This window comes from Arachis hypogaea, chromosome 13, assembly GCF_003086295.3.
Source record: "Arachis hypogaea cultivar Tifrunner chromosome 13, arahy.Tifrunner.gnm2.J5K5, whole genome shotgun sequence".
NCBI lineage: Eukaryota > Viridiplantae > Streptophyta > Magnoliopsida > Fabales > Fabaceae > Arachis > Arachis hypogaea.
In genome coordinates, this window is record NC_092048.1 from 118,435,335 (window position 1) to 118,507,423 (window position 72,089).

Genomic DNA, 72,089 nt, shown 5'->3' on the forward strand with positions numbered 1-72,089 from the left:
TTCAGCGCCAGATTGGTGCTTGTTCTGGGCGTTAAACGCCAAAACCATGCTTGTTCTGGGCGTTCAGCGCCAGCTCTTCTCCAGGGTGCAATTCTGGCGTTCAAACGCCCAGATACTACCCATTTTGGGCGTTCAGCGCCAGAACCATGCTCTGTTCTGGCGTTGAACGCCAGCCAGATGCTTCTTACTGGCGTTTAAACGCCAGTAAGGTCTTCCTCCAGGGTGTGATTTTTCTTCTGCTGTTTTTGATTCTGTTTTCAACTTTTATATTTATTTTGTGACTCCACATGATCATGAACCTAATAAAACATGAAAAACAATGAAAATAAAAATTAGATAAAAATTGGGTTGCCTCCCAACAAGCGCATCTTTAATGTCAATAGCTTGACAGTGGGCTCTCATGGAGCCTCACAGACGTTCAGAGCATTGTTGAGACTTCCCAACACCAAAATTAGAGTTTGGATATGGGAGTTCAACACCAAACTTAGAGTTTGACTGTGGGGGCTCTGGATGACTCTATTTTGAGAGAAGCTTTTTATGCTTCCTCTCCATGTTTACAGAAGGGTAACCTTGAGTTGTAAACACAAGGGAGTCCTCATTCAATTGAAGGACTAGTTCACCTCTGTCAACATCAATCACAGCTCTTACTGTGGCTAGGAAGGGTCTTCCAAGGATGATGGATTCATCCTCATCCCTCCCAGTATCTAGGACTATGAAATCAGCAGGGATGTAAAGGCCTTCAACCTTTACTAACACATCCTCTACTTGTCCATAAGCCTGTTTTCTTGAACTGTCTGCCATCTCTAATGAGATTTTAGTAGCTTGCACCCCAAAGATTCCCAGTTTCTCTATTACAGAGAAAGGCATGAGGTTTATCCCTGAACCAAGGTCACACAGAGCCTTATCAAAGATCATGTTGCCTATGGTACAAGGTATTATGAACTTTCCAGGATCCTGTTTCTTCTGAGGCAATGTCAGTTGATCCAGATCACTCAGTTCATTAGTGAACAAGGGAGGTTCATCTTCCCAAGTCTCAATACCAAATAATTTGGCATTCAGCTTCATGATTGCACCAAGGTACTTGGTAACTTGCTCTTCAGTAACATCCTCATTCTCTTCAGAAGAGGAATACTCATCTGAGCTCATGAATGGCATAAGGAGGTTTAATGGAATCTCTATGGTCTCTAGTTGAGCCTCAGATTCCTTTGGTTCCTCAGAGGGAAGCTCCTTATTGATCACTGGACGTCCCAGGAGTTCTTCCTCCTTGGGATTCACGTCCTCTCCTTCCCTTACAGGTTCGGCCATGGTGATTAATTCAATGGCCTTGCACTCTCCTTTTGGGTTTTCTTCTGTATTGCTTGGGAGAGTACTAGGAGGGATTTCAGTGATCCTTTTACTCAGCTGGCCCACTTGTGCCTCCAAATTTCTAATGGAGGACCTTGTTTCATTCATGAAACTTACAGTGGCCTTAGATAGATCAGAGACTAAATTTGCTAAATTAGAGGTATTTTGTTCAGAGTTCTCTGTCTGTTGCTGAGTAGATGATGGAAAAGGCTTGCTATTGCTAAACCTGTATCTTCCACCATTATTAAAGCCTTGTTGAGGCTTTTGTTGATCCTTCCATGAGAGATTTGGATGATTTCTCCATGATGAATTATAGGTGTTTCCATAAGGTTCACCTAAGTAATTTACCTCTGCTATTGCAGGGTTCTCAGGATCATAAGCTTCTTCTTCAGAAGATGCTTTTTGAGTACTGTTGGATACAGCTTGCATTCCATTCAGACTCTGAGAAATCATATTGACTTGCTGAGTCAATATTTTGTTCTGAGCCAATATAGCATTCAGAGTATCAATTTCAAGAACTCCCTTCTTCATAGGCGTCCCATTGCTCACAGGATTCCTCTCAGAAGTGTACATGAACTGGTTATTAGCAACCATGTCAATGAGTTCTTGAGCTTCTGTAGGCGTTTTCTTTAGGTGAATGGATCCACCTGCAGAAGTATCCAATGAAATTTTAGCTAATTCAGATAGACCATCATAGAATATACCCAGGATTGTCCATTCTGAAAGCATGTCAGAAGGACACTTTTTGGTCAGTCCTTTGTATCTCTCCCAAGCTTCATAGAGGGATTCACCTTCTTTCTGTCTGAAGGTTTGAACATCCACTCTAAGCTTGCTCAGCTTTTGAGGAGGAAAGAACTTGGCTAAGAAAGCCTTGACCAGCTTATCCCAAGAGTTCAGGCTATCCTTAGGTTGAGAGTCCAACCATACTCTAGCTCTGTCTCTTACAGCAAAAGGGAAAAGCATGAGCCTGTAGACTTCAGGATCTACTCCATTAGTCTTAACAGTATCACATATCTGCAAGAATTTAGTTAAGAACTGAAAAGGATCTTCAGATGGAAGTCCATGAAACTTGCAGTTCTGCTGCATCAGAGAAACTAATTGAGGTTTCAGCTCAAAATTGTTTGCTCCAATGGCAGGAATGGAGATGTTTCTTCCATGTAAATTGGAATTAGGTGCAATAAAGTCACCAAGCATCCTCCTTGCATTATTATTATTTTTGGCTGCCATCTCCTCTTCTTGTTCGAAAATTTATGAAAGGTGCTTGCTGGATTGTTGTAATTTAGCTTCTCTTAGTTTCCTCTTCAGAGTCCTTTCAGGTTCTGAATCTGCTTCAACAAGAATATTCTTGTCCTTGCTCCTGCTCATATGAAAAAGAGGGACAGACAAATAATAATAATAATAGGGATCCTTTTTGCCTAAGTATATAGGTCCCTGTGTGAGTAGAAGAAAAAAAGAAGAGAAAATTCGAACACAGATGGAGGAGGGGGTTCGAATTTTGGTGAGATGAAGTGTTAGTAGATGAATAACTAAATAGAAGGAGATGAAAGAGAAAGAGAATTTTCAAAAATTATTTTTGAAAAAGAGTTAGTGATTTTTGAAAATAGTTTTTGAAAAAGGTTAGTAATTTTCGAAAATTACGAGTAAAATTAAAATAATTAGTTAATTAAGAAGAAATTTTTGAAAAAAGAGGGAAGCTATTTTCGAAAATTAGAGAGAGAGAGAGAGTTAGTTAGGTAGTTTTGAAAAAGATAAGAAACAAACAAAAGTTAGTTAGTTAGTTGAAACAAATTTGAAAATCAATTTTGAAAGGATAAGAAGATAAGAAGTTAGAAAAGATATTTTGAAATCAAATCTTTTTGAAGAAGATATGATAAGAAGATATTTTTGAAAAGATATGATTGAAAATAGTTTTGAAAAAGATTTGATTTTTAAAATCACAATTAATGACTTGATTCACAAGAAATCACAAGATATGATTCTAGAACTCAAAGTTTGAATCTTTCTTAACAAGCAAGTAACAAACTTAAAATTTTTGAATCAAAACATTAATTGATGATGTTATTTTCGAATATTAGGAGATAAAGATAAGAAAAAGATTTTTGAAAAATATTTTTGAAATTTTCAAAAATAAATAAGAAAAATGAAAAAGATTTAATTTTTGAAAAAGATTTTGAAAAAGATAAGATTTTTAAATTGAAAATTTGATTTGACTCATAAGAAACAACTAAATTTTAAAAAGTTTTGAAAAAGTCAACTCAAATTTTTGAATTTATGAGAAGAAAAAGGAGAAGATATTTTTTGAAATATGAATTCCAGGAATCTTATGCTCTTTAGTCTAAAGCTCCAATCAAAGGGTCAGGCATGGCTTAATAGCCAGCCAAGCTTTAGTATGTAACTCAGACATGACACACCTGACATTCCCTATCCAGAAGAACTAGACATGGCTTTACAGCCAGCCAGGCTTCAACATGCTTCATGAAACACTAGAATTCATTCTTAAAAATTCTGAAGAAAAATATATTTTTGAAAACATTTTTATTTTAAAATTTTTTTCAAAAACAAAGGAGAAATTTTTGAAAGATTTTTAAAAAAAAATTTTGAAAATAAAACAAAAGAAAATTACCTAATCTGAGCAACAAGATGAACCGTCAGTTGTCCAAACTCAAACAATCCCCGGCAACGGCGCCAAAAACTTAGTGCACGAAATTGTGATCTCAGGCAACGGCGCCAGAAACTCTGTACGCACGTCTTAATAAATCGTTTTTCATTCACAACTTCGATACAACTAACCAGCAAGTGCACTGGGTCGTCCAAGTAATAAACCTTACGTGAGTAAGGGTCGATCCCACGAAGATTGTTGGTATGAAGCAAGCTATGGTCACCTTGTAGATCTCAGTCAGGTGGATATAAAATAGTTATGGAGTTTTCGAAAATATATAATAGAATAAGGATAGAAATACTTATGTAATTCATTGGTTAGAATTTCAGATAAGCATATAGAGATGCATTCGTTCCTCTGAACCTCTGCTTTCCTGCTGTCTTCATCCAATCAATCTTACTCCTTTCCATGGCTGCCTTTATGTAAGGACATCACCGTTGTCAATGGCTACTTTTTATCCTCTCTGGAAAATGGTCCGATGCGCTGTCACTGCATGGCTAATCGTCTAGAGGCATCACCCTTGTCAATGGCTGCATCCCATCCTCTTGTGAAAATGGTCCAAATGCTCTGTCACAGCACGGCTAATCATCTGAGATTCTCGATCATACAGAAGTAAGTAATTGATGCATAAATCCACTTCCGGGGCCCACTTGGTGTGTGCTTGGGCTGAACTTGAATGTTACACGTGCAGAGGCTCTTTCTGGAGTTGAACGCCAGGTTGTAACGTATTTCTGGCGTTCAACTCTGGTTTGTGACGTGTTTCTGGCGTTTAACTCCAGACAGCAGCATAGAACTGGCCTTCAACGCCCTTTTACGTCGTCTAAACTCGGCCAAAGTATAGACTATTATATATTGCTGGAAAGCCCTAGATGTCTACTTTCCAACACAATTAGAAGCGCGCCATTTTGAGTTCTATAGCTCCAGAAAATCCACTTTGAGTGAAGGGAGGTCAGAATCCAACAGCATCAGCAGTCCTTCTTCAACCTCTGAATCTGATTTTTGCTCAAGTCCCTCAATTTCAGCCAGAAAATACCTGAAATCATAGAAAAACACACAAACTCATAGTAAAGTCCAGAAATGTGAATTTAACATAAAAACTAATAAAAACATCCCTAAAAGTAACTAGATCCTACTAAAATCATACTAAAAACAATGCCAAAAAGCGTATAAATTATCCGCTCATCAATTACTCTAGGCGATCCTTCTTCGACTTCCGCTGGGATCATTGCCTCTATTCCGTAAGCTAAACGGAAGGGTGACTCTCTTGTTGTGGAGTGTGGAGTTGTTTGATATGCCATAAGACTTGTGGGAGCTCTTCGGCCTAGGCCCCTTTTGCATCCTGTAATCTCCGTTTTAGCCCGGCTAATATGACTTTGTTAGCAGCTTCTGCTTGTCCATTAGCCTGGAGATGTTCTACGGCAGTGAATTGGTATTTTATGTTCAGGTCGGCTACTAACTTTCTAAAGCCTGCGTCTGTGAATTGAATGCCATTAGTCTGTGGTAATGGAGTATGGAATCCCAAACCTTGTAACAATGTTTCTATATAGGAATTTCTGACTTCTTTGAGCAGTGACGTTAGCTAAGGGCTCTACCTCAATCCATTTTGTGAAATAGTCTACCCCTACAATGAGGAACTTGACTTGTCCCGATCCTTGAGGGAAAGGACCGAGAAGATCGAGTCTCCATTTTGCAAATGGCCAGGGTGAGGTTATGCTGATGAGCTCCTCTGGTGGGGCGATGTGAAAATTGGCATGTTTCTGACATGGTGGACATGTCTTTACGAATTCTGTTGCTTCTTTTTGTAAAGTCGGCCAATAGAATCCGGCCCGGAGTACTTTTTTGGTGAGAGCTTGCACCCCGAGATGGTTGCCACAGATGCCACTGTGTATTTCTTCTAAGACTTCCTTAGTGTTGGAAGTCGGCACACATTTTAACAGTGGTGTTGAGATCCCTCTTTTGTATAGAATGTTGTTTATGATGGTATAGTATTGTGCCTCTCGTTTTAACCTCTTTGCCTCCTTCTTATCTTTGGGGAGTGTTTCTGTTTTGAGGTAGTTAATTATGGGAGTCATCCATCCTTGATCCCGACCTGTTATGGCTAGGACTTTTTCTTCTTTAGAAATTGAGGGGTTCTGTAGTATTTCCTGGATGAGGCTTCTATTGTTTTCCCCTGGTTTGGTGCTGGCTAGTTTTGAGAGCGCATCAGCTCGAGCATTCTGTTCCCAGGGTATGTGGCGGACCTCATATTCCCCGAGTTGTCTGAGTTGTTCCTTGGTTTTATCCAGGTACTTTTTCATAGTCGGATCCTTGGCTTGATAGCTTCCTGCTATTTGTGAGGTGACTATTTGTGAGTCGCTGAAGATGATAAGTTTTTGAGCTTCGACCTCTTTAGCCAGCTTCAAACCGGCCAGTAATGCCTCATATTTGGCTTGGTTGTTTGAGGCAGGGAACCCAAATTTGAGGGACGGATTCCCTGGTTGCTTTCTATTATCACACCTGTGCCACTTCCGGTTTTGTTTGAGGAGCCGTCTACGTAGAGATTCCATTCTGTGGGGATTTCCGGAGTGTCGGTAAACTCTGCAATGAAGTCGGCTAGATACTGTGATTTAATGGCTGTCCGAGCTTCATATTGAAGGTCGAATTCGGATAACTCGACTGCCCACTGTAAGATTCTTCCCGCTAAATCAGTTTTCTGCAAAATGCCTTTTATAGGGTGGTTGGTCTGAACTTTGATAATGTGGGCTTGGAAATATGGGCGAAGTCGTCGAGACGTTAGTATGAGAACATAGGCGAATTTTTCTATTTTTTGGTAGTTCAGTTCGGACCCTTGTAGTACTTTGCTGATGAAGTATATAGGTTGTTGTCCACTTTCGTCCTCTCTCACCAGTGCTGAGGCTACTGTCCGATTTCCTACTACGAGGTACAACACAAGTGGTTCTCCTTCCCGTGGCCGAGTTAGAATAGGTGGTTGTCCCAAGAACCTTTTAAAATTCTGGAAGGCCTGTTCGCACTCTGTTGTCCATTCAAACTTCTTTCCCTTCCTTAGAGTGGCGTAGAAGGGGAGAGATCTTATTGCTGATCCGGCTAGAAATCTGGACAAGGCCACTAGTCTTCCATTGAGTTGTTGCACTTCTTTGACACAGGTCGGACTCTTCATGTCGAGTATAGCCCGGCATTTATCCGGATTTGTCTCGATTCCTCTTTGCGTGAGCATGAAACCTAAGAATTTGCTAGCTTCTACTATAAAGGTGCATTTTGCAGGGTTAAGTCACATACCATGCCTTATAGTGTCGAATATTTGGGCGAGGTCGGACAGTAATGAATCATCATTTTGTGTCTTTACTAACATGTCATCCACGTAGACTTCCATGACTTTTCCGATGTGGTCTGCGAAGACTTTATTCAATAATATTTGATAAGTGGCTCCTGCATTTTTGAGTTCAAATGGCATGACGACATAGCAGTAGTTTGCTTTTGGGGTTAAGAATGAGGTTTTTTCTTGATCAGGTGGGTACATTGGAATTTGATTATATCCCGAATAAGCGTCCATAAACGAGAGGTATTTGTATCTGGAGGAGGCATCTACCAGAGCGTCGATACTTGGGAGTGGATAAAGATCTTTTGGGCAAGCTTTGTTGAGATCGGTGTAGTCGGTGCACATCTGCCACTGCCCATTTGATTTTTTCACCAAGATGACGTTAGCTAGCCAGAGTGGGTACTTGACTTCCCTTATGAATCCTGCCTCTATTAGAGCTTGTACCTGCTCTTCCACAGCTTGGGATCGTTCTGGCCCGAGCTTTCTACGTCTCTGCTGTATTGGCCGAGATCCTGGGTATACTTCCAGCTTGTGGCACATTAACTTAGGGTCTATGCCCGGCATGTCTGTGGCCTTCCATGCAAAGAGGTCGACATTGCCTCTTAAGAACTGTATGAGGGACTCCTTTACGTCTCCTTTTAGGATTGTGCCAATATTAGTTATTTTTTCTAAAGTATCTCCGATTTGGACTTTTTCTGTCTTGCCTTCAGGTTGTGGGCGAAGTTCTTCCCGCCCCCGAACTCTCCCGAGTTCAATGGTGTGGATTTCTTCTCCTTTGCCCCTGAGGTTCAGGCTTTTGTTGTAACAGCGACGTGTTGTCTTCTGATCTGCTCTTATTGTAGCGATCCCTTCTGTGATTGGGAACTTCATGCACAGATGTGGAGTCGAGACTACTACGCCGAGCTGATTTAACGTTGTCCGACCTATCAGGGCATTGTAGGCTGAACTTACGTTGACCACGATATAGTCTATGTTGAGTATTTTTGACCGATTTTCTTTTCCAAATGTTGTGTGGAGTGAGATGTATCCAAGCGGCTGGATTGGAGTGTCTCCTAGCTCGAATAAGCTGTTCGGATATGCTTTGAGTTCCTTTTTCTCTAGGCCAAGTTTGTCGAAGGCGGTTTTGAATAAGATGTCAGCCGAGCTTCCTTGGTCTACCAGTGTGCGGTGGAGATTAGCTTTGGCCAATATGATAGTGATGACCATGGGATCGTCATGTCCCGAGATGATGACAACTGCGTCCTCTTTAGTAAAAGTGATAGTGGGGATGTCGGGTGCTTCTTCTCCTCCCTCAACATTATATACTTCTTTAAGATGTCTTTTGCGAGATGATTTGGAGATTCCTCCTCCCGCAAATCCTCCGTGTATCATGTGGACATGTCTCTCCGGGGTACGAGGTGGTCGTTCAGTTCGTCCGACGTCTTCGTCCCTTCTTCTTTTTCTTGGCTCATCTGTTTTGCTGGCTAAGTACCGATCTAGTTTTCCTTCTCTCACCAGTTTTTCTATGACATTCTTCAAGTCGAAACATTCGTTGGTGGAATGTCCATAAATTCGATGATATTCACAATATTCTGTCTGATTTCCTCCTCCTTTCTTGCTTTTGAGTGGGCGAGGTGGGGTATCTTTTCAGTATGGCATACTTCTCGGTAGACATCTACAAGAGACACCCGAAGAGGGGTGTAATTGTTGTATTTCTTGATCTTTTCTCCATGCTGATCTTCTTTTTTCTTGGACTCTTTATCCTTATCTCGGGAGGAGTAGGAAAATCCGGACTTTGAGGTCTCTCCTAATCGAGAGTTTTTCTCCATGTTGATGTATTTCTCTGCTCGTTGTTGCACTTTGTTTAGGGATGTGGGATGTTTTTTCGATATTGAGTGACTAAAAGGTCCATCTCGTAAGCCATTGATGAGACTCATAATGGCTGCTTCTGTTGGTAGACTTTGTATGTCCAGACATGCTTTGTTGAATCTTTCCATGTAGCTGCGGAGACTTTCCCAATCTCCTTGCTTGATCCCTAATAGACTTGGGGCGTGCTTAGTTTTGTCTTTCTGGATAGAGAATCTGGCTAGAAACTTCTTGGCTAAGTCGTTGATAAACCCATATTTTATGATATATATTGTGCTCAATTTAAGTGATTTATTCAACCTTTCACCCACTTATTCATGTAAATTACACGGTTTTACTTTCCCTTCCTTATTATGTGACATATGTGAAAAACACATTTCCTATGCTTTAAAATTAATTATTTTAATTACCCTTTTATTACCATTCGATGCCGTAATTTGTGTGTTGAGTAGTTTCAGATCTTCTAAGGCAGGAATGACTTAAAGGACGGAAAAGAAACATATAAAAATGGAAGGAAAGCATAAAATGGAGTTTTTGAAGAAACTGGCAGCGACGCGAACGCATGGACGACGCGATCGCATGCCCAGCGCAAAAAGGCAGCGACACGAACACGTGACTGACGCGGACGCGGGCCTTTAGCAGAACACAGATGATGCGAACGTATGACCGAAGCGAACGCGTGACAAGAAAAACTCCAGATGACGCGACTGCGTGACCCACGCGGACGTGTGACAGACGCCACGCACCAGAAATTACAGAAAATGCTCCCAGCGATTTCTGAAACCTTTTTTGGCCCAGATCCAAGTCCAGAAGGCACAGATTAGAGGTTATGAAGTGAGGGAACCCAGCCATTGAAGGGAGGTCCCCAATTATTCACTTTACAGAGTTTAGATGTAGTTTTTAGAGAGAGAGGTTCTCTCCTCTCTCTTAGGTTTTAGGATTAGGAATTCTTATTATTTCAATTTAGCATTCCAACTCCCTATCAGGTTTAACATTCCTTTACTTTATATTTCTCTTTTATTTTTAGATACTTTAATGCTTTCCTTTAATTACTTTTGTTGCCAAATTGGCTTATGAACCATTCATGTTTAGATTTGATTTTCTATTTAATATAATTTGAGATATTTCAGAATCATGATTGCTCTCCTTTATTTATATTAATAATTTATATTTTCTTCCTTTTGGCTTTGGTTGATTAATTGGTAACTCTTGAGTTGTCAACTCATCGTGACTGATAATTGTTATTTTTACCAATTGAATTAAACTCCAATAACTCTAGTCCTTTCTTAGGAATTGACTAGGACCTGAGGATCAACTAATTGGTCTACTTGACCTTCCTTTGCTTTAGTAAAGGCTAACTAAGTGGGATTAAAACTCAATTCTCATCACCATTGATAAGGATAACTAGGATATGACTTCCAAATTTTCATACCTTGCCAAGAGTTTATTTCACAGTTATTTATTTATTTTATTTGTCATTTAAATTATTTGTTCCTTACTTTCAAAACCCCAAATTACAAAACTTATAACCAATAATAAGAACATACCTCCCTGCAGTTCCTTGAGAAGACGACCCGAGGTTTAAATACTTCGGTTATCAATTTTAAAGGGGTTTGTTACTTGTGACAACCAAAACTTTTGTAAGAAAGGACTTTTGTTGGTTTAGAAGCTATACCTACAAGAAGGATTTATTCTGCGAATTTCTAGACCACGCAAAAGTTCTCTCTTCAAAATGGCGCCGTTGCCGGGGAACTGCAAACGTGTGCCTTATAATTGGTTATTGTAAATATTTTTCTTTTACCTGTTTATTTGTTTTTGTTTTTCCCTTTTTATTTTTTTTAGCTACTATGAATTCTCACCCCTCTCGCTTTGAGTTTGGTTCTAATATTGTTGAAAGAAACATAAGTTATAGCAGGAACATGCATCAAGGTCAGAGCAATCAAGGATGGATGGAGCCAAGAGGATCTGATCAACCCTTTAGGCAACAACACCCTCCAAGATATCATGGACGAGGACCACTATACAATGCATACCAAGCTAACAGACATGGTAGACCACCTTGCAATTACCAACAAGGCCCACCCTGTGCTTATAGACCATCCTCTCAACGTAGATTTGAACCACCACATTCACAAGTTCCTTTTCACCATTCACCACCATATGACCCTTATCCACCACAACCCCAATCCAATTACTCCCAAGAACTACCACATTCTTATTTTGAACCCCCTTCCCCAACCAATGAACCCTCATACCCACCCCCAACCTCCTATGGACAATAGACTTCGTGTTCTTCTTCAAGGGCAAGCAAAGATAGAAAAGGGCATACTGGAACTCACTACTGCCGTAACTGAGGTAGTAAATTTAATAGCTTCCCGACAACTGAGAACTCAAAGTACTCCCATGGCTACATGTGGGGAATCAAAAGAAGAGCATAACATGAAGGAAATACTAGAAACTCCGGTGGACAATGAGGAGCATGGCTTTGTACTGGAACAAGTAGAGGAAGCCATGATAGTTGTAGAGGAAGAAGTGGCTGAAGATATAGGAGATGCTGAACCTCCATGGGAATCATGAACTGTACAGGATTTCACTGAGAAATCCAAATTGGATGCCAAGGAGGATAGTGCACGACCTCCACAGCATATGCCTTGTGAAGAATTGGACGGAACAGACCAAGAAGTTGATTCCAGGGGCAGTAATGATCACGAATCAAGCTCTCCTAGTCACAAACTCACATTCGCAACTGAATTCCTCGAACCTGAAGAACCTTATCCAAGTGAATACGAAGATGACGTCAAGGTAGATTTCTCTCAACCTCCAATGTATGACTTAAGTGATGAGAAAGACATAGAAGACTTTGATCAGGACACAGTTGCAGCTGAAGAATTTTGCAAAGAAGTGGAGGAATTCACAACATATTACAAGGGAGTAGAACTTGCAGAACCACTGAAAACACCTATCCCAAGGCCATTACCACCTAATACAAGCTTCAAGTGGGTACGATCCTTAACCTTTATCTTTACTTTTCCACTTGAACATGGTTTGCTTGAAACAGATGGCCAGCTTAGAGCTCTCTATGGATTTAAGAGTAAGAGGGAAATGGCTCATACTCAGAGCTGGTGTACAAGATTCAATAAGGTTCCACGCTTCAATTCGAAGTGCAAGGATTGGTATCAAGTTCAATTGAATGGGTCACGAAAGACGTTTGGTTATCTTGGTGAGAATACAGTTTCTAAATCGCCCAGATGGAAAAATATAGATCAAGATGAAGGCGGATTTAAAAGCAAAGTTTGGGATCCTGAAAATTATTCTAATATTCGTCACCTCAAGAGCCTGAGAATCTGTTTGAAGCTGCTCAGAAGCTTTACATGCCTAGTTTGGGACCCCGGAGGCTGTTGGCATTCCAAACATTGGTGGAGATTTCTGGATGAATTTAAGCATAAACCACCATAACAAGAAGCTCATCCAATGTCCAACTTAAGGACTTTAACTAAAAATGCTAGGTGGGAGACAACCCACCATGGTATGATCGTTCCTGTTTCCATTTTATTTTGTTTTGTTTAATTTTATATTGTTTTACTTTTATTGAACCTGGATATTATTTGTAAGCATTTGCATTAGCATTACATACTGCATAACTGCATAATTGCATATCAAAAAAAAAAAGAGGCGTGCGACGCGACCGCATCGCTAAAGCGTTCGCGTCAGTTGCAAAAACCACCTCCCACGCGTCCGCGTCAATCATGCGAACGCGTGATCTGGAAATCGGCGTAAAAGTCCAACGCCCAGAAATCTGGGCTGGAATCGTGCGGCTGGTGTGCATTTAGCACAAAGAAAGGGAAAAGGAAAGGCAACAACTGGCAAACGAAAAAGAGGTGAATCCTCTATGTCCATCCTGGACATCATGCATGATGACTCCTGGCGGGAAAAGTACTTCACCCCGCAGGAGAAGGCTAACCAGCTCCTCCCTGCCAACAATCCCATTAAGTTTGCAAACCAATACTGTGAGCTGAAGTATCTCGTGTTTGCCACCTCCAGGAACCTGTACCTGGAGAGGACTCTGAAAATTCCAGAAGAACTACAGTAGTACACCTCTGATCAGATCAAACAGAGAGGCTGGTTCTTCTTGGAGAGAAACCTGACTGAGGTCAATGCTTCCTGGGTAAGAGAGTTTTACTACAATTATTTCAAGACTTCCCTGGATGCAGTGAACCTCAAAGGGAAACAGATACTGGTCACTGAGGAGGCCATTGAGGATATTCTGTGCCTTCAGCCTAAGTCAGATCAGCCTGACAGTTACCAAAAGGCTGAAGAAGATATGAGGTTTCTGAGATTTGACTGGGATGTTGTCAAGGAGAGGATAGCCCTTGATCCTACTGTCCCATGGGTCATGGGTAAGAACACCACAATGCCTAAAGGAATCAAGCTTATGTATCTGAATGATGAGACCCGGCTCTGGCACCAGATCCTGAGCAACTTTGTTATGCCGAGCACTCATGAGACGGAGCTGCCCGCCACTATGATTACCCTCTTTTGGTGTGTACTGGAGGGTAAGGACCTGTATCTGCCACGATTCATCCGGCACTATATGGCCAGGGTTAATGTCAGAGGCACCCTTCCTTTTCCTTACCTGGTCACCCAGCTAGGCCGTCGAGCTGACGTGCCTTGGGAGGATGCTGATGCAAAGCCGACTGCTGCAGACTGCAAGAAGATCATTCCTCACAGCAGAAAGTTTTTGGCTTTAGGCTATACACCTCCATTCCTCACCGCTCCTGATGAGACAGCCACCCCTTCAGCTGCCCCTTCTTCATCCACTACTGCACCAGCCCACCCACTGCACCTCCAGCTACTCCTGAGCCTATTTACCGTTTGGTGCATCGACTCTTCACCTGCTTGGATCATATGGAGTGTCGCAACAAGCGACGCTATGAGCACGTCAAGTTGATGATCCAATGCGGCGGCGACATCCCCTCCGAGCCTGACACCCCTTCTGATACATCTGAGGTGGAGGAGGATGATCACGAGGAGGAGACACCTACCCAGGCAGCATAGGCTGGACCCGAGCAGGCTGCACCACAGCAGGAGGTGCCACAGCAGATTTAGGCCACGGATGCAGAGATTCCTATCCAGTCAGAGCCTCCACTGCAACAGACAGATCCTCCTACCCTCATCCAGTCTGTAGATCCTCAGGCCACCACCGAGACTCCAGTAGCCCATCCTTCCAGTGACGACACTCCTTCACACCCAGCTTGAGTAAGCATCGAGGACGATGCTTTATTTTAAGTGTGGGGAGGTCGCCATCTCTGACATATCTTTTTGGTGAACCACTACAGACTCTTTTATTTTATTTTGGTTATTTTTCTGTATTTTTATCTTTATTTTTATTTTTATCTTTAAGTACTTATACATTGTTCTTTTCATGTGTTTTTACTCTATTTCTGCATTTTGCACTTTAGTTCATATTTTAGCCATTTAGTTTAGTTTGTAATTCTAAACTTATTAGTTATAGAATATGTGGATTAATTAGTATAGTTTACCCTTTTAGCATATGATGGTTTGGTTTAAATTAAAAATAAAAAGGAAGTAAACTGGAGACTTTAACATAATAAAAACAATCCACACCCCTTGTATATATAGCATTACATGTTAGTTAGTTAACAACATTTCATCAAGGAACAACACTAAGATTTTAAGGGCCACCCTAAGGTTTACATTGAGAATAATGGGAACTCTTAATTTTTACTTGCATGACATGTATAACTGATATATGATTTATGAGCTAGAGAACACACAGCCTGTGAGTTTTGAGCTTAATTGTATGGTTACATTCAAACCATAAATTTCATTCCTGTGTGTTTCGCCCTTCTTTTTATTCTGATGTTCTTTACTTTATTTTAATCTATATGTCCAATTATAGGGTATAGATACATACTAAGAGATGATTGAGGCCATTACTTGTTTAGCTCACTTATCCCAAATAAGCCTACCCTTTAAATCACCCTTGTTAGCCCCCTTGAGATTTTTAAACCCCTCTTGTTCTATAAACTACATTACTAGCCTTAAGCAGAAAAACAAAATAAAAAACCCCAAGTTGAATCATTGGTTAGCTTAAGATAGAAATTGTGTATTGTTTAAGTGTGAGGAACTTTGTGGGAATATGGATGATAGAAACAAAGTAGGAACTTAAAAGGAATAAGATGTTTCAAAATAAAAATTTGGGAAGCATGCTCATATGAAAACAAAACAATTGAATTACCATGTGCACTTAAAAAAATGTTTTATCTTCGGTATTTAATTTAGGGGATACAAAAAGTACCCAATTGCAAAAATAAAAAGAATCAATGCACATGGGATAAAATTAAAGTTGATGCATGAGCTTGTAATACAAAGTGAGAAAATTTGGGCAAATAGGTTAAGAAGCTTTGAATTACAAAATATGTATGTTAGGTTAGATCTTAGACTAATCAAGGATTCACTTATTAGCTCACTTAGCCTTATACATATACCCTTACCTTTACCTTGACCCCATTACAGCCTTAGAAAAGACCTCATGATTTTTGTATGTCTGTATTCTATAATTGTTGATTGGTTAGATGAAGAACAAAGTTATAGAAAGTAAGGATAAAAAGAAAAATAGAATGATTAACCCAATAAACACTGAGTGACTAGAGAGTAAACACAAAATCCAGTGAGGGTTCAATAGCTCATCACCATATATCTCTGCTTGAATTGTTAATTGTCTTGCAAGTTTGAAAAATATTTTTACCCATCTCAATTGTAAAATTGCTTTAACATCATCTAGGGTTTGGCTATGCATATATGATTCCTTGAGAATGTGAATTAATTTAACTACATGTAAGTTTTATATACAAGTGAATAACAATTAGAATTGCATGATTTATTTAGGTAGTTGCATTTAGAATAGATTGCATTGCATAAGATTCCACCACTTTAACCTTACCTTACTCTTTATCTTGGACTTAGCATGAGGACATGCTATTGTTTAAGTGTGGGGAGGTTGATAAACCCATATTTTATGATATATATTGTGCTCAATTTAAGTGATTTATTCAACCCTTCACCCACTTATTCATGTAAATTGCATGGTTTTACTTTCCCTTCCTTATTATGTGACATATGTGAAAAACACGTTTCCTATGCTTTAAAATTAATTATTTTAATTACCCTTTTATTAACATTCGATGCCATGATTTGTGTGTTGAGTAGTTTCAGATCTTCTAAGGCAGGAATGACTTAAAGGACGGAAAGGAAACATACAAAAATGGAAGGAAAGCATAAAATGGAGTTTTTGAAGAAACTGGCAGCGACGCGAACGCATGGACGACGCGATCGCATGCCCAGCGCGAAAAGGTAGCGACGCGAACGCGTGACTGACGCGAACGCGCACCTTTAGCAGAACACAGATGACGCGGACACATGACCGAAGCGAACGTGTGACAAGGAAAACTCCAGATGACGCGACCACGTGACAGACGCCACGCACCAGAAATTACAGAAAACGCTCCCAGCGATTTCTGAGACCCTTTTTGGCCCAGATCCAAGTCCAGAAGGCACAGATTAGAGGTTATGAAGTGGGGGAACCCAGCCATTGAAGGGAGGTCCCCAATTATTCACTTTACAGAGTTTAGATGTAGTTTTTAGAGAGAGAGATTCTCTCCTCTCTCTTAGATTTTAGGATTAGGAATTCTTATTATTTCAATTTAGCATTCCAACTCCCTATCAGGTTCAACATTCCTTTACTTTATATTTCTCTTTTATTTTTAGGTACTTTAATGCTTTCCTTTAATTACTTTTGTTGCCAAATTGGCTTATGAACCATTCATGTTTAGATTTGATTTTCTATTTAATATAATTTGAGGTATTTCAGAATCATGATTGCTCTCCTTTATTTATATTAATAATTTATATTTTCTTCCTTTTGGCTTTGGTTGATTAATTGGTAACTCTTGAGTTGTCAACTCATCGTGACTGATAATTGTTATTTTTACCAGTTGAATTAAACTCCAATAACTCTAGTCCTTTCTTAGGAATTGACTAGGACCTGAGGATCAACTAATTGGTCCACTTGACCTTCCTTTGCTTTAGTAAAGGCTAACTAAGTGAGATTAAAACTCAATTCTCATCACCATTGATAAGGATAACTAGGATAGGACTTCCAAATTTTCATACCTTGCCAAGAGTTTATTTCACAGTTATTTATTTATTTTATTTGTCATTTAAATTATTTGTTCCTTACTTTCAAAACTCCAAATTACAAAACTCATAACCAATAATAAGAACATACCTCCCTGCAGTTCCTTGAGAAGACGACCTGAGGTTTAAATACTTCGGTTATCAATTTTAAAGGGATTTGTTACTTGTGACAACCAAAAATTTTGTAAGAAAGGACTTTTGTTGGTTTAGAAGCTATACCTACAACGAGGATTTATTCTGTGAATTTCTATACCATGCAAAAGTTCTCTCTCCAGTCGTCAAAGCTTGAGATGGACCTAGGGGGCAGATTGTCGAACCATTTAATTGCTATTTTTGTCAAGGTAGTCGGGAAGGCTTTGCAGCGGACTGCATCTGAGGCATCAGTGAGATACATTCTACTTCTAAAATTACTGAGGTGATGGCTAGGATCTGATGTACCATTGTACAGAGTCATGTCGGGAAGTTTGAAGTCTTTTGGGATTTTGGTCTTCATGATCTCTTTAGTGAATGGGTCTTGGTCCCTACGGGAGCTATCTTCGTGGCTGGATCAAGTAGTTTTGGTTTTGAGATCGGCTTCGAGTTTTAGGAGCTTGTCCTCTAATTCGCGGCGTCGCCTAGCTTCCCTTCGTAGGTCTCTCTCGGCTTTCTGTTAATACTCGACCTCTTTTTCGAGTTGTTTTAGGCAATCCTGAAGTGCCTCCATGGCTCCCGTGTATGGTGAAATCTTGTCTTTGTTAGGTTGAGAAGTATCATCTAGCGTGACCTCCGCGTTCTTGTGTGGCGTTCTATTCTCCAAATCAGAGTTGTGGTCATTGTCAAGGTTGTCCACCATGATAATGGGATGACTTCCAGGTCCCCAGCAATGGCGCCAATGTTCCGAGGGTTACCTGAAACTGTAGGTCAATCTCGGATGAGATCTTCTGTACTGGTCAGAGCTGATGTGTCCGACTTGATGATGGTGGCCGGAGCTGCTGTGTCCGACTTGCTGGACTTGGTGGTGGTGCTGATCCTTTGTCACCGGAGGGTGGTGGTACCTGCAAGGGACTCCAATGCTTAAGTTAGCAAGGGTATTAAGCAGGTTTTTTTGTAGAATCAGAGTATGAGTTATACCTGGGTGCTCTAGTGTATTTATAATGGTGTGGAGTAACCTTTCTGGGGATAAGATAGTTATATTATCTTATCTTTGAGTGAAGTCATCTTATCTTCAAAAGAACCGCCCTTATCTCTCTAGGCTTGGGTTGCCTTTGGATTTGGGTCGTGTTCCTCTATTTGGGCCCTTTTGGGCCTCTGTAGTGATTTGGCCGAGCTCTTGGAGAAGAGGTTGGATGATCCTGACCTAAAGAGGTCGGTTGGATTATTGTCGATCATCCCGGGTCGGACATCTTGACCCAGGGTATGAACAGTTACCAAAGGAGGTTTGAGCTACAAATTCTACTGTGCATCATCAGGGGGTTCTTAAAGGTTTGGATTAATAAGCTCAGTCTGCATGCACCTCTCTTTTTCACCTGAATGTATATCTTTGAAGACATGAAAGACCAGTTGCTCATTATGAATTCTAAGCACTAATTCACCTTCTTCCACATCAATCAGAGCTCTTCCAGTGGCTAGGAATGGTCTTCCTAGAATTATAGAGGCATTCTCATCCTCCTCTGTGTCAAGAATCACAAAATCTACTAGGACGAAGAACTTACCCACTTTGACCAAGATATTCTCCACTAATCCGTATGCAGGATTTATAGATTTGTCTGCCATCTGTAATGCTATCCTTGTGGGTTGTGCCTCTTGGATTTGCAACTTCTTCATCACAGACAAGGGCATTAAATTGATGCTTGCTCCCAGATCACATAATGCTTTCTCAAAGGTTGTGCTCCCAATGGTGCATGAAATTTGAAACATCCCTGGATCCGGCATCTTCCTTAGCAAGTTATTCTGAATAATGGCACTACATTCCTTAGTCAGGACCACTGTCTCATCTCCCTTTAAAGGCTTCTTCTTTGACAATAACTCCTTCATGAATTTAACATAGAGAGGCATTTGCTCCAAAACCTCAGCAAAAGGAATATTGATTTGCAACTTTCTGAAGACTTCCAAGAACTTTAAAAACGGCTTGTCCTTGGTCTCCTTTTGAAGTCTCTGAGGATATGGCATTTTAGGCTTGTACTCAAGAGCCTTTGGCAATGAAGGATAAGTGTTAAGAGAGTCTGAGAATGGGTTATCCGCACGCTTTGGAGGGACGTGCTCTACTTCTTCCTTCTTCTCCTCTGGAGCTTCTTTTTCAACAGGCTTCTCATTAACTTGTGCTTCTGTACTTACCACTTGTCCACTTATCAAGATGATAGCCTTGCATTCCTCTCTTGGATTTGGAATTGTGTTACCAGAAAGGCTATTAGTAGTCCTCTGATCAATTTTATTAATTTTTGTGGCTAATTGACCCATCTGAATCTCAAAGTTCTTGATTGATGCTCTGGTTTCCTGTCTAAAACTTGCCAATATTGCTTCCAAATCATTGTTTTGCTGGGACTGAGAAGTTATGTGCTGAGATAACTGAAACTGGTGGTTATTAAAATTATTCTGTTGAAAACCACCCTGAGAATTATTATTAAAATTTTGTGGCCTCTGAGATTGCTCTCTCCACCCAAAATTTGGGTGATTTTTCCATCCCTGATTGTAGGACTTAGAGTAGGGATCATTATTGCAATTTCTAGGAGCACTCCCCATGTAATTGACCTGTTCAGAAGAAGATTGAGCATAATTATAATTCTCAATTGGCATAAAATTACCTGTCATGTCATAAGGGACCTCTTGAGGTGCATTCTGAGTGTTGACAGCTGAAACTTGCATTCCACTCAACTGTTGAGTAAGTAAATTTATTTGCTGAGACATAAGCTTGTTCTGAGCAAGAAGAACATTAACAGCTTCCACTTCCAACACGCCTCTCTTCTGAGAGGTTTCAGAGTGCAAAGGATTTCTGTTGGAGGAATATAAGTATTGGTTGTTAGCAACCAACTCAATAAGCTCAATAGTCTCCTCTGGTGTCTTCTTCATGTGCAAAGAACCACCTGCAGAATTATCTAAGCACATCTTAGACATTTCACATAAGCCCTGATAAAAGATATTCAGCTGAGTCCATCTAGAGAACATATCTGGAGGGCATTGCTTAGTCAGTAGCTTGAATCTCTCGCAAGCTTCATAAAGGGTCTCACCATCTTTCTGTCTGAAAGTCTGAACCTCCACCCTTAGCTTAGTCAGCTTTTGAGGTGGGAAAATTTTTGTCAGAAATCCAGTGATAACCTTGTCCCAATCCAGACTCTCCTTGGATTGAGAATCTAACCACAGTTTTGCTCTATCCCTCACTGCAAACGGGAAGAGCATGAGTTTGTACACCTCAGGATTCACTCTATTGGTCTTCATAGTATCACAAATCTGCAAAAAATCAGAGATAAATTGATTTGGGTCTTCATGAAAAAGTCCATAAAATTGGCAATTTTGTTGCACAAGAGTGACAAGCTGAGGCTTCAATTCAAAATTGTTTGCAGCTATAGGAAGTACCACAATACTTTTGCCATAAAGATCTGCATTAGGAGCAGTGTAAGAGCCAAGCACTCTTCTAGGCTGCTTATTCACAACTGGGTTTGCCACATTGGCATTGACAGCATTATTGTGATTCATATTGGCAGCATGATTATTATGATCCATATTGGACTCTGCAGCTTTGTACAGTCTTGCTTGTTGCAAACGCCGCCTAAAAGTCCTTTCAGATTCAGGATCAAAGTCTAAAAGAGGTTCTTTGTCCCTATTCCTGCTCATAAACAAACAGAAGACAAGAAAAGATGAAACTTTCTACGTCAGAGTATAGAGAATTCCCAGTGAGGTAACCTGTGTAAAAAAATAAAATAAAAAATACTAACTAAAATAAATGATTAATTTTTAAAAATTGTACGTAGAATTAGGACTAAAAAAATTTGAAATTAACAGGGAAAATAAACAGGAAAAATTGAAATAAAAATAACAAGGGGACACCAAACTTAATTTCAGAAATTAAGGAAAAATATTAGTATGAATTTATTTGTTTATTATTTTATTATTTTTTTTGAAAATAATGAAGCAATAATTAAATAAAAATTAAAACTAGAATAATTAAAAGCTAGAAGAAAATAAAAAAAAAGATAGGGGATAGGGGTCTGAACGAGAAATAAGAAAAATTAAGAGAAAAAAAAAAGAAAAGAAAAAAATGAAAAATAAAAATTAATAATACTAAAATAAAAGTAATTAAAAGAAAAAATTTATCTAATCTAAGCAATCAAATAACGAGTAGTTGTCAATCACAATCAATCCCCGGCAACGGCGCCAAAAACTTGGTGCGGAATTTATAACCACAAACTAATCGGCAAGTGCACCGGGTCGTACCAAGTAGTGCCTCAGGTGAATGAGGATCGATCCCACGAGGATTGATGGACTAAGCAATAATGGTTGATTAATTTACTTAGTTAGACAAGCAGAAAATAGTGTTTGGGTCTCAATTGCATTAAACAGTAATTCAGAGAATCAGAAAACAAGCAGTAAACAGGTTGTGAAATATGTATGGAGAAACAGTTAAGGCTTCAGAGATATCTATTTTCCGGATTGACTTTTCTTACTAACTATTTTAATCATGCAAGATTTAATTCATGGCAAACTATATGTGACTAAACCCTAATTCCTTAGACCTTTTTAGTCACCTCTAACCTTCATCAACCGCCAATTCCTTGGTCACTTAATTCCAATTAGAGGGTGAAGTTCAATTCTAGTTTATATGCCATAGAAATCCTAATTACCCAAATATAAGACGATTATATGTCATGTATCCCGTTAAGTCCAGATAATTAGAAATTTAGGAGAATATATTTTCAAGTTGTTGTTCAAGTAAAGAGCTTTTCCAAGTTATACAAGAACTCAATTAGAACAAGGGTCATACTTCTGTTCCACCCAAATTCATAAGATAAAGACCGAAAATAATTCTTGAATCATAAATCAATACATGAATTAAAATAGAAAAATAATAGTATCAATCCATACAATACACAGAGCTCCTAACCTTAACAGTGGAGGTTTAGTTGCCCATGGTTCAGAGAGAAAACTAGGATTCTCAAAAACTGTAAAGTGTGGAATGAGGTAAGAGAAGAGATGTCTGAAGGGCTGATTCTTTTCCCTTTTATATATAATCCTAATAAATATAAAATATATTTTCTAAAACTAAAATAATATCTTTTCCTAATTATAAATAAAATAAAATTAAATCAAAATAAATCTGGCTTCATTCGCAGCTTTTCTTGAATGCCTGGGGACCACTTTGATATTGAGGATCCACGCTGAACTTGGCTTTTCCCAAGTTCAGCGTGGAGAAGGCAGTGTGGTTTTTAGCGTGTCCCTTTGAGTCCATGCTGAACTTGGCTTTTCCCAAGTTCAGCGTGGGATGTGGCATGTGCTTTCCTGATAGCTTTCAAGTTCCACGCTGAACTTGGCAGGGGCCAAGTTCAACGTGGAGGAGACAGAGGTTGCTGGAGAAGAAGTGTGCACTATTATATATCGTTGGAAAGCCCTAGAAGTTATCTTTCTAACGCCGCTAGAATCATGTCAATTGGACCTCTGTAACTCAAGTTATTTCTGTTTGAGTGCAAGGAGGTCAGGATTGATAGCATCATTCGCTTTCTTCCTTTTCTGCTACAAAGCTCCGTCAAATCCATCCGAATGCTACCTGAAATAAATAGAATTGTGCACAACTCAAAGTAGTATCCATAGTGGCCAAAATATATTTAAATTTTGATTAAACTTAGCAATTCAAGTGCAAATTCACAAGGAAAAGATAGATAAGACGCTCACGCATTAGTGGCGTATCAAGTAGCCTTGCCACCTCATCTGTCTAACCTACATGACATATTCCATGTGTCACAGCTTCGTAAGTACAAGTTGGATACGGCTCATGTGTTGGAGCCTGAGTCGGTTGAGTTTAGGGAAAACTTAACCTTCCAAGTAATGCTAGTGAGGATCGACGACACTAGTGTGAAGAAGCTGCGAGGAAAGGAAGTCACATTGGTTAAAGTTGCTTGGGAGCGAGCAGGAGTTGAAGAGCATACTTGGGAGTTGGAGTCCGAGATGCGAAAGGATTATCCCGAGCTATTCTCAGGTAATTCAAATTTTGAGGGCAAAATTTCTTATTTGGTGGAGAGAATGTAAGAACCGCAACTAATCAACCGGTTAATTAAGTGATTATAATGCCCAAATTAGACTCCAAAAAGTTAGAGTAAGAATCAGAGGATTTAAATGTGATTTTTGGACTCAGTGAGTTTTCTGAGTCAGAAAACGTACTTTCTGTGAAAAACCGCAAAAAACTGTGAACCGGCAGTTGAACCGATTAAACCGATTCAAGTTTGCCCGGTACCGCACGAGAAAAAGTGAAAACCGTCAAAAACCTTAGAAAAACATTAGAAATGAAAAACTGGGCGTTAAATTTAAAGGTTTGGTCCGAAGTTAGACCAAACGGACTAAAAACGCTAACGGGTTGGACCGGGCCCATGTTGGACCCAAGCCCAACATATATAAGGTTCATTTAATGAACCAATCAGCACAAACACACACACACCCAACTGAAAGAGATGGGGAAGAAGAGAACCCTTGAGCACTATTCATCATCTTTTTCTCAAGCTCATATCTTGAGCTACAAAGCTCCAATCGCCGCACCATTTGTGGCTATGCATTCCTTGTGAGGAGCTCTACAAAATCCATATAAGAAACTGGAAAGTAAAGCTCGAAATCCCTTCAGTTCTTCTCCTCAAAATTTTGGGTACTTAGGGATTTTGGTTAAGTGACTTTTTATGATTTTGGATGTTTAGATTCACTCTAATCCTTGCTTGGCATTGGATTTTGGCTATCAAAACTGTTGGAAAAGGTAAGAGATATTAAACCCTTGTGAGATTATGTTTATATTGAACCCTAGGTTTATTTGTGGTGATTTACATGTATATAGCTTGATTATTGTGAGTTTGGGAGCTATTGGAACATATTGGTGCTTGTTGAAGTAGAATTGAAAGCTTGGTTTGGAGTTGAGAGCTTGCTTGTGCTCATTTTGGATTTTGGTACATATAGGGAATCGGCCAAGGTATGGTTTCGGTTTTCTCTATGTAGTATATAATATTCATGGACACTTAGGCTAGCGACCTATAGGATAGGTTTGAAATTTATATGTTTTTTATGATTGTTTGGGTTGTTGATGTTGTAAATGTTGATTGAGATAATGGGGTTGGAATGTGATGTATGATGAACTTGTATGAATGTATATTTTAGTCATTAATATGGAGTATGAATGAGTTGATGAGGAAGATTGATATTGATGAAATGAGAATTTGTGAATGTGTTGGTAGGAAATTGCTTGATATGTTGTATATTGATATTCAAGGTTGAGAATGTTGAAATGTAAAGGAGAGAGTAGTAAAAATGGTGCAATATGTCTTAGAGTGTAGATTTTGATGAGGAATGGGGTTTGGAATGGTGCTAGTTGGTTTTGGTTGGTTTAAGTTGTGACATTGGGAAATTTGGTAAATTATGAAGTTTGGTAAAAGTGGGTTTTTGGTGAACTTTGTCTGATCATAACTTTTGCCTCAATTTTTAAAATCAGTTGAATTTGGTTTAGAATTAAAGTTTATTGAAAACTCTTCAAAACAATATAAAGTTTGAAAGATTTGGAATTTTGTAGAGGAAGTTATGATCATTCAAAGTCAGTGTTGAAAATCTGAAATTCTGCTAAGTTGCAGAATTTTATGATTTCTGATATGTGCGCACGCATAGCCTTGTGCGAACGCACAACCCTGCGAAAATCTTATTCTGTGTGAATGCACAGACCTGTGCACACACACAGGCAGGGAGGTGCTTACTGGTTGCAGTGCTATCACAGCTGGTGCGCGCACACATCAATGAAGAATTGCAACCTGTGTGAATGCACAGCCCTGTGCGCACGCACAAGTCGGAAAGGGTCGTCTGTTGGGGGCGCTAGCACACCCTGTGTGAGTGAATAGACCTTATAAATTTCAGTATCTATGTGCACGCACACCCCTGTGCGTACGCACACTTTTAAAATCTTCCTGGGCGTGCGCACGCACACCCCTGTGCGGCCGCACACGCCCTATTTCTCAAATTTTACTTTGTTTTCAACTAATCTACCTTCCCAACAAGGTTGTAAACTTCTCTAACACCATTTTAGGACTCTTGGGCCTAGTTTTGGACTTTTAGCACATTGAGAAAGAATTTAATGGCTTTAGATGATATTATTCGGAAAACTTAGAAAACGGAGGGCTAGGTTTCTGACGTGCTGAGGATTGTGTGCTGTTATGTGATGAATGGTTGATGTATGAGATGAGAATTGAGGAACTATTGAGTTCAGAATAAAAATATGAATTGACAGCAGTTGGGAAGAGTCGAGGACTCGAATGTGTGATGAGGAATCACTGATGTATTGAAATGTTTTCTGACAAACCACTGCACTATTATTTTGTATTGAGACTATGAGGTGCTATGCGCCCGGCAGGGACGGAGGTTGGATCCCGCCTGTCGAGGTAACAGCGGTGGCGTAAGGACGGTGGTCTAATCCCACTTATATTGAGATGTGAGGTCTGTGGCAAGAGTATCCCACTCGCATCCCTTCGGATCTATAGAGCGTGCAGGTGCAAAATCCTGGACAGTAATCCGAGCACTATATCTCGGGGGTTCCTATTGATGATTCCGAAGGGCGACATCTCCATGGAGATGTGTCGGATTGGCAGTTGAACCGACAATGTGATATCACAGCCAGTGGGATAGGCATTCATCATATGCATTTTTTATCTGTTTGTATGATTTGACTACTTGAAATGGCTTGCCTATTTGTATAACATGCCTATTTGCTATTTATATTTTTTGCCTTATATGCTTCTACTTGTGTTTCACTTGCATTGTATATTACCTGTGTTTTCTACTGGGATTAAGGAGGTTCGAAAGGCGGTGGCGATGGGATCGCATGGAGGATAGGTTGGTGAAGGCTGTGGGACAGCGGTGTTTGATTAGATTAGAAAATCCTCTAAGATATAGTACCCTGTTTAGTTATGTTAAGATTTTATATAATTATGCTTATTTGTTTTAGAATGCTTTAAGTCGAATTCTTGTGAGGGATATGAAGTCTAGGATTGCCTTTGGCGTCCCGGGGTCTTATATCCTACATCACTGGGCACTATTACCATACTGAGAATCCCCGATTCTCATACCATATTTCTGTTGTATTTTTCAGATGCAGGTCGCAACCCACCTCGGTGAGTTGTCTGGTTGGTGACAAAAGCGAAGGATCCGGATATCTTTTTGAGTCTTTTCAGCTTATTTTGTATATGTCTCTCACTCTTGTATTTTGTTTTGCCTAGAGGCTTGTATTTGAGAGAACAAAATTGTATAAGTTGTTTTCATTGTCTGGTTCTTTTTTGTCTGTATATGGCTAGCCGGCTTAAACTCTGCGAGCCGTGGCTAGATTCTTATGATATTATACTATTATATTTTGATATATCTTATCTGTATCTTGAGCTTTAAGTTAGTAGCTTCGTTAGTACGTTTTGCGCTTTTGAAATCCTGTTTTGGGCTATATCCTTCATCGGGCTTCTAGATTTTACTATTCTTTCTATATATATTATACGTATGAGTTTAGAACTGTCGTAATCTCTGATTAACCTTTGTTTTACGACACGAGGTAAATCTTAGGCTAATTAGGGTGTTACATTGGCCATATGGGTTAAGTGAGTTCAATTTCAAAAATGGACTCAATCATACTAGATGCATTAAAAACATCAAATATAGGACATAAAGATTCAAGCAAATCTAAGATTACAATCATAAAGGAGTATAGCACACAAGAATAAAGTTTGTGGTTGAAAATGTGCAACCATCCATTAAAGTTCAAATCTCACTAGGTGTTTTGTTCAAGCTCTTTTCTATGTTCCATAAAAGAAATGCTTCAAGTAATTTGAAAAACAAGTTTTCAAATCCAATCAATGGAACGCCCTAGAAGGGATTTCTTGAAATTTTCTTTGTTGTTTTTACCAAACTTATTTCCTATTCTAGAAAACATGCAAATATTTACTACTATAAAACTATAACAAGCTAAGATATATATATATATATATATATATATATATATATATATATATAAGCAAACTAAGCAAAGTGTAATGCAATGAAATACTAAACAAATATTCACAAGAACATAATTACTAAAAACTAGAACATAGTGCAAAGTGTTGAGAAAGAGAAATTTACGCCCCAAAATTGCGGATCCTCCCCCACACTTAAACGTTACACGGTCCTCCGTGCATGCACCTAATCCGGGGGTGAAGAGATGTGAGGTTCCACCTTCAGTTGGTGGACACTAAGGCTCGGTCTGCTGGATAAAACAAGAATTGAGCAAGAGTTCATATGAGTGTGGTATGATAGAAGACAATATGTGTATTCTAAGTGTGCACGGTTTATAAAACACACATTGGACGGGTAAAAACAGCAACCACATAATCGAAAAGAAATAGCATGTGTTCCTCAATTAAGTAGCCTAGGTTGCGAGTAAAGAATAAACAAGAATTAACGCACAAACAAACCTAGGTAACCACAATTAAAGTGAATTGAATATATGAGATATTGGATATTGAAATTGTGTAAGTGAAAGCGCAAAATTGATATAGAAGCACAATAAACAATAACCAATTCAATGATGACAGGAAAAATTACTTATTCCTCGTGAAACATAATGGAATAGTCACATGATAAAGGTACTTGTTGCAAAAAGTGACAGGTTTGAGAACAATCAAGTCAAGTCACTCAAACAAATGCAAAGCATTAAAAAAGAAACAACTACCAGTGATGTGATTCACTTGACATGAAAACATGATGAACAAGTAATTTCAACTCAATTCACTTAATTCAATATGCGCTCATAAATAATTTGTCCTAAGGTACGATCAAAACATGAATTACCAAACCCACTAGGTATTAGTAAATTAAAACAAAGTATAAGTGTATTGATGAAATTCAATCAAGAAGCAACCCAATCAACATCAAACAAACACTTGCAATTTATTTAATTATCAAACAACTAAACCAAAATAAATATAATTACTAAAATAAAAATGAGATGCAATAAAAACTAAGTAAAACAAGTAGAAGAACATGGAAAAAACAAGAGAAGAGAAGGATGGAGGGGGCGGAAGTGCGTTAGGGCTTAATTCAAAGTGTAATCAAAATTTTGCCCAAAACAACACCTGTGCGCATGCACACGAGGTGAAAAATGGAAGGTGTGCGCCCGCACAAGGGTGTGCGAACGCTCTGGACAGAGAGGGAATTAAGAAGTGTGCGTACGCACAAGCGTGTGCGCACGCACAGAACACACTTTTTTTTAATAACTTGGGGAAGGATCATGTGTGCGCGCACACTAGGGACCGTGCGCACGCACAGGAACAAAAATGGATAAGGGTTCATATGCACAGGGCGTGCCAGCGCTCCCAGCAAAAGGGGTGCAAGCTGGTGTGGGGACGCACAAGGCTGTGCGCGCGCACAGAGTGCGAAAAGAGGTTCGCGTGCGTACGCACAGATGGTTGCGCATGCACAGAGCGCAAGAAAAACAGGGGAGCAACCACGCACAAGTCGTGCGAGCACTCTGAATAGAGGACGCACAGACTTGTGTGCGCGTGCACAGAGAGGTGCACACGCACAGAGCGCGAAATATAGAGATTGTGTGCGTACGCACAAGAGTGTGCGCCTGTATAGTGTCCTGTTTTTCCAAAAAAAAAAAAATTCTTCAAATTCTAGGGCACTCTACCTTAGCTCAACAAAAATTCAACCCCACAACATTCAAAACTTCACAAAATCATGTTCTATACCAAAATCAACCTACTAAACTTAAAATTAAACTAATCCTAAGCTAACCAAGACAAACAAAAATGCAATAAACCAAGACTATAAACAAAGAGAAAGGGTAAGAAAGATGTTACCATGGTGGGGTATCTCCCACCTAGTACTTTTGGTTTATAGTCCTTAAGTTGGACTTTTTGAAGAGACTCTTGTTAGGGTGGCCTATGTTTCCACTCCTCCTTGAATCTCCATCCAAGCTTGCACTTCAAAGCTCCTCCAGGATCCCATATTCTAGTTTCCTGTCCTCCTTCTTGTTGATCTCTATGCTTCAAGTCGGATGGACAAAATATCAAATTACCCTTAAAGCATCCCAACATTCTCTGGAAACCACTCAATTGTGCTTCACACCATGCTTGAATCCCAAAGCTTGAATTATTTTTCTTGATGAGACTTAGATTCCCTTGGCAACCATCACTCCTTCCTCCACCATGTAACAACTTAAGAAGATCCTTAAGTTGGTAATCCGTCTCCAAGATAGCATATTGATGGGGGCCAATGAAGTTCATAGGTGAAATTGCCACCCACTCAATGTGCTCCTTGAATGGAATTACTCTTGTAGATTCTACCTCTTGGTTGTCAACTCATTCCTCACCAACATCTTCCTCCTCTTCCCCATCACTTAAGTCATACTTTGGAGGTTGTGCGAAGTCAATATCAACCTCTTCTTCAAATCCAATGGGGGAAAGTTCATCAAGATCATTAAGGCGATTGACCAATGTGGACAAAAAATCATCGATGATGGAATGCACATCTTGATCAATCTCCCTCATTTCTCCCTTTACCTCTTCTGGTTCAAATACTTCACTTTCTTCTTCTTGTTTCAATTCATGCTCTAACTCTTCTTGTTTCCTTTGAGGCTCCCCGTTCTCCTCCTTACTACACCATTTAGTCGATCCTTCACATTCTTCAAGAGGAGTGCCTTGATCCGATGAGCGTAGTAGAACCAAGCGGTTCACTGCTTTGGCTATGGTAGCCATGAATTGGCCTTGAGTCTTTCAGAATCCTTCTTGCACTTGGAAAAAGGGTTGAAGGTCTTGATGGTCTTGGGCCAAGGGTGGGAAAGCATCACATTGGGGTGAAAAATGAGGTTCATAGTTTGGTAGAAAGGTTGTATGTGTGGGAGGTGAGTCATGTTGGTAGGTGTTTTGAGGTGGTATGTAAGGAATTGGATGATGGTAGTGGTGTGGTGTTTGAAAATATGGTGATTGAGGGTTATATTGGGGGTATGGGTCATAGGTATGGTGGAGGTGCATAGTCCAAGTGAAATCCACCATATCCTTGGTTTGGGTATGCATATTGGGAAGGGTTCGACTCATTGTAGTATAGAGGAGGTTGCTCCTCCCAAAATTGATGTTCCAATCCCATGATGCAATCCAAAATTGAAGTTATCAATCCCTACAAAATGATCACAACCATATTCCAAACCAAAAGAGTGATAACTCATAGAGAAAATAGAAAATAAAAACAAAAGATATCAATTAACAAAAGAAAACAAAATCCTAGTTACCAACAAAAACAAGCAAGCAACACAAAAAGTATCTATTCACACTATTTACATATTCACAACAACCAAAATTATAACATTCATGGCGCTAGTTCCCCGGCAACGGCGCTAAAAACTTGATAGATGGGACTTGTGCCGGTTCAGAAATTCTCAAAACAAGAATTACTTCGTCAATAGCATAGTCCAAACCGACAAATAACCCTCTCAATCAAAGTTTAAAATTTTTAATTCAAATTAACCGAGAGTAATCAAACCTCGGGTCGTCTTCCCTAGGAACTAATGCCTAAGAATGCACAATTTTGGTTGCGAGAAGCAAAAAGGGTTTTTTCAATAAAGAAGCAAGCAATTAAAGGAATTAAAGAACGATCCAAAATTGTAATTAATAAACTAATATAAGAACTAAAAGAACTATGTATGTAAGATGGACAAGTAATGCTTTAAAATGATGAAAATGTGGTTCAAAACATACTTGGGATGAGTTATGGAATTCCTTCCTTGCCATAACCACAACTATGATAATTATGATGGATTAATCTCACCTAATCAACTCTTAACATCGAAGAGTAAGTCAAGTGAGCATAATTATTATTAATCCACAAATCCTAGCTAACTTACTAATTACCTTAGTAAGAAGCTAGCATTAGTGGAAACAATAACAACTAACAACCCAAGAATTATCACTAAATGTCGGACAGTATGACTCTATGATGAGTGGATAATTTATACGCTTTTTGGCATTGTTTTTACATAGTTTTTAGTATGATTTAGTTAGTTTTTAGTATATTTTTATTAGTTTTTAAATAAAAATCATATTTCTGGACTTTACTATGAGTTTGTGTGTTTTTCTGGGATTTCAGGTAATTTCTGGCTGAAATTGAGGGACTTGAGCAAAAATCAGATTCAGAAACTGAAGAAGGACTACCGATGCTGTTGGATTTTGACCTCCCTGCACTCGAAGTGGATTTTTTGGAGCTACAAAAGTCCAAATGGCGCGCTCTCAATTGCTTTCGAAAGTAGACATCCAGGGCTTTCCATCAATATACAATAGTCCATACTTTTCCCAAGTTTAGATGACGCAAACTGGCGTTCAACGCCAGCTCTCTACCCTATTCTGGAGTTAAACGCCAGAAACAGGTTACAAACTGGCGTTTAACTCCAAGGAAGACCTCTACACATGAAAGCTTCAATGCTCAGCCCAAGCACATACCAAGTGGGCCCGAAAGTGGATTTCTGCATCATTTACTTATTTCTGTAACCCTAGTAACTAGTTTAGTATAAATAGAACTTTTTACTATTGTATCTACATCTTTTGATCATTTTTAGATCTCTAGACCTCCATGGGAGGCTGGCCACTCGGCCATGTCTACCCTATTTTCACTTATGTATTTTCAACGGTAGAGTTTCTACACACTATAGATTAAGGTGTGGAGCTCTGCTGTTCCTCATGAATTAATGCAAAGTACTATTGTTTTTCTATTCAATTCAAGCCTATTTCTTCTCTAAGATATTCATTCGCACACAAGAATATGATGAATGTGATGATTATGTGACGCTCATCACTATTCTCACCTATGAACACGTGCCTGACAACCACTTCCGTTCTACATGCAAACAAGCTTGAAAGCATATATCTTAGCCTCCTGATCGTGAGATCAGAGTCTTTGTGGTATAGGCTAGAATTATTGGCAGCCATTCTTGAGATCCAGAAAGTCTAAACCTTGTCTGTGGTATTCCGAGTAGGATCTGGGAAGGGATGGCTGTGACGAGCTTCAAACTCGTGAGTGTTGGGCGTAGTGACAGACGCAAAAGGATTATTGAATCCTATTCCAGCAGGATCGAGAACCGACAGATGATTAGCCGTGCGGTGACAGCGCATTTTGGACCATTTTTACTGAGAGGACGAGATGTAACCATTGACAATGGTGATGCCCAACGTGCAGCTTGCCATGGAAAGGAATATGAAGGATTGGATGAAAGCAGTAGGAAAGAAGAGATTCAGAAGGAACTAAGCCTCTCTATGCGCTTATCTGAAATTCTCACCAATGAATTACATAAGTATCTCTATCTTTATTTTATATTTTAATTATCTTTTAATTATTAAAACTCTATAACCATTTGAATCTGCCTGACTGAGATTTACAAGGTGACCATAGCTTGCTTCAAGCCGACAATCTCCGTGGGATCGACCCTTACTCACGTAAGGTTTATTACTCGGACGACCCAGTGCACTTGCTGGTTAGTTGTGCGAAGTTGTGACAAAGAACTAAGATTATGAACGTGCGTATTAAGTTTTCAGCGCCGTTACCAAGGAATGAACGATCACGATTTCGTGAACCAAGTTTTTGGCGCCGTTGCCGGAGATTGTTCGAGTTTGGACAACTGACGGTTCATCTTGTTGCTCAGATTAGGTAAATTTTATTTTAATCTTAAGCTTTTTGCTTTTATTATTTTATTTTTATTTCAGAAAAAAAATTTATAAAATAAATTATTCTATGGCTTCAGAATTTTTAAGAATGAATTCTAGAGTTTCAAGATAACATGTTGAAGCCTGGCTGGCTGTAAAGCCATGTCTAAATTCTTTTGGACTGAGGCTGCCTCTGCCTCTTCACATGCTTGAACCATGTATGCTGAAGCTTGGCTGGCCATTGGCCATGTCTAGTGTTTTGGACCGAAGCTTTCACTGAAAGCTTGGCTGGCTAGTAAGCCATGTCTAATTCCTGGACTGGAGCTTTAGACTAACATTGCATGATTTCTGGAATTCTCATTAGAAATTTTGAAATCCTTATTTTTCTTTTCCAATTAATTTTTGAAAAATTACAAAAAAAAAATTAATAAAATCATAAAAACCAAAAATTTTGTGTTTCTTGTTTGAGTCTTGTGTCAAATTTTAAGTTTGGTGTCAATTGCATGTTTTTATTCTTCTTGCAATTTTCGAAAATTCATACATGTGTTCTTCATGATCTTCAAGTTGTTCTTGATGATTTTATATGTTTGATCTTTAATTTTCATTGTTTTGTGTCTTTTCTTATTTTTCATATGCATTCTTGAATTATTAGTGTCTAAAGAATAAAAATTTTTAAGTTTGGTGTCTTGCATGTTTTTCTTTTCTTAGAAAAAATTTTCAAAAATAAGTTCTTGGTGTTCATCTTGACATTCAAAGTGTTCTTGCATGCATTGTGTGTTTTGATTCATAATTTTCATGTTTTGAGTCTTTTTGTTGTTTTTCTCTCTCTTCATTAAAGATTCAAAAATAAAAAAAAAAATATCTTTCCCTTTTTCTCTCATAAATTTTCGAAAATTTGGTTTGATTTAGTCAAAAAGTTTTTAAATGTAATTGTTTCTTATAAGTCAAATCAAATTTTCAATTTAAAAATTTTATCTTTTTCAAATCTTTTTCAAAAATCAAATCTTTTTCATTTTTTTTTCTTTCATATTTTTCGAAAATTTTAAATTTTGATTTTCAAAATCTTTTTCTTATTTCCATTTCATATTTTCAAAATTAATGCTAACAATTAATGTGATTGATTCAAAAATTTTAAGTTTGTTACTTGCCTAGTAAGAAACGTTCAATCTTTAAATTTTAAAATCATATCTTTTTGTTTCTTGTTAGTCAAGTAATCAACTTTAATTTTCAAAATCAAATCTTTTTAAATTTCTTTTTAAAATCTTTTTCAAAATAAGTTTCAATCACATCTTTTTCAAAATCAATTTCAAAATCTTTTCTAACTTCTTATCTTTTCAAAAATTGATTTTCAAATCTTTTTCAATTAACCACTTAACTTTTTGTTTGATTTTAAAAGTTTACTATTTCAATCATATCTTTTTCAAAACTACCTAACTAATTCTCTATCTAATTTTCGAAAATCACCTTCCTCTTTTTCAAAATTCCTTTTTAATTAACTAATTGATTTAAATTTTAATTTAATTTCATTTTTTTTTATTTTTGAATTTTAACTTTAATTTTAAATTAAAAACAAAAATATTTTTCTTTTCTTTTCAATTATTTTCGAAAATTCTTTTCTCTCACCTCCTTCTAATTATTTATTTATCTACTAACACTTCTCTTCTTCTTAAAAATTTGAACCATCTCCCTCTTTCTGTGTTCGAATTTTTTTCTCCTTCTACTCACATAAAGGAATCTCTATACTGTGACATAGAAGATTCCTCTTCGTTTCTATTTTCTTCTTTTTCATATGAGCAGGAACAAGGATAAGAACATTCTTGTTGAAGCTGATCCTAAACCTGAAAGGACTCTGAAGAGGAAGCTAAGGGAAGCTAAAGCACAACTCTCTGGAGAAAATCTTACAGAAATTTTCGAAAAAGAAATGGCCAAAAATAATAACAATGCAAGGAAGATGCTTGGTGACTTTACTGCACCAAATTTTAATTTACATGGAAGAAGCATCTCAATCCCTGCCATTGGAGCAAACAATTTTGAGCTAAAGCCTCAATTAGTTTCTCTGATGCAACAGAACTGCAAGTTTCATGGACTTCCATCAGAAGATCATTTTCAGTTCTTAACTGAATTCTTGCAGATCTGTGATACTGTTAAGACCAATGGGGTTGACTCCGAGGTCTACAGGCTTATGCTTTTCCCGTTTGCTGTAAGAGACAGAGCTAGAATATGGTTGGATTCTCAACCTAAAGATAGCCTGAACTCTTGGGATAAGCTGGTCACGGATTTCTTAGCCAAGCTCTTTCCTCCTCAAAAGCTTAGCAAGCTTAGAGTGGATGTTCAAACCTTCAAACAGAAAGAACGTGAATCCCTCTATGAAGCTTCGGAGAGATACAAGCAATTGACCAAAAAGTGTCCTTCTGACATGCTTTCAGAATGGACCATCCTGGATATATTCTATGATGGTCTGTCTGAATTATCAAAGATGTCATTGGACCATTCTGCAGGTGGATCCATTCACCTAAAGAAAACGCCTGCAGAAGCTCAGGAACTCATTGACATGGTTGCAAATAACCAGTTCATGTACACTTTTGAAAGGAATCCTGTGAGTAATGGGACGCCTCAGAGGAAGGGAGTTCTTGAAATTGATACTCTGAATGCCATATTGGCTCAGAATAAAATATTGACTCAGCAAGTCAATATGATTTCTCAGAGTCTGAATGGATTGCAAGCTGCTTCCAACAGTACTCAAGAGGCATCTTCTGAAGAAGAAGCTTATGATCCTGAGAATCCTGCAATAGCAGAGGTGAATTACATGGGGAACCCTATGGAAACACCTATAATCCCTCATGGAGAAATCATCCAAATTTCTCATGGAATGATCAACAAAAGCCTCAACAAGGCTTTAATAATGGTGGAAGAAACAGGTTTAGCAATAGCAAGCCTTTTCCATCATCCACTCAGCAACAGACAGAGAATTCTGAGCAGAATCCATCTAGCTTAGCAAATATAGTCTCTGATCTATCTAAGGCCACTCTAAGTTTCATGAATGAAACAAGGTCCTCCATTAAAAATTTGGAGGCACAAGTGGGCCAGCTGAGTAAAAGAGTCACTGAAACTCCTCCTAGTGCTCTCCCAAGCAATACAGAAGAGAATCCAAAAAGAGAGTGCAAGGCCATTACCTTACTTGTGGCCGAACCCAGAGAGGAGGAGGAGGACGTGAATCCTAGTGAGGAAGACCTCATAGAACGTCCTCTGAACACTAAGGGGTTCCTCAATGAGGACTTGAAGGAATCTGAGGCTCATACAGAGACCATAGAAATTCCATTCAACTTGCTTCTGCCCTTCATGAGCTCTGATGAGTATTCTTCCTCTGAAGAGGATGAAGACATTACTGAAGAGCAAGTTGCTAAGTACCTTGGTGCAATCATGAAGCTAAATGCCAAATTATTTGGTAATGAGACTTGGGAAGATGAACCCCCTTGCTCACCAATGAACTAAATGCATTGGATAGGCAGAAATTACCTCAAAAGAAATAAGATCCTAGTAAATTCCTAATTCCCTGTAACATAGGCACCATGACTTTTGAGAAGGCTCTGTGTGACCTGGGGTCAGGAATAAACTTAATGCCACTCTCTGTAATGGAGAAACTTGGGATCTTTGAGGTGCAAGCTGCCAGAATCTCATTAGAGATGGCAGATAACTCAAGAAAACAGACTTATGGACTAGTAGTGGACGTGCTAGTAAAGATTGAAGTAGGGGTGGTAGGAGTACCCAAACCCGCGGATACCCGACCCGCCCCGACCCGAACGGGGTGGGTTAAAACCCGACCTGGAGCGGGGAGGGTTTTGGCTGGGGCGGGTGACTGAGCGGGGTGGGTCGGGTTGGGGTCAGGGTCAGGGTAAACCCGCCCCGGAGTGCATAGTATATATACACACTTACAAAGTTAGGGTTCTTCTTTCTCAGTTCTCACAGCCGCAACCCTAACAGCTTCACTCCTTCAGGTTTGAGCCCCCCAACCCTAACAGAGAAGAGGTCACCTCTTCCTCTTTCAGCCGCAACCCTCTTCCTCTCCCGCCGAGCCCATCGCCGCCGCGATGCTACCTTCCTCCGAGCCCCTCGCCCACTTCCGCTTCCTCTTCAGCCGCAACCCTCTTCCTCTCCTGTCGAGGCTTTCACCGCCACGACGCTACCATCCTCTGAGTCCCTCGACTCCCTCGCTCACTTCCTCTTCCTCTTCAGCCGCAACCCTCTTCCTCTCCCGCCGAGCCTCTCACCGCCGCGACGCTACCATCCTCCGAGTCCATCGCTCACTTCCTCTTACTCTTCAGCCGCAAGCCCGCAACCCTCTTCCTCTCCCGCCGAGCCTCTCACCGCCGCGACGCTACCATCCTCTGAGCCCCTCGCCGAGTCTTCATCTGCTGAACAGTGAACCCCTCGCTGTGTCACTGTGCTGCCGTCCTGCGCTACCGAACCTCTGCGCTGCCCTCTTTGTCGCCGTCTTCCTCCTCTAGTAACTGGTAAGTTGCCCCTTTCTCTATCTCATGCTCTCTCTGTTTTTTCCTGTAAGTGCTTGATCGATTTGAAATTGTTCAGATTTTGTGATTGTTCATATCGCATTTGGTGAGCCAATAATCATAATAATTGCCATATTAGTTTCATCGTTAGACAGCTCAACACTTATGTATGTTCCTTCTTCATTGAATTGGTTGATTTGCTGGTTGTTGATTGATTTTAGTAACTGTAGACTGTAGATGAAATGAGATAGGTTACTCTGTTTTGACTGCATATTGGTTGATGGAAATAAGCTTTGTAAGAAATGACATAGGTAGCTCTGTTTTGACTGCATATTGGTTGATGGAAATAAGCTTCGTAACCATTTTGTGGACTTGATAAGTTGCTCTTGTGTGCTTAGGAGTTAGGACTACGTGTTAGTGTGTGGTTTTATTGCTCTTGTAGGCTATTATTCTTCTTTTTCATTCCTTTGAAGTCATATATTCAACCTGTGCAGAATACTTTAAAAGGCTTAGCTTATCGGCATTGAGCTCTAATACTTTGTATTATTGATATTAATTGAACATTCAATTTGATAACAAACATAAAAGAGTAAGTTGTACTGGAACTTAAAAAGATTGAGCTCTTAAATTTTGTTTTGTGTTTTTTTAATTGTTTCCTCTTGTTCATATTTCCTCTTAATTGTTTTTTTCAGGAGGATCCATATTTCATTCTTTTGCTCTCAAAAGCTGCTCTATCTTATCCTATTATTATACTCTAATTCTATTCCCCTGTTGATTCTTGGACTTGTGTACTTGAACCTGGATTCATCAGATTCTTCAACTTCTCTAGATCCTGTTTAATTATATTTATTAATACAGTATATGTTTTGTTGGTAGAGGATGTTTCTTTTTCTGCATGTGTATTCTCTTCAAGCAATTTAGTTTGAGTGAATTAGATATCAAGCTATGTTGAGTGTTGCTTTCTTTGTTGTGTTTGAGCAAGTGATGGGAAAGTGATCAAGAATAAGGATTGAAGACTTTTTTATATTTTAATGATGTAATTTCTTTATGTTTGTATTTTAATTTAGTTATTTGACATTGTATGAACTCTTTTTTAATTTTAAGTTATTTGACATTGTATGAATCTTATGTTTGTATTTTAATTTAGTTATGAATTTTAAGTTTGTATCTTGATTTATATATGAATGTGTAAAATTTAAAATGTCATTTACTTTTTATAGGGGCGGGTAGGGGCGGGGCGGGTACCTGTGGGGGCGGGTTAGGGTAGAGTAGGCTACTACCCGCGGGTAGAGGCGGGGTGGGTAGTAGCGGGGTACAAGGAGGGCGGGGTGGGGTCGGGTAGGGCAAAAACCCGCCCCTACCCGCCCCACTGCCATCCCTAGGTTGAAGGCCTTTACATCCCTGCTGATTTCATAATCCTAGACACTGGGAAGGATGAGGATGAATCCATCATCCTTGGAAGACCCTTCCTAGCCACAGCAAAAGCTGTGATTGATGTGGACAGAGGAGAGTTGGTCCTGTAACTAAATGAGGACAACCTTGTGTTTAAAACTCAAGGATCTTCTTCTGTAACCAGGGGAGTAAGCATGAAAAGCTTCTCTCACTGCAGAGTCAACCAAAGCCCCCATAGTCAAACTTTAAGTTTGGTGTTGGGAGGCCACAACCAAACTCTAAGTTTGGTGTTGAACCCCCACATTCAAACTCTAAGTTTGGTGTTGGGAGGTCCCAACAATGCTCTGAACATCTGTGAGGCTCCGTGAGAGCTCACTGTCAAGCTATTGACATTAAAGAAGCACTTGTTAGGAGGCAACCCAATGTTATTTAATTATATCTATTTATTTTCTATTGTTATTTTATATTTTTTTTAGGTTGATGATCATGTGGAGTCACAAAAACTACTGAAAAATCAAAAACAAAATGAAAAACAGCATTAAAAATAGCTCACCCTGGAGGAAGAACTTACTGGCGTTTAAACGCTAGTAAGAAGCATCAAACTAGCATTTAACGCCAGAAAGAAGCATCAAGCTGGTGTTATATACCAGAAACAAGCACCAGACTGGCGTTTAACGCCAGAACAGAGCATGGAAGTGGCGTTAAACGCCAGAAACAAGCAGCAAGCTGGCATTTAACGCCAGACATGCACTATAAGGGCATTTTGCACGCCTAATTGGAGCAGGGATGTTAAGTCCTTGACCCCACTGGATCCCCACTTACCCCACATCTTCTTCTCTCCTCTTCACACATTTTCATAACTCTCTTCCCCAAATACCCTTCACCAATCACCTCAATCACTCTTCCCCATCACCTCTTAACCACTCACATCCCTCCACTCTTCCCCATAATCCCCACCTACCTCCAAAATTCAAATTCTTTTCCCTCCCAAACCAACCCTAATGGCCGAATCCAAAACCTCCCTCCACTCCTATATAAATCCCTCATTCCTTCTTCATTTTCACACTACACAACCATCTCTTCTTCCCCTTGGCCGAATACACACCTCTCCCCCTCTCCTCAATTTTTCTTCTTCTTCTCCTTATTTCTTTCTTCTTTTGCTCAGGGACGAGCAAACATTTTAAGTTTGGTGTGGTAAAAGCATTGCTTTTTATTTTTCCATAACCATTAATGGCACCTAAGGCCAGAGAAACCTCAAGAAAGAGGAAAGGAAAGGCAATTGCTTCCACCTCTGAGTCATGGGAGATGGAGAGATTCATCTCAAAGGTCCATCAAGACCACTTCTATGAAGTTGTGGCCAAGGAAAAGGTGATCCATGAGGTCCCTTTTAAGCTCAAAAAGAGCGAATATCCAGAGATCCGACAAGAGATTATAAGAAGAGGATGGGAAGTTCTCTCTAATCCTATTCAACAAGTCGGGATCTTAATGGTTCAAGAGTTCTATGCAAATGCATGGATCACTAGGAACCATGATCAAATTATAGACTCGAATCCAAAGAATTGGCTTACCATGGTTCGGGGAAAATACTTAGATTTCAGTCCAGAAAATGTAAGGTTGGCGTTCAACTTGCCAATGATGCAAGAAAACGCACGCCCATACACTAGAAGGGTCAACTTTGATCAAAGGTTGGACCAAGTCCTCATGGACATATGTGTGGAAGGAGCTCAATGGAAAGTTGACTTAAGAGGCAAGCCGGTTCAATTGAGAAGACCGGACCTTAAGCCTGTAGCTAGAGGATGGTTGGAGTTTATTCAATGCTCAATTATTACTACTAGCAACTGGTCTGAAGTTACTATAGACCGGGCCATCATGATCCATAGTATCATGATTGGGGAGGAAGTGGAAGTTCATGAGATTATACCTCAAGAACTCTACAAGGTGGCTGACAAGTCCTCCACTTTGGCAAGGTTAGCCTTTCCTCACCTCATTTGCCACCTCTGCAATTCGGCTGGAATTGACATAGAGGGAGACATCCTCATTGAAGAGGACAAGCCCATCACTAAGAAAAGGATGGAGCAAACAAGAGATCATGGACCTCAACAAGAGCATGAGGAAATTCCTCACCATGAAATCCCTGAGATACCTCAGGGGATGCACTTTCCTCCATAAAACTATTGGGAGCAAATCAACACCTCCCTAGGAGAATTAAGTTCCAACATGGGACAACCAAGGATGGAACACCAAGAGTACTCCATCATTCTCCATGAGATTAGAGAAGATCAAAGATCTATGAGGGAGGAGCAACAAAGACAAGGAAGAGACATAGAAGAGCTCAAGAGCACCATTGGTTCTTCAAGAAGAGGAAGACGCCACCCTCACTAAGGTGGACCCGTTCCTTAATCTCCTTGTTCTTATTTTCCTATTTTTTGTTTACTATGCTTTATGTTTATGTTTGTGTCTTATTATATGATCATTAGTATTTAAGTGTCTATGTCTTAAAGCTATGAATGTCCTATGAATCCATCACCTTTCTTAAATGAAAAATGTTCTAAAAAAAAAGACCAATAAGTACATGATTTTGAATTCATCCTTGAAACTAGTTTAATTATTTTGATGTGGTGACAATACTTTTTGTTTTCTGAATGAATGCTTGAACAGTGCATATGTCTTTTGAATTTGTTGTTTATGAATGTTAAATATGTTGGCTCTTGAAAGAATGATGAAAAGGAGAAATGTTACTGATAATCTGAAAAATCATAAAATTTATTCTTGAAGCAAGAAAAAGTAGTGAATACAAAAGCTTGCGAAAAAAAAAAAGAAAAATAAAATTGGCGAAGAAAAAATAAAAGAAAGAAAAAGAAAAAAAAAAGCAAGCAGAAAAAGCCAAGAGCTCTTTAAACCAAAAGGCAAGAGCAAAAAGCCAGTAACCCTTTAAACCAAAAGGCAAGGGTAATAAAAAGGATCCAAGGCTTTGAGAATCAGTGGATAGGAGGGCCTAAAGGAATAAAATCCTGGCCTAAGCAGCTAAACCAAGCTGTCCCTAACCATGTGCTTGTGGCGTGAAGGTGTCAAGTGAAAACTTGAGACTGAGCGGTTAAAGTCGAGGTCCAAAGCAAAAAGAAGAGTGTGCTTAAGAACCCTGGATACCTCTAATTGGGGACTTTAGCAAAGCTAAGTCACAATCTGAAAAGGTTCACCCAATTATGTGTCTGTGGCATTTATGTATCCGGTGGTAATACTGGAAAACAAAGTGCTTAGGGCCACGGCCAAGACTCATAAAGTAGTTGTGTTCAAGAATCAACATAATGAACTAGGAGAATCAATAACACTATCTGAATTCTGAGTTCCTATAGATGCCAATCATTCTGAACTTCAAGGGATAAAGTGAGATGCCAAAACTGTTCAGAGGCAAAAAGCTACTAGTCCCGCTCATCTGATTGGAGCTAAGTTTCATCGATATTTTGGAATTTATAGTATATTCTCTTCTTTTTATCCTATTTTATTTTCAGTTTCTTGGGGACAAGCAACAATTTAAGTTTGGTGTTGTCATGAGCGGATAATTTATACGCTTTTTGGCATTGTTTTTACATAGTTTTTAGTATGATTTAGTTAATTTTTAGTATATTTTTATTAGTTTTTAAATAAAAATCACATTTCTAGACTTTACTATGAGTTTGTGTATTTTTCTGTGATTTTAGGTAATTTCTGGCTGAAATTGAGGGACTTAAGCAAAAATCAAATTCAGAAGCTGAAGAAGGACTGCAGATGCTGTTGGATTCTGACCTCTCTGCACTCAAAGTAGATTTTCTGGAGCTATAGAAGTCTAAATGGCACGCTCTCAATTGCGTTGGAAAGTAGACAACCAGGGCTTTCCAGCAATATATAATAGTCCATACTTTGCCTGAGTTTAGATGACGCAAACTGGCGTTCAACGCCAGTTATCTGCCCTATTCTGGAGTTAAACGCCAGAAACATGTTGCAAACCAGAGTTAAACGCCAGAAATAGGTTACAAACTGGCGTTTAACTCCAAGGAAGACCTCTACACATGAAAGCTTCAATGATCAGCCCAAGCACACACCAAGTGGGCCCGGAAGTGGATTTATGCATCATTTACTTATTTCTGTAACCCTAGTAACTAGTTTAGTATAAATAGAAATTTTTACTATTGTATCTACATCTTTTGATCATTTTTAGATCTCTAGACCTCCATGGGAGGCTGGCCACTCGGCCATGTCTACCCTATTTTCACTTATGTATTTTCAATGGTAGAGTTTCTACACACCATAGATTAAGGTGTGGAGCTCTGCTGTTCCTCATGAATAAATGCAAAGTACTATTGTTTTTCTATTCAATTCAAGCCTATTTCTTCTCTAAGATATTCATTCGCACACAAGAACATGATGAATGTGATGATTATGTGACGCTCATCACTATTCTCACCTATGAACGCGTGCTTGACAACCACTTCCGTTCTACATGCAAACGAGCTTGAAAGCATATCTCTTAGCCTCCTGATCGTGAGATCAGAGTCTTCGTGGTATAGGCTAGAATTATTGGTGGCCATTCTTGAGATCCGGAAAGTCTAAACCTTGTCTGTGGTATTCCGAGTAGGATCTGGGAAGGGATGGCTATGACGAGCTTCAAACTCGCGAGTGCTGGGCGTAGTGACAGACGTAAAAGGATTATTGAATCCTATTCCAGCAGGATCGAGAACCGACAGATGATTAGTCGTGCGGTGACAGCGCATTTTGGACCATTTTCACTGAGAGGACGGGATGTAACCATTGACAACGGTGATGCCCAACATACAGCTTGCCATGGAAAGGAATATGAAGGATTGGATGAAAGCAGTAGGAAAGAAGAGATTCAGAAGGAACTAAGCCTCTCTATACGCTTATCTGAAATTCTCACCAATGAATTACATAAGTATCTCTATCTTTATTTTATATTTTAATTATCTTTTAATTATTAAAACTCTATAACCATTTGAATCCGCCAGAATGAGATTTACAAGGTGACCATAGCTTGCTTCAAGCCGACAATCTCCGTGGGATCGACCCTTACTCACGTAAGGTTATTACTTGGACGACCCAGTGCAATTCTGGTTAGTTGTGCGAAGTTGTGACAAAGAACTAAGATTATGAACGTGCGTATTAAGTTTTCAGCGCCGTTACCAAGGAATGAACGATCACGATTTCTTGCACCACTCTAGTATTCCATAATTTCCTTTTCCTAAGCCAAGGGGTGAAAATCTTCTCCATAATCAAAATTGGCATTTCATCAAACACATAGTGGGCATAATCATAAAACATGGCAAAATTGGGAAAATGATGAAAACTATGAACCACAAATGATCAAAATCAACAAAGGCAACTCAAACAAACATATTAAAGCCATCAAACATCAAATTCATTAACTAGAAATCCAAATTTGCAAAACTATATATGTATTGATAAAGGAAATTAAAATATAAGAAAGTGTAGAACAAGTAGTGAAATAAAAGAGAAAATTAAGGAAACACTTACAATGGAAATGGCTAGAATCAAAGATCAAAACTTGAACTACAAAATTCTACAAAACCCTAATTAAACTTAAGGAAAATTGAGAGAAAAAACTAAACTAAACTACCCTAAACTACTCCTAAAATGTGTTGTATGAAGTATAGTATTGTATGGTGTTACTTGGCCCTTCATATATGCTTCAACACCTTCAGAAATGGGCCAAAAAGCCCTCAAATCGCAAGCCACGTGACTTTTTAATGAAGTCACGCGTTGGTACATGTGCCTACGCATAGGTATGTGTGTACGCACACTTGTTGAATCCCTCTTGTGTGTACACACAGAAGTTGTGCGTGGTACACTTGCTGATTTTGAACCTTGTGCGTAGGCACACTCTGAAATATTTTTCTCATTTGTTTTCTTCATGTTTTCTCCCAATTGCATGCTTCTCTTCCACTCTTGTCAAGTCATTCCTACCTATTACACCTGAAATCACTCATCAAATACACCAAGGCATCGAATGGAATGAAAGTGGAATAAAATTGATTAAATTAGGCACAAAATAGCATGTTTTCGCAATTAGGCCAATTTAGAGAGAAAACACAAAAGCATGATATGTACATGAATGAATGTAGGTTTATATGATGAAATCCACTCAAATCAATCCAAAATTTATCATCAAATGTGGATCTATCAGGGCCCAAGCGAAGGGGCCCACCCGAGTTTAGAGTATAAATGGGGAGGGACCTACCCCTCCCCAGAGGTACGTCACCTTTTTACCCTAATTGGCCGCCTCATCGTACGGATACTAACTTTAGCATCGGAGTGTCTTTGCAGGTGACCCCACCCACTGACCCATCGACGATTCGGACGGTTATCCTCCTCGAAAAGCTCGTGCCCCGGTCCAAATTTTCCATCTCACAGTTGCTCCAATCAAATTACCACCCAAACCGCCTATCATTCGAGCAACTGAACATTGGCGTCGTCTGCGGGGACCTGTGTGAACATGGAGATTTTCCCTCATAGGGAAGAGATAGATGAAGAGAGGGAAGCCCGCTTGAGAAGTAGGGTAAGCTTTGCACCCTCTTCCCGAGAGACGCCCGTTTGGTGGCACACGCAATGACAACTCAAAGATCATGCAGAAACTCTAACACCGAGTGCAAAACTTGGAGAGAGAGCTAACGACGAGGGACCGCTACTGTCCCAAGCATAACAGAGATTTTCGCCCAAGTCTGTCTCGCACCCGATCTCCCACCAAGAGGTCAAAAGACCACAGGAGAAGCCCCAGGAGGGACAACGAACACGAATGAGCCAATGCTCGATCTCACACCTACACCCACGGTAGGTCGGAAGGCCCTGGGGACCCCGTCATTATGGAGGCAACCCTTTTCCACCCATCTATCCTCAAGATCCGGTTGGCAAAAAACTTCGACAAGCCCACGGACATGAGGTATGATGGGAGGAAAGACCCTCAGGAACATCTGACGGCATTCGAGGCCAGAATGAACCTAGAGGATATTGGTAATGATGTCAAGTGTCGTGCTATTCCAGTAAACCTAGCAGGTCTAGTGATACGTTGGTTTAACACGCTCCCGCAAAAGTTTATTACAGTCTTCGCGGATATCACACAGAGGTTCTTGGCACAATTCACCACACGGATATCCAAGGCTAAGCACTCGATCAATTTGTTAGGTGTGACCCAACGTGCTAGCGAGCCGACAAGGAAATTTCTCGATCGGTTCAATGATGAATGTCTAGAGATCGATGGCCTGACAGACTTAGTGGCAAGTCTATGCTTGACAAATGGCTTTTTATACGAGGACATCAACAAGCAGCTCACCACCAAGCCTATTTGGACCATGCAAGAGATCCAGAACATGGTGAGAGAATACATCAATGATGAAGAAGTTAGTCAAGTGATGGCTGCCAAAAAGTGACAACTGCTCAACCCGCCAGCTCGTTAGGCTGGGCATGCGGAAAGGCTGAAGGAGGTGCCAAAAGAGGGAATGTCTAGGAAACTGTTCATACCCTGGGTCGAACTGTCCGACCCGGGCTGAGTCGACCGACCTCTTTAGGTCAGAACTACCCGACCTCTTCTCAAAAGAGGTCGGCCAAATCACTACAGAGGCCCAAGAAGGCCCAGACAAAGGAACATAGCCCAAATCTAAAGGCAGCCAAAGCCTAGAAAGATAAGGACGGTTCCCTTAAAGATAAGATGCCTTCACTCAAAGATAAGATAAGATAAGATAACTATCTTATCTCCAGAAAGGTCACTCCACGCCATTATAAATACACCGGAGCACCCAGGTATAACTAAGACTCTGATTCTACTAAAAACATGCTTAATACCCTTGCTAACTTAAGCATCGAAGTCCCTTGTAGGTACCACCACCCTCCGGTGACAAAGGATCAGCAGCATCGCCAGTTCAACAAGTCGGACACGACAGCTCCGGCCACCGCCCACAAGTCGGACACATCACCTCTGACCAGCATAGAAGGTCTCATCCGAGATCGACCTATAGTTTCAGGTAACCCACGGAACATTGGCGCCGTTGCCGAGGAACCTGGAAGTCATCCCATCATCATGGCGGAAAACCTTGACAACGACCACAATTCCGATTTGGAAAATAGAACGCCACACAAAAACGTGGATGTCACACCAAACGATACTTCTCAGCCTAACAAAGACAAAAATTCGCCAAGCACAGGAGTCATGGAAGCACTTTAAGATTGCCTAAAACAACTCGAAAAAGAGGTCGAATATCAACGGAAAGCCGAGAGAGACCTACGAAGGGAAGTTAGACGACGCCGAGAATTAGAAGACAAGCTCCTAATGCTTGAAGCCGATCTCAAAGCTAAAACAACTCGATCCAGCCACGAAGATAGCCCCCGCAAAGACCAAGACCCATTCACCAAAGAGATCACGAAGGCCAAAATACTAAAAGACTTCAAACACCCTGACATGACTCCGTACGACGGCATATCAGATCCCAGCCATCATCTCAGTAATTTCAGAAGTAGAATGTATCTCACCGACGCCTCAGACGTAATTCGATGCAAAGCCTTCCTGACTATCTTAACGAAGACAGCAATTAAATGGTTCGACAATCTACCCCCTAGACCCATCTCAAGCTTTGACAACTTAGCCAAGAAGTTTCTAGCCAGATTCTCCATTCAGAAGGACAAAACTAAACACACCCCAAGCCTATTAGGGATCAAGCAAGGAGATCGGGAAATCCTTCGCAGCTATATGGAAAGATTCAACAAAATATGTCTGGACATACAAAGTCTGCCAACAGAAGTAGCCATTATGGGTGTCATCAATGGCGTATGAGAGGGACCTTTTAGTCATTCCATATCGAAAAAATATCCCACATCTCTGAATGAAGTGCAAGAACGAGCAGAGAAATACATCAACATGGATGAAAACTCTCAACTAGGAGAGACCTCAAAGTCTGGATTCTCCTACTCCTCTCGAGATAAGGATAAAGAGTCCAAGAAAAAATAAGATCAGCATGGAGAAAAGATCAAGAAATACCACAATTACAACACTCTTCGGGCGTCTCTTGTAGATGTCTATCGAAAAGTATGTCATACTGAAAAGATACCCCAACCTCGCCCACTCAAAAGCAAGAAAGGAGGAGGAAATCGGACAGAATACTGTGAATACCATCGAATCTATGGACATCCCACTAACGAGTGCTTCGATTTGAAGAATGTCATAGAAAAATTGGTAAGAGAGGGGAGACTAGATCGATACTTAGCCAGCAAAACAAAAGAGCCAAGAAAAAGAAGAAGGGACGAAGAGGTCGGACAAACTGAACGACCACCTCGTACCCCGGAGAGACATGTCCACATGATACACGGAGGATTTGCGGGAGGAGGAATCTCCAAATCATCTCGCAAAAGACATCTTAAAGAAGTATATCATGTCGAAGGAAGAGAAGGAGCATCCAACCTCCCTACTATCACTTTCACTAAAGAGGACGCCGCTGGCGTCATCTCGGGACATGATGATCCCATGGTTATCACCATCATATTGGCCAATGCTAATCTCCACCGCACACTGGTGGACCAGGGAAGCTCGGCAGACATATTGTTCAAAACCGCCTTCGACAAACTCGGCCTAGAGGAAAAAGAACTCAGAGCATATCCGAACAGCTTATTCGGGCTAGGAGACACTCCAATCCAACCACTTGGATACATCTCACTACACACAACCTTTGGAAAAAGAAACCGGTCAAGGACGCTCAACATAGACTACATCGTGGTCGACGTCAGTTCAGCCTACAACACCCTGATATGTCGGACAACGCTAAATCAGCTCGGCGCAGTAGTCTCGACTCTACATCTGTGCATGAAGTTCCCAACTATAGAAGAGATGGCTACGATAAAAGGAGACCAGAAAATAGCGCGCCGCTGTTACAACGAAAGTCTGAACCTCAGAGGCAAAGGAGAAGAAATCCACACCATCGAACTCGGGGGAGTTCAAGGGCGGGAAGAACTTCGTCCACAACCTGAAGGCGAGATAGAAAAAGTCCATATTGGAGATGTCCCAGATAAAACAACCAACATCAGCACAATCCTAAAAGGAGACGTAAAGGAGTCCCTCATACAGTTCTTAAGAGATAATGTCGACCTCTTTGCATGGAAGGCGGCAGACATGCCGGGCATAGACCCCAAGCTAATGTGCCACAAGCTGACAGTATACCCAGGATCTCGGCCAGTATAGCAGAGATGTAGAAAGCTCGAACCAAAACGATCCCAAGCTGTGGAAGAACAGGTACAAGCTCTACTAGAGGCATGATTCATAAGAGAAGTCAAGTACCCACTATGGCTAGCCAACATTGTCTTGGTGAAAAAATCAAATGGGAAGTGGCGGATGTGCACTGATTACACCGATCTCAACAAAGCTTGCCCAAAAGATCCTTATCCACTCCCAAGTATTGACGCTCTGGTGGATGCCTCCTCCGGATACAAATACCTCTCGTTCATGGATTCCTATGCGGGATACAATCAAATCCCGATGTACCCACCTGATCAAGAAAAAACCTCATTTTTAACCCCAAAAGCAAACTACTGTTACGTCGTCATGCCATTCAAACTCAAAAATGCAGGAGCCACATATCAAAGATTAATGAATAAAGTCTTCGCAGACCATGTCGGGAAACTCATGGAGGTATATGTGGACGACATGTTAGTAAAAACACAAAGCGAGGAGTCATTACTGTCTGACCTCGCCCAAGTATTTGATACCATAAGAAGGCATGGCATGTGACTTAACCCTGCAAAATGCACCTTCACAGTAGAAGCTGGCAAATTCTTGGGTTTCATGCTCACACAAAGAGGAATCGAGGAAAACCCGAATAAATGCCGGGCTATACTCGACATGAATAGTCTGACATGTGTCAAAGAGATAAAACAACTCAATGAAAGACTGGCAGCCTTGTCCAGATTTCTAGTCGGATCAGCCATAAGATCTCTCCCCTTCTATGCCACTTTAAGGAAGGGAAAGAGATTTAAATGGACAACGGAGTGCGAATAGGCTTTCCAGGATTTTAAAAGGTTCCTGGGACAGCCCCCTATTCTAACTCGACCACAGAAAGGAGAGCCACTTGTATTATACCTCGCGGTAGGAAATCGGACAGTAGCCTTGGTTAGAGAGGACGAAAGTGGACAACCACCTATATACTTCATCAGTAAAGCACTACAAGGGTCCAAATTGAACTACCAAAAAATAGAAAAATTTGCCTATACTCTCATACTGACGTCTCGACGACTTCGCCCATACTTTCAAGCCCACATCATCAAGGTTCGGACCAACCAGCCCATAAAAGGTATTTTGCAGAAAACAGATTTGACAGGAAGAATCTTACAGTGGGAAGTCGAGTTGTCTGAATTCGACATTCAATATGAAGCTCGGACAGCCATCAAATCACAGTACCTGGCTGACTTCATTGCAGAGTTTACTGACACCCAGAAATCTCTACAGAATGGAATCTCTACGTAGACGGCTCCTCAAACAAAACCGGGAGCGGAACAGGCGTGATAATAGAAAGCAATCAGGGAACCCAAATCGAACTCTCCCTGAAGTTCGAGTTTTCTGCTTCAAACAATCAGGCCGAATATGACGCATTACTAGCTGGTTTGAAGCTGGCTAAGGAGGTTGGAGCTCAAAAACTTATCATTTTCAGCGACTCACAAGTAGTCACCTCACAAATAGCAGGGAGCTACCAAGCCAAGGATCCCACCATGAGAAAGTACTTAGACAAAACCAGGGAACAGCTCGGACAACTTGGGGAATATAAGGTCTGCCATATACCTCGGGAACAGAATGTTCGAGCCGATGTACTCTCAAAACTAGCCAGCACCAAACCAGGGGGAAACAATAGAAGCCTCGTCCAAGAAATACTGCAAAACCCATCAATTTTGGAAGAAGAAAATGTCCTAGCCATAACGGGTCTGGATTAAGGATGGATGACTCCCATAATTAACTACCTCAAAACAGAAACACTCCCTGCAGATAAGAAGGAGGCGACGAGGTTAAAACGGGAGGCACAATACTACACCATCATAAACAATACTCTATACAAGAGAGGGATTTCAACACCACTGTTAAAATGTGTGCCGACCTCCAACACAAAGGAAGTTTTAGAAAAAATACACAGTGGCATCTGTGGCAACCATCTCGGAGCACAAGCTCTCACCAAAAAAGTACTCTGAGCCGGATTCTATTGGCCGACTTTACAAAAAGAAGCAACAGAGTTCGTAAAGACATGTCCACCATGTCAGAAACATGCTAATTTCCACATCGCCCCACCAGAGAAACTCATCAGCGTAACCTCACCCTGGCCATTTGCGAAATGGGGACTCGACCTCCTTGGGCCCTTCCCTCAAGGATCAGGACAGGTCAAGTTCCTCATCGTAGGGGTAGACTATTTCACAAAGTGGATTGAGGCAGAGCCCTTAGCTAACGCCACTACTCAAAGAAGTCAAAAATTCCTATATAGAAACATTGTCACAAGGTTTGGAGTTCCATACTCCATTACCACAGACAATGGCACACAATTCACAGACGTAGGCTTCAGAAAATTGGTGGCCGACTTGAAAATAAAGCAACAATTCACGTCCGTAGAACACCCCCAGGCCAATGGACAGGCAGAAGCTGCCAATAAAGTTATATTAGCCGGGCTAAAACAGAGATTACAGGATGCAAAGGGTGCATGGGTTGAAGAGCTCCCATAAGTCCTATGGGCATATCAGACAACTCCACACTCCACGATAGGGGAGTCACCCTTCCGACTAGCTTATGTAATGGAGGTAATGATCCCATTAGAAGTCAAAGAAGGGTCTCCCAGAATGATCTTCTACAGTGAAGAGACCAACTCCCAACTTCAAAAAGAAGAGCTCGACTTACTTCCAGAAATACGGGAAAGAGCTCAGATCAGGGAGGAGGCGCTAAAATGTCGAATGGCCTCAAGATACAATCAAAAGGTAGTACAACGAAGTTTTGCCAACAACAACCTCATCCTAATCCGAAATGATATCGGAACAAGTCGACCTGGAGAGGGAAAACTTGGGCAAACTGGAAGGGACCCTACCGAGTCATAGAAGTACTCGGAAAGGGCTACTACAGGCTGTTCGAACTCGAGGGGCGAGAGCTGCCAAGGTCATGTTATGTCTGCAACCTAAGAAGGTATTATAGTTAAGAGATTTTCTACAAATCCTCTTTATTAAGATGCATTAATCTAAAACGCAAGAATTCATCACCCAATTACAAAGCTACAGATCGGCAAAAGTGAAAACCAAAACTCACTGCTCGATCATGATAAAGCCGACAAAGATGAAAACCGAATTCATCAAAGGTCAGGCCAAGCGAGGATTAAAATCGGCAAGATGAAAAGCGACAAAAATAGAATAATGCAAGAAGTTATAAAAAGCGATCCATGAATAGAGACCTGACGAGGTCTAAAATAAAAATAGACTGCTAGAAATAACTTAGAATGGACCGACATAAAAGAAGTCGGACCAGATCAAAGCGACAAAAAGTTATAAAAAGTAACCCATAGAAAAGAGGCCTGGCTAGCTCTGAAAATGGATTACTAGAAATAACTTAGAGGGACCGACATGATGAAGTCGGCCCAACAAAACTACAAAAAATTATAAAAACTAATCCATAAAAAGAGACCTGACAAGGTCCAAATAAAATGGATTACTAGAAATAACTTAGAAGGGACCGACATGATGAGGTCGGCCCAACAAACTACAAAAAGTTATAAAAAGTAATCCATAAAAAGAGACCTGACAAGGTCCAAATAAAATGGATTACTAGAAATAACTTAGAAGGAACCGACATGATAAAGTCGGCCCAACAAAACTATAAAAAGTTATAAAAAGTAATCCATAAAAAGAGACCTGACAAGGTCCAAATAAAATGGATTACTAGAAATAACTTAGAAGAAACCGACATGAAGAAGTCGGCCCAAACCAACTAAAGCTGCAAAAAGGTAATCCATAAAGAGAGACCTGACGGGGTCCAACTAAAAAATGGATTACCAAAAATAGCTTAGAAGAGACCGACATGTAAGAAGGCGGACAAAAACAACAGAGTTATAAAAAGTAAATCCCAATGGATTACTAAAAATAATTCGCAAAGAAATCGACCGACAGAAGGCATGCACTATAAGGGACTCAAGTCGGACCCAGAAAGCCATAACCTCAATAAAATCAACCTGCAAGTATTCTATTAAAGAATGCGAAGAAGAATAGTTGAACAAAACCTAGCCTCGACTAAAGCAAGAAATAAAGCATCAAGGCAATCAAAAGAGGTCGGACAGCAAAACTCCAACACTCTAAAGATTCCTGAAAGTATCAAGAAGATGCAGACAACCATATAATAAAGCTACTATAAATCAAAAGGCCACCTAAAAAGGCGACTTCAAGAATTGAAAGGGCATTTGTTTTTCTAAATAAAGTGCTAAGGAAAGCAACTAAAAAATCCAAGTCAACCAAAACACAAACAAGAGTTCAAAAGCCCACAGACCAGGCTATACACAATACATCAAGAAAAACTATAAAGGATTCAAAAACTCCCCAGTAGCAGTGTCTCGAGGTGAAGGAGGACGAGTCTGAAGGGGAATAGCATCTACAGTCCCATCATCCCGGTTCAAGATCTGGACATCAGGGTCGGACTCAGGCTGGCCGACCTCAGTAGTAGGAGTTGAAGAAGCCGGGGCAGCAGAGGCTTTTGCAGATGGTACAGGAGGAGGGTCTACATCTACATCGTCATCATCCAGGCCATCAGGGACAATCTTACCATCTTCTACAATCTTGTCCAAGCTGAATAGGGTAAGGTCGAGCTCGGGCGCAAGAACTCGAACCTGAGCCTTCAAATTCTCATAAGCAGCATTCACGCTACCTACAAGATGGCCTTGAAGCTCAATATAGTCGGCCTGGGTAGAATTCAACCTCTCCCTGAGCTCTAGCATCTCGCCATAGGCCAGGACATAGCTCTCCTTATGCTTATGCGCCATCTCCTCAGCCAGATTTGCAGAAGCCACCGCAGTAGTAGCACGAGTCTTCTCACCCTCCAACTCCTTTTCTAGTTTAGCCACCTTCACCTCGAGCTCCTCCTTTAACTCCTTGATCCTGTCATATTCCGACTTAGCCTCTTGCATAAAAGCCTTTGTCGCGTGAATTAGAACATCCTGGGCAGTCCGAAATAACGCTGCCCCCATGTGCGCCAGTCTTATACCGCTCCGAGTAATGAAGTCCAAAGGACGAAGGATGGATACATCGTCAGTAGGAACAACACTATAAGGAGCAATTTGTTGATCAACAAACCTGACAGCATCAAAGTCGGGGGCATCCAGATTGAAAGGCTCGACAGTCCTCTATCTTTTTGGAGGAGGGACAGCAGTAGGAGAAGAGGTAGCAGCAGAAGCCTGGGGAGGATCAACCAAGTGGACCTGAGGAGTAGGAATCATCTTCCTCGGCCCAGAAGTGCTCGATATCGGTTTTTGAGGAGGAACCTGGGAAGATCCCTCCCTAGCCCCCTTTGTCGAGATATACTGAGCTGTTGTAGCCTTTCTTGCCTTCTTAAAGGCCTTCATGGAGTCATTGTTTCTAATCATCTCTGAAAATACACAGCAAAAGACCAAGTTATAAGGTGGAAGGAAAAGGAATAAACTCAAACAAGCACAACAAGATACAAAAGAAGTCGACCACTATCCAGCTCAGCTCGGAGAAGTGAGGGATTTCCTAAAAATCTCTTTGTATCAAGATGGGGAGGCTGCCTGATGAGCAGATATTTTATACGCTTTTTGGGGTTAATTTCATATAGTTTTGAGTATGTTTTAGTTAGTTTTTAGTCTATTTTCATTAGTTTTTAGGAAAAATTCATATTTCTGGACTTTACTATGAGTTGTGTGTTTTTTTGTAATTTCAGGTATTTTGTTGGCTGAAATTGAAGGAGCTGAGCAAAAATCTGATTCAGGCTGAAAAAGGACTGCTGATGCTGTTGGATTCTGACCTCCCTGCACTTAAAGTGAATTTTCTGGAGCTACAGAACTCAAAATGGCATGCTTCCAATTGCGTTGGAAAGTAGACATCCAGGGCTTTCCAGCAATATATAATAGTCCATACTTTGCACAAGGATAGACAATGTAAACTGGCGTTCAACACCAGTTCTCTGCCCAATTCTGGCGTCCAGCGCCAGAAAAGGATCAAAAGCTGGAGTTGAACGCCCAAACTGGCACAAAAACTGGCGTTCAACTCCACAAATGGCCTCTGCACGTGGATTGCTTAAGTCTCAGCCCAGCACACATCAAGTGGGCCCCATAAGTGGATCTCTACATCATCCATCATAGTCTACTCATATTTTGTAACCCTAGGCTACTAGTTTAGTATTTAAACAACTTTTAGAGACTTATTTTGTATCTCATGACATTTTAGATCTAAACTTTGTACTCTTTGACGGCATGAGTCTCTAAACCCCATTGTTGGGGGTGAGGAGCTCTGCTGTGTCTCAATGGATTAATGTAAGTATTTCTGTTTTCCATTCAAACACGCTTGTTCCTATCTAAGATGTTCATTCGCGCTTAACTGTGATGGTGGTGATGATCTGTGACACTCATCACCTTCCTCAACCCATGAACGTGTGCCTGACAACCACCTCCGTTCTATATCCGATTGAATGAGTATCTCTTAGATTCCTTAATCAGAATCTCCCTGGTATAAGCTAGAACTGATGGCGGCATTCATGAGAATCCGGAAAGTCTAAACCTTGTCTGTGGTATTCCGAGTAGGATTCGAGGATTGAATGACTGTGACGAGCTTCAAACTCCTGAAGGCTGGGCGTTAGTGACAGACGCAAAAGGATAGTAAATCCTATTCCAACCGGATCGAGAACCAACCGGTGATTAGCCGTGCTGTGACAGAGCGCGTGAGCGTAGTTTTCACTGGAAGGATGGAAGGTAGCCATTGACAACGGTGATCCACCAACACACAACTTGCCATAGGAGGACGTGCGTGCGTGAACAAGAAGACAGAGGAAAGCAGAGATTCATAAGACAAAGCATCTCCAAAACTCCAACATATTCTCCATTACTGCATAACAAGTAACCTTTAATCCATGCTCTATTGTTTATTTGCAATTCAACTGATAAACATAATTGACTTCCTGACTAAGATTTACAAAATAACCATAGATTGCTTCAATCCAACAATCTCTGTGGGATTCGACCCTTACTCACGTAAGGTATTACTTGGACGACCCAGTGCACTTGCTGGTTAGTGGTACGAGTTGTGAAAAGTGTGATTCACAATTTGTGCACCAAGTTTTTGGCGCCGTTGCCGGGGATTGTTCGTGTTTGAACAACTGACGGATTATTTTGTTGCTTAGATTAGGAAAATTTTTCTTTTTGGTTTAGAGTCTCTTATTATTGTTCTTGGTTAAAAATATCCTTCTTTAAAACAAGTGTTACATTTACTGCCCAATTGGCTAGAGCGTTAGTCTAAGCCCGTGGCAGTTTGGTATACTCTTTTTAAAACCTTTTTCATAAATAATATTTTCTCTATTAAATTTTGTGCCAAACTTTAAGTTTGGTGTTTTCTTGTTGATTTTGCTGTGTTTTTCGAAAATTTATTTTGGTTTTCTAAAAATTTTAAGTTTGGTGTTCTTGAGTTTTCCTTGTGTCTTGATCTTAAAATTTTTAAGTTTGGTGTTCCTTGGTGTTTTCCCTCCAAAATTTTCAAAAACAAGGAGCATTAGATCTAAAAATTTTAAATCTTGTGCTATCTTATTGTTTTTCTCTTTCCTCACTAAATTCAAAAATATCTTTTCTCTCTATTTTTAAAACAAATTTTCAAAAATTATATAAAAAAAATTTCAGATTTTTTTAAAAAAAATTTAAAATCTTTTCCAAATCATATCTTTTTCAAAATCTCCTAACCACTTTCTCTCTCCTCACTTTTTCGAAAATCTTTTACTCATTTTTATTTATTTTATTTTGATTTATTTTATTTTCGAAATAAATTAATAAATAAATAAATAAATAATATTTTTTTATTTTACATCATCTCCCGTTCTCCATCATGGACCTAAGCGGAAATGAACAGTCCAGGAGGACTCTGGGGTCATATTCTAACCCCTCTACTGCTTCATATGGGAGTAGTATCTGCATACCCTCCATTGGAGTCAGTAGCTTTGAGTTGAATCCTCAGCTCATTATCATGGTGCAGCAAAGTTGCCAGTATTCCGGTCTTCCACAGGAAGAACCTACAGAGTTTCTGGCACAGTTTCTACAGATTGCTGACACAGTACATGATAAAGAAATATATCAGGATGTCTACAGACTATTGCTGTTTCCATTTGCTGTAAAAGATCAAGCTAAGAGGTGGTTGAATAACCAACCTAAGGCCAGCATAAGGACATGGAAACAGCTGACAGAAAAATTCCTGAATCAATATTTCCCTCCAAAAAGGATGACACAGCTAAGGCTGGACATCCAAGGCTTTAAACAAGGAGATAATGAATCCCTTTATGATGCCTGGGAGAGATACAGAGAGATGCTACGAAAATGCCCCTCTGAAATATTTTCAGAATGGGTTCAGTTAGACATCTTCTACTATGGGCTTGCAGAAGGAGCTCAGATGTCTCTAGATTACTCAGCTAGTGGATCTATCCACATGAGAAAGACAATTGAAGAGGCTCAAGAGCTCATTGATACAGTTGTCAGGAATCAGCATCTGTATCTAAGCAGTGACCCTTCCATGAAAGAAGAGGTTAAAACAACAACTGCTGAACTCAGTCCTGTAGAACAAGCTGCTGAATTCAATCAGCAATTGGACTTCCTAACAAGGCAGTTAGCCAAATTCAAAGATAGATTACAAGAGACAAGGATGGCTAATATACATATGGAAGAACAGTTTAAGCAAACAAAGCAGCAGCTGTCAAGGCAAATAACAGAAGAATGCCAAGCAGTTCAATTAAGAAGTGGGAAGACATTAAATACCCCACCTCAAGGCATCAAAAAGCCAAGAAATGAGCAACCCACCAAAGATTCACCTGAGGACAGTAAGAGCCCAGGGAAAAATGATTCTGGCGCTAAAACGCCAGAAAATTGGTGGAAGGCTGGCGCTGAACGCCCAGACCATGCCCAAAACTGGCGTTTAACGCCAGAAACAAGGCAGGATTGGCGTTCAACGCCAGAAATGGGCAAGAATCTGGCGTTGAACGCCCAAATAGGGCAAGATCTGGCGCTGAACGCCCAAAATGGGCACAGTTCTGGCGTTCAGATGCCAGGAGCAGACAAGGAGCTGGCGTCCAGTTTCACTCCAGCTTCTAACTCTGGCACTCAATCGCCAGTGAGGGATCAGACACACACAAATGCTGATAACAACCCCTCTAAAAAGGCTTCTTCAACCACTTCTATAGGCAATAAACCTGCAGCAACTAAGGTTGAAGAATATAAAGCCAAGATACCTTATCCTCAAAAACTCCGGAAAGAGGAGCAGGATAAGCAATTTGCTCGCTTTGCAGATTATCTCAGGAATCTTGAAATAAAGATTCCATTTGCAGAAGCACTTGAGCAAATACCTTCTTATGCCAAGTTCATGAAAGAGATCTTGAGTCATAAGAAGGATTGGAGAGAAACAGAAAGAGTTCTCCTCACTGAAGAATGCAGTGCAGTCATTCTGAAAAGCTTTCCTGAAAAGCTTAAAGACCCTGGGAGTTTTCTAATACCATGCATATTAGAAGGTAATTGCACCAAGACAGATTTATGCGATCTTGGGGCAAGCATCAACCTAATACCTGCATCCACTATCAGAAAGCTTGGTTTAACTGAAGAAGTTAAACCAACCCGGATATGTCTCCAACTTGCTGATGGTTCTACTAAATACCCATCAGGCGTGATTGAAGACATGATTGTCAGAGTTGGGCCATTCGCCTTTCCCACTGACTTTGTTGTGCTGGAAATGGAGGAGCACAAGAGTGCTACTCTCATTCTAGGAAGACCCTTCCTAGCAACTAGACGATCCCTCATTGACGTCCAACAGGGGGAAATAACCCTGAGAGTCAATGATGATGAGTTCAAGTTGAACGCTGTCAAAGCCATGCAGCATCCAGACACATCAACAGACTGCATGAAAGTTGATCGTATTGACTCCTTGGTAGAAGAGATCAACATGGCTGAGAGTCTCGAATCAGAGTTGGAAGACATCTTTAAAGATGTTCAGCCTGATTTGGAGGATTCAGAGGACATGAAAGAGCCTCTGAAGTTTCTTCTAAAAGAGGAAAAACCTCCTAAACCCGAGCTCAAGCCATTACCACCATCCTTGAAATATGCATTTCTAGGAGAAGGTGATACTTTTCCAGTGATCATAAGCTCTGCTCTAAGTTCACAGGAAGAGGAAGCACTTATTCAAGTGCTAAGGACACACAAGACAGCTCTTGGGTGGTCCATAGGTGACCTTAAGGGCATAAGCCCAGCTAGATGCATGCACAAAATCCTATTGGAAGATAATGCCAAACCAGTGGTTCAACCACAGAGGCGGCTAAATCCAGCCATGAAGGAAGTGGTGCAGAAAGAGGTCACCAAATTACTAGAGGCTGGGATTATTTATCCCATTTCTGATAGCCCCTGGGTGAGCCCTGTTCAAGTCGTCCCAAAAAAGAGAGGCATGACAGTGATTCATAATGAAAAAAATGAACTGGTTCCTACAAGAACAGTTACAGGGTGGCGCATGTGTATTGACTACAGAAGGCTCAATACAGCCACCAGAAAGGATCATTTTCCTTTACCATTCATAGACCAGATGCTAGAAAGACTAGCAGGTCATGATTATTACTGCTTTTTGGATGGCTATTCAGGCTATAACCAGATTGCAGTGGATCCCCAGGATCAAGAGAAAACAGCATTCACATGTCCATCCGGAGTGTTTGCTTATAGAAGGATGCCCTTTGGGCTATGTAATGCACCTGCAACCTTCCAGAGATGCATGCTCTCTATTTTCTCTGACATGGTGGAAAAATTTCTGGAAGTCTTCATGGATGACTTCTCAGTATATGGAGACTCATTCAGCTCCTGTCTTGATCACCTGAAACTTGTTCTGAAAAGATGCCAAGAAACCAACCTAGTTTTAAATTGGGAAAAGTGTCACTTCATGGTGACTGAAGGAATTGTTCTTGGGCATAAAATCTCAAACAAGGGAATAGAGGTGGATCAAGCAAAAATAGAGGTAATTGAAAAATTACCACCACCTGCCAATGTTAAGGCAATTAGAAGCTTTCTGGGGCACGCAGGATTCTATAGGAGGTTTATAAAGGATTTTTCAAAAATCGCAAAACCTCTAAGCAATCTGCTAGCTGCTGACACGCCATTTGTGTTTGACACGCCATTTGTGTTTGACACAAAGTGCCTGCAGGCGTTTGAAACGCTGAAAGCTAAGCTGGTCACAGCACCAGTCATTTCTGCACCAGACTGGACATTACCATTTGAGCTAATGTGTGATGCCAGTGATCATGCCATTGGTGCAGTATTGGGACAGAGGCATGACAAGCTTCTGCATGTCATTTATTATGCCAGTCGCGTTCTAAATGATGCCCAGAAAAATTACACAACCACAGAAAAAGAATTACTTGCAGTGGTTTACGCCATTGACAAGTTCAGATCATACTTAGTAGGATCAAAAGTGATTGTGTATACTGATCATGCTGCTCTTAAATATCTACTCACAAAGCAGGATTCAAAACCCAGGCTCATCAGATGGGTATTGCTTCTGCAAGAGTTTGATATAGAAATAAGAGACAGAAGAGGGACAGAGAACCAAGTGGCTGATCATCTGTCCCGGATAGAGCCAGTGGAAGGGACGTCCCTCCCCTTTCTTGAGATCTCTGAGACGTTTCCTGATGAGCATCTATTTGCCATTCAGAAAGCACCATGGTTTGCCGATATTGCAAACTATAAAGCTGCAAGGTTCATACCCAAGGAGTACAACAGGATACAAAAGAAGAAATTAATTACTGATGCAAAGTATTACTTGTGGGATGAACCCTATCTCTTTAAGAGATGTGCAGACGGAATAATCCGTAGGTGTGTGCCTAGAGAAGAAGCACAGAGGATCCTATGGCATTGCCATGGATCACAATATGGAGGACATTTCGGAGGTGAGCGAACAGCCACCAAGGTCCTCCAATGTGGCTTCTATTGGCCCACACTCTATAAAGATTCCCGAGAGTTTGTACGTAACTGTGACAGTTGCCAAAGAGCTGGCAATCTGCCTCATGGTTACGCCATGCCTCAACAAGGAATCTTGGAGATTGAGTTGTTTGACGTATGGGAAATTGACTTCATGGGACCTTTCCCACCATCATACTCAAACACTTATATTCTGGTGGCAGTTGACTATGTATCAAAATGGGTTGAGGCTATTGCCACACCCACCAATGATACTAAAACAGTGCTGAAGTTCCTCCAGAAATATATCTTTAGCAGGTTTGGTGTCCCTAGAGTAATAATCAGTGATGGGGGCACTCACTTCTGCAATAAACAGCTTTACTCTGCCATGGTTCGATATGGAATTCGCCACAAGGTGGCCACTCCATATCATCCACAAACCAATGGGCAAGCTGAAGTCTCTAATAGAGAATTAAAGAGAATCCTGGAACGGACAGTAAATACCCGTAGAAAGGATTGGGCACGGAGCTTGGATGATGTGCTGTGGGCTTACAGAACAGCATTCAAGACCCCTATAGGGACCTCTCCATACCAACTGGTGTATGGTAAGGCATGTCACCTGCCCGTGGAACTGGAACATAAGGCCTACTGGGCAACCAGATTCCTAAACTTTGATGCCAAATTAGTAGGAGAAAAAAGATTGCTCCAGCTAAATGAGCTAGAGGAGTTCAGATTCACAGCTTTCGAAAATGCCAAGCTATATAAAGAAAAATCAAAAAAGTGGCATGACAGAAAGCTGTCATCTAGAATCTTTGAACCAGGACAGAAGGTTCTGTTGTTTAACTCTAGACTCAGGCTATTCCCCGGGAAACTGAAATCCCGGTGGAGGGGACCATACGTGATTACAAGTGTATCACCATATGGTTATGTGGAGCTTCAAGATATTGATTCTGATAAGAAGTTCATTGTCAATGGACAGAGAATCAAGCATTATCTTGAAGGCAACATTGAGCAAGAATGCTCAAGGCTGAAGCTAGATTAAAAGCTCAGCAAGGTCCAGCTAAGGACATTAAAGAAGTGCTTGTTGGGAGGCAACCCAATTTTTATTTATTTTCATGGTTTTTCATGTTTTATTAGGTTCATGATCATGTGGAGTCACAAAATAAATATTAAAAATTGAAAACGGAATCAAAAATAGCAGAATAAAAATCACACCCTGGAGGAAGCACCTGTCTGGCGTTCAACGCCAGAACAGAGCATGGTTCTGGCGCTGAACGCCCAAAATGGGCAACATCCTGGCGCTGAACGCCCAGAACAAGCATGGTTCTGGTGTTCAACGCCAGAAATGGCTAGTAAATGGGCATTGAACGCCCAAAATGGGCACCAACCTGGCGCTAAACGCCTAGAGTTGTGTGCAAGGGCATTTTGCATGCCTAAATTGGTGCAGGGATGTAAATGCCTTGACACCTCAAGATCTGTGGACCTCACAGGATCATTTCAAGATCTGTGGACCCCACAGGATCCCCACCTTTCCTCCTCATAATCCTAGTTTTTTCTTTCCACATCTTCTTCGTCATCTATTCCCTCTTCTTTTGCTCGAGGGCGAGCAACATTCTAAGTTTGGTGTGGTAAAACAATTATGTGAAGGATCTATAGCTCAGTGGTAGAACATGTGGCTGCAAATCAAGAGATACCTCAGGGGATGCACTTCCCTCCACATAATTATTGGAAGCAACTGAGGATAGAAATACCAAAAATCACTAGGAATCAAGCCACAAAGGCAAGGAAGAGACATAAAAGAGCTCAAGAACATTATTGGTGCCTCAAGAAGGAAATGCCATCATCACTAAGGTTGACTCGTTCCTTGTTCTTACTTTCTCTGTTTTTCATTTTCTCTATGTTAAGTGCTTATCTATGTTTGTGTCTTCATTATATGATCATTAGTAGTAATTAGTGTCTAGTTTGATTTTATCCCCAATTAAGTTATAGTCTATTTTTCTCATCATCAGCAAATATGAATAAAATAGTAGATCTTTTGAATAAGAGGCAATAAAATTTCGAGTTTTTAATAAGAAAAATTCTAATTAGTAACATGTGGTGGCAATGCTTTCTGTCTTCTGAATGAATGCTTGAACAGTGCATATGTCTTTTGAATTTTTTGTTTAAGACTGTTAAATATGTTGGCTCTTGAAAGAATGATGAACATGAGACATGTTATTGATAATCTGAAAAATCATAAAAATGATTCTTGAAGCAAGAAAAAGCAGCAAAGAACAAAGCTTGCAGAAAAAAAAATAAAAAAAATAAAAATAGAAAGAAAAAGAAGAAGCAAGCAGAAAAAGCCAAAAGCTCTTAAAACCAAGAGGCAAGAGCAAACAGCCAATAACCCTTAAAACCAAAAGGCAAGGGCAAATAAAAAGGATCCCAAGGCTTTGAGCATCAGTGGATAGGAGGGCCTAAAGGAATAAAATCCTGGTCTAAGCGGCTAAACCAAGCTGTCCCTAACCATGTGCTTGTGGCGTGAAGGTGTCAAGTGAAAACTTGAGACTGAGCGGTTAAATTCAAGGTCCAAAGCAAAAAGAAGAGTGTGCTTAAGAACTCTGGACACCTCTAATTGGGGACTTTAGCAAAGCTGAGTCACAATCTAAAAGGTTCACCCAATTATGTGTCTGTGGCATTTATGTATCCGGTGGTAATACTAGAAAACAAAGTGCTTAGGGCCACGGCCAAGACTCATAAAATAGATGTCTTCAAGAATCATCACACTGAAATAGGAGAATCAATAATACTATCTGAATTCTAAGTTCCTATAGATGCCAATCACTCTGAGCTTTAACGGATAAAGTGAGATGCCAAAACTGTTCAGAAGTAAAAAGCTACTAGTCCCGCTCATCTAATTAGAGTCTGAGCTCCACTCAAAAACTCTGAGATATTATTGCTTCTCAACCTATTAGTCTTCTATTTTATTTGTCTAGTTGCTTGAGGACAAGCAACAGTTTAAGTTTGGTGTTGTGATGAGCGGATATTTTATACGCTTTTTGGGGTTAATTTCATATAGTTTTGAGTATGTTTTAGTTAGTTTTTAGTCTATTTTCATTAGTTTTTAGGAAAAATTCATATTTCTGGACTTTACTATGAGTTGTGTATTTTTCTGTAATTTCAGGTATTTTTCTGGCTGAAATTGAAGGAGCTGAGCAAAAATCTGATTCAGGCTGAAAAAGGACTGCTGATGCTGTTGGATTCTGACCTCCCTGCACTCAAAGTGGATTTTCTGGAGCTACAGAACTCGAAATGGCATGCTTCCAATTGCGTTGGAAAGTAGACATCCAGGGCTTTCCAGCAATATATAATAGTCCATACTTTGCACAAGGATAGATGACGTAAACTGGCGTTCAACGCCAGTTCTCTGCCCAATTCTGGCGTCCAGCGCCAGAAAAGGATCAAAAGCTAGAGTTGAACGCCCAAACTGGCACAAAAACTGGCGTTCAACTCCACAAATGGCCTCTGCACGTGGATTGCTTAAGTCTCAGCCCAGCACACACCAAGTGGGCCCCAGAAGTGGATCTCTGCATCATCCATCATAGTCTACTCATATTTTGTAACCCTAGGCTACTAGTTTAGTATTTAAACAACTTTTAGAGACTTATTTTGTATCTCATGACATTTTAGATCTAAACTTTGTACTCTTTGACGGCATGAGTCTCTAAACCCCATTGTTGGGGGTGAGGAGCTCTGCTGTGTCTCAATGGATTAATGCAAGTATTTCTGTTTTCCATTCAAACACGCTTGTTCCTATCTAAGATGTTCATTCACGCTTAACTGTGATGGTGGTGATGATCTGTGACACTCATCACCTTCCTCAACCCATGAACGTGTGCCTGACAACCACCTCCGTTCTATATCCGATTGAATGAGTATCTCTTAGATTCCTTAATCAGAATCTCCGTGGTATAAGCTAGAACTGATGGCGGCATTCATGAGAATCCGGAAAGTCTAAACTTTGTCTGTGGTATTCCGAGTAGGATTCGAGGATTGAATGACTGTGACGAGCTTCAAACTCCTGAAGGCTGGGCGTTAGTGACAGACGCAAAAGGATAGTAAATCCTATTCCAACCGGATCGAGAACCAACCGGTGATTAGCCGTGCTGTGACAGAGCGCGTGAGCGTAGTTTTCACTGGAAGGATGGAAGGTAGCCATTGACAACGGTGATCCACCAACACACAGCTTGCCATAGGAGGACGTGCGTGCGTGAACAAGAAGACAGAGAAAAGCAGAGATTCAGAAGACAAAGCATCTCCAAAACTCCAACATATTCTCCATTACTGCATAACAAGTAACCTTTACTCCATGCTCTATTGTTTATTTGCAATTCAACTGATAAACATAATTGACTTCCTGACTAAGATTTACAAAATAACCATAGATTGCTTCAATCCAACAATCTCTGTGGGATTCAACCCTTACTCACGTAAGGTATTACTTGGACGACCCAGTGCACTTGCTGGTTAGTGGTACGAGTTGTGAAAAGTGTGATTCACAATTTGTGCACCACTGCCTCCAGTTCTCTTCCAACATAGTTACAAAGGCTTGCTCGACTTCATCTAACATCTCCCAAGTATATCTAGATACCACTACATTCTTTTGCCATTCTAAAGGAAAGCTGGGCTCGCTATTCTCATCCAAAAAGAAAGGACGGGCTCCTTCAACAGCTCGGACCTTGAAAAAATAGTTCTTGAAATCGCAAAAAGATTCATCATACATTGAAAAAATTTTCTTTCCCTGGGCAGCTCGGAAAGATGCCCAAGCAGCCTTCTTCTTAGCCACCCCGGGTTTAGTCAAAATAAAGAGGTAAGGGAAAAGGGTTTGAGATGGTTTAACACCCAACTCCTGACACAGTAATTGAAAAATCTTAAGGAAACCCTACGAATTCGGGTGAAGATGGGATGGAGATACATTGCACGACCACAATAAATTGGTCTCAAAAGGAGTAAAAGGAAAAGTAATGTTCAGCTGGCTGAAAAAAAAGTCATAGACATAGAAGAATGGACGCTCTCCCCGGACCGAGGTCGGGAAACAAACCCTCTCATCGGGATCAGGCGCTACTAGCTCATAATTTTTCTCTTGTTCCTGTCTACTACAAATCCTGTGATGTTTCCTCAGCTCTACACAATACTCAGCATTTACCACAGAGACACACATCAACAAGAGGGAGTCCAACCAATCTGACATGCCCTCAGGGACACTGGAAGAGGTCTCGACAATGTTTTTGCGAGACGACATGGGTCAACTAGTCCTACAGTAAGAAAAAGAAAATGGATTACTAACCAAAACATCTTGGACAAATATGGATACAACTCGGGCTAAAGCATACAAAACAGCAAAAGGAGACCCCAGGACTCACACCAAGGTCCAGGGGCACCCTTTGGAGGCAACAACAGAGTAAGGGTTCAAAAGAATGCGACCTACGTCCCGACATCCCTCAAACAAGAAAACAATCCTCCTTTGACAGCGACATTCCACAAGAAAAAAATACAAAATAATCTATCAAAATCATCACCTTTTACAGCCTATCAGCAAAAGCAAAATAATCAAACATCAAAGCATGCAAAGGGGAAATCATCAAGGGCGCAACCTTTCTCATAATCCAACGGTTCGGCATTTCAAAGGAGAAATCATCAAAGGCGCGAATCAAGAAGATACAATCAGAGATAATACCAACATTCAAAACCTTAACTAGCAGGAAGCACGAAAAAGTCATACACATCAAGGAAACTCTCATAGCACACATTTGATCAGATACACAACAAAGGCAGAAAAAGGTTCAAGCTTTCCAACGTAAATTCAAGCAAAATCAAAACTTTGCTAAAAACTAGAATAATGCAAGCACGAAGAAGAACGGTGAAGAAGTAAAAGAAAGAGGCAGAAAGAAAACCAACCTGTAAAGGGGAGGAGACGATGAACACTGAGAAGTTGAAACAACAACAAAGCCAAAAATCACCCGTCAAAAGAACGAAGCACCAACAATCATTAATGGCGCCACAGGGAGAAGCGCAAAAATGTGAAAGCAAAGAGTCCCAGGTGAGCTAGAAAAATAGAAGGGTAAAGAATGGAGTTTCAAAGAAGCAAAGAGAGAAAACAGAAAGCAAAGTCTTTTTTTCAATTCAAAATGAAAAAGAGGAAAAAACGGAACATTAAGGAGTTAATGAGGCATTAAAAACCCTCGCACGTTCCCAAAGCAAGGAACGCACGTTTTCAAAATTAAAGAAGTAAAGAAAAAACGTTCCGCATTCAGAAGGAAGCTCTACGAAAGAGATCAACAAATGCTCGAGCTCGGCTTCTCCAGAGAAGGATTGAAGTCCTAAAACTAAGGACTCGACCTCAAAAGAAAGACCACACTCGAGTAGGGGCACTGTTCATACCCTGGGTCAAACTGTCCGACCTGGGCTAAGTCGACCGACCTCTTCAGGTCAGAACTACCCGACCTCTTCTCAAAAGAGGTCGGCCAAATCACTACAGAGGCCCAAGAAGGCCCAGACAAAGGAATACGGCCTAAATCTAAAGGCAGCCAAAGCCTAGAAAGATAAGGACGGTTCCCCTAAAGATAAGATGACTTCACTCAAAGATAAGATAAGATAAGATAACTATCTTATCTCCAGAAAGATCGTTCCACGCCATTATAAATACACTGGAGCACCCAGGTATAACTGAGACTCTGATTCTACTAAAAACCTGCTTAATACCCTTGCTAACTTAAGCATCGGAGTCCCTTGCAGGTACCACCACCCTCCGATGACAAAGGATCAGCAGCATCGCCAGTTCAACAAGTCGAACACGACAGCTCCGGCCACCGCCCACAAGTCGGACACGTCACCTCTAACCAGCATAGAAGATCTCATCCGAGATCGACCTATAGTTTCAGGTAACTCACGGAACAGAAACCGTTCAAACCGTTTCCTCGGGTGGGTAAGTTTACCAACTATACCCCTCTAACGGTATCTATTGTGGAAGTTTACCAAAAAATCGTAAATAAAGGCATACTGTCGAAACCTCGGCAGCTCAAAGACAAAACGGGTGAAAACAAAAGTTTGTACTGTGATTACCATAAGGGCTTTGGACATAAAACCTAAGACTGCTTTGATTTGATGGATGCTTTGGAACAGCCATTCGGGAAGGCAAGCTGACTAAGTTCTTGCAGTTCATACGAGAACCGAGGAGGAGAGAGCGAGAATAGTCCGAGAATGACCGCAGTCGAGTTGTGAAGCTAGGGCAGGGCCCCCTCGATAATGCTGACACCGCTCCAACCATAGTCATCAATGTCGTAGTCAGGAGAGATGCACCACCCAAGTCGAAGTCAGCAGCAAAAAAGGATGCTATGATCTTAGCAGTGACTTCGGGAAATCCCAAGTCTCAATCCACGGAACTCCCCGATATATCTTTTGGCCCTGAAGACCGATGGTGTCACGATCTCCTTGAAAACCCAGCCATGGTGATTACGGCAAAAATCGGGATGGGCCTGGTCAAACAAATCCTAGTGGATACTGGAGCTGACTTCAACATCATGTTTAGTAATGTGTTTGATGCCCTGGGGTTCAAAGGAAACGACATTAAAAACCACCAGCATGGGATCATCGGCTTGGGTGATAACTACATAAGACCTGATGGGCTAATCACACTTCCGATCTGTGTTGGATCTGGGGAGAGCAAGAGGTTAGTAATGGCAGAGTTCATGGTCCTGAGGGACTCTACAACTTACAACGTCATCTTAGGAAAAAGAACTATCAACGAGTTCTTGACTGTCATATGTACGAAGTTCTTAACAATGAAGTTTGTGACAGACAGTGGAGCTGTAGGTTCCATCCGATGAGACCTGGAAATAGTGGTCCCTTACGACATTGCTAGTTTGTCCTTAAGGAAGAAGTCAAAGGAAGCAGTTGGGGTGTTCCTAGCGGACTTGGATGCGAGAGTTGACGACAAGTCAAGGCCAGAGCCTCAGGGAGACCTAGAGAAGTTTCGAGTAAGAGACACAGAGGATAAGTTTACCTTCGTAAACCGAAACCACCCCCACGATCTAAAAGAACTTATCATTGAGGCTATCAAGGCAAACAAGGACTTATTTGCCTAGACCTCAGCTGACATGCCAGGAGTGGACCCCACCTTCGTGTCGCATCGGTTAATCGTGAAGCCAGATACCAAGCCAGTGGCACAATGGTGGAGGAAGATGTCACCAGAAAGGGCTAACGAGGTAGTCAGGCAGATGACTAGCTTGTTAAAAGCCGATTTCATAAGGGAATTGGAGTACTCAACGTGGCTCTCAAATGTGGTCCTTGTCAAGAAGGCCAACGGGAAGTGGAGGATGTGCGTAGATATTCAGATCTCAATAAGGCATGTCCAAAAGACTCTTTCCCCTTCCCAACATTGATGCCCTAGTAGACGCGGCAGCGGGGTACCGATTCTTGAGCTTCATGGATGCGTACTCGGGGTACAACCAAATCCTGATGCACCGTCCAAACGAGGAAAAAATGGCGTTCATTATGCCAACAGGGACTTATTGCTACATATTGATGCCCTTTGGGCTGAAGAACGCAGGGGCAACCTATCAAAGGTTAATGAACAAAGTCTTCAAGGATCATATCGGCAAGTCAGTGGAGGTATACATCGACGATATACTGGTAATAAAACGGCCAAGCCGAGTAACCTAGTCACCGATTTAGAGGTCGTATTTGAATCGCTTCGGAAGCACAATATGAGGCTCAACCCCCTCAAGTGTGCTTTCACCATGGAAGCCGGGAAGTTTTTCGGCTTTACGATCACACAAAGGGAAGTGGAGGTCAACCTAGACAAGTGCAAAGCCATCCTTTGGATGTCAAATCCAGGATGTGTCAAGGATGTCCAAAGATTGGTAGGGAGGCTCACGGCTTTGTCTCGTTTCCTCGGTACTTCGCCAGCAAAGGCTCTTCCCTTCTTTAACTTGATGAAGAAAGGGATAACTTTTGAATGGACCTCGGCTTGCGAAGAATCCTTCAATCACTTCAAAAAGATCCTGTCAGAACCACCAATGCTCGGAAAGTCAAAAGAAGGAGAGACCTTATACCTATATCTAATTGTGACGGAGGAGGCCATGGCGGCCATTTTGATTCAGGAAGAAGACAAAATCCAGCAGCCGGTGTACTTCATCAGTAAGGTACTCCAAGGAATAGAGTTAAGGTACACCAAATTGAAAAAGTTAGCCTATGCTTTGCTAATCTCCTCCCGGAGATTGAGGCAGTACTTCCAGGGGCACCCGGTCATTGTGAGAACCAACCAAGCCATCAAGCAAATCTTATAAAAACCCAACCTGACGGGTCGTATGATGACATGGCCAATAGAGCTATCCCAGTACAACATCCAATATGAATCCTGACATGCGATCAAGGCTCATGTGATGGCAGACTTTCTGGTAGAGGTGGCTGGGAATCCTCCTGGGGACGCGACCACAAAGTGGAAGCTCCACGTAGACGGAGTGTCCAACCAGGCTTTTGTAGGAACCGGGATCATCTTAGAAAGCTCAGAAGGGGTGACTTACGAGCAATCAATCAAATTTGAGTTTACAGTCTCAAACAACCAAGCGGAGTATAAGGCCCTAATAGGCGGCTTAATCTTAGCCAAAGAGGTCGGAGCAGCGAAACTCGAGGTCAATAGTGACTCACAGGTCGTGACGTCTCAAGTAAACGGGACCTACCAGGCCAGAAATCCTTTGTTACAAAAATATTTAGAAAGAACAAAAAGGTTGTATGAGGGTTTTGAAGAAATGGTGATCCAGCATGTACCCAGAGAGAGAAATGCTAGAGCTGACCTCCTATCAAAGCTGGCGAGCACCAAACCCAGGGCAAGAAATCGATCCCTAATCCAAGGTCTAGTGAAGGAGCCATCGATGACCCTTTGAATGGCCCAACTCCCAAATCTTCCCTCATGGATCAATCTAATTCAACATTTTCTTGAAGATGGGACACTTCCCGGAGAGAAAAAAGAAGCCAAGGTGATAAGGAGAGAAGCCACCAAGTATGTAGTAATACAAGGGCAGCTATACAAACAAGGACTTAATCAGCCTCTATTAAAGTGCTTGCGTCCCGACTAGATGGACTATGTTCTAAATGAAGTCCATGAGGGATGTTGTGGCAACCACATTGGAGGGAAAGCACTAGCCAGAAAACTTGTCAGGGTAGGGTATTATTGGCCCTCTATGATGGCAGATTCCCAAGAGTTCGTAAAGAAATGCAAGAAATGCCAAGAGAATGCAAATTTCTACAAGGTCCCAGCAGAAGAGCTAAGTTCCATGTTGGCCTCCCGACCTTTGTCCTAGTGGGGAGTCGACCTTCTGGGGTTGTAGCCCTGGGGTAGGTTAAGTACCTCATTGTGACCATTGATTACTATACGAAGTGGGTAGAAGTAGAGCCATTCGCCAGCATATCATCAACAAATTGTCGGAAGTTTTTGTGGAGACAAGTAATCTCCAGATTTGGAATCCCGGAGATCATGGTCTCGGACAATGGGACGCAGTTCTCTGACAAAAAGTTTTGGGAGTTCTTATCTGGATTGGGGATCAAGCAAAAGTTTTCCTCAGTGGAACACCCCCAGAGTAACGGTCAAGCCGAGGCGGCGAACAAGGTTATCCTCAATGGGTTAAAAAAGCACCTTAACCAGCGAAAGGGCTCTTGGGCAGACGAAGTGGCTTTCGTGTTATGGTCTTATAGGATAATGCCGCAGTCTTCCACTGGAGAGATGCCTTTCCGACTTAC

General features: G+C 40.8%; 1 protein-coding gene and 3 non-coding genes across 4 annotated transcripts; 3 read left to right on the top strand and 1 right to left on the bottom strand.

The window, feature by feature from the left end:
* Positions 1-2,067: 2,067 nt before the first annotated feature.
* On the top strand, positions 2,068-2,175 carry LOC112739877 (small nucleolar RNA R71). The gene has a single exon (XR_003170813.1). It is a non-coding gene; the product is annotated as a small nucleolar RNA R71 (small nucleolar RNA).
* Positions 2,176-20,517: 18,342 nt separating this feature from the next.
* LOC112739970 (small nucleolar RNA R71) lies at positions 20,518-20,624 on the top strand. The gene has a single exon (XR_003170903.1). It is a non-coding gene; the product is annotated as a small nucleolar RNA R71 (small nucleolar RNA).
* A 14,925-nt stretch (positions 20,625-35,549) lies between these two features.
* On the bottom strand, positions 35,550-35,657 carry LOC112739490 (small nucleolar RNA R71). Its single transcript, XR_003170426.1, has one exon. It is a non-coding gene; the product is annotated as a small nucleolar RNA R71 (small nucleolar RNA).
* A 10,350-nt stretch (positions 35,658-46,007) lies between these two features.
* On the top strand, positions 46,008-46,571 carry LOC112735294 (uncharacterized). Its single transcript, XM_025784847.1, has one exon. The coding sequence runs from the start codon at positions 46,008-46,010 to the stop codon at positions 46,569-46,571; it is 564 nt and encodes a 187-aa protein (XP_025640632.1).
* The last annotated feature ends 25,518 nt before the right edge of the window (positions 46,572-72,089 follow it).

What these genes read in the sequence shown, in the direction of transcription:
- LOC112735294 (XM_025784847.1), top strand. Translation starts at nt 46,008, where the DNA reads ATGGAGGCAACCCTTTTCCACCCATCTATCCTCAAGATCCGGTTGGCA.